This window comes from Camellia sinensis, chromosome 1 (genome assembly GCF_055761805.1).
Source record: "Camellia sinensis isolate YWXY chromosome 1, ASM5576180v1, whole genome shotgun sequence".
In the NCBI taxonomy this organism is placed as follows: Eukaryota; Viridiplantae; Streptophyta; class Magnoliopsida; order Ericales; family Theaceae; genus Camellia; species Camellia sinensis.
The window spans coordinates 172,323,239-172,391,691 of NC_138961.1; the positions used below are offsets into that span (position 1 = coordinate 172,323,239).

The 68,453-nt window shown below is 35.7% G+C and overlaps 3 protein-coding genes and 1 pseudogene across 4 annotated transcripts; 2 read left to right on the forward strand and 2 right to left on the reverse strand.

The window, feature by feature from the left end:
- Positions 1-11,478: 11,478 nt before the first annotated feature.
- Positions 11,479-13,700, reverse strand: POR (C-CAP/cofactor C-like domain-containing protein). The gene is made up of 2 exons (XM_028214086.2): positions 12,570-13,700; positions 11,479-11,810 (listed from the first exon to the last, which is right to left on the reverse strand). Exon 1 carries the CDS (start codon positions 13,651-13,653, stop codon positions 12,625-12,627), a length of 1,029 nt encoding a protein of 342 aa, XP_028069887.1. The 5' UTR covers positions 13,654-13,700; the 3' UTR covers positions 11,479-11,810; positions 12,570-12,624.
- A 1,135-nt stretch (positions 13,701-14,835) lies between these two features.
- LOC114272401 (Ribosomal L29 family protein) lies at positions 14,836-18,266 on the reverse strand. The gene is made up of 2 exons (XM_028214087.2): positions 17,823-18,266; positions 14,836-15,180 (listed from the first exon to the last, which is right to left on the reverse strand). Exons 1-2 carry the CDS (start codon positions 18,165-18,167, stop codon positions 14,989-14,991), a joined length of 537 nt encoding a protein of 178 aa, XP_028069888.2. The 5' UTR covers positions 18,168-18,266; the 3' UTR covers positions 14,836-14,988.
- A 12,679-nt stretch (positions 18,267-30,945) lies between these two features.
- On the forward strand, positions 30,946-39,682 carry UBP3 (ubiquitin-specific protease 3). Of its 2 annotated transcripts, XM_028214090.2 has the most exons (7): positions 31,009-31,317; positions 34,661-34,777; positions 35,423-35,481; positions 35,632-35,730; positions 37,589-37,777; positions 37,974-38,155; positions 38,842-39,682. In XM_028214090.2, the coding sequence occupies exons 2-7, from the start codon at positions 34,753-34,755 to the stop codon at positions 39,245-39,247; spliced, it is 960 nt and encodes a 319-aa protein (XP_028069891.1). In that variant the 5' UTR covers positions 31,009-31,317; positions 34,661-34,752; the 3' UTR covers positions 39,248-39,682. The 2 variants fall into 2 exon arrangements, with proteins under 2 accessions (XP_028069890.1, XP_028069891.1); XM_028214089.2 differs by lacking the exon at positions 35,423-35,481 and having other exon boundaries at positions 30,946-31,317.
- Positions 39,683-60,823: 21,141 nt separating this feature from the next.
- On the forward strand, positions 60,824-63,229 carry LOC114272410 (uncharacterized; annotated as a pseudogene).
- The last annotated feature ends 5,224 nt before the right edge of the window (positions 63,230-68,453 follow it).

Below are 68,453 nucleotides of genomic sequence, written 5' to 3' on the forward strand. Positions count from 1 at the left end.
GAAAGTTCTTTCTCGCAGCAACAGACTACTTCACAAAGTGGGTAGAAGCAGAAGCATTGGCATCAATCAAAGAAAAAGATGTGAAGAAGTTCGTTTGGCAGAATATCATCACTCGGTTTGGCATACCAAAAGCCCTAATCGCAGACAATGGCACTCAGTTCGACGGCAGAATCTTCAGAGGCTTTTGTGAAGAGTACAAGATAGAGTTCTACAATTCTACACCGGCATATCCCCAAGCTAATGGCCAACCAGAAGCGTCAAATAAAGTCGTCTTGGATGGACTTAAGAAAAGGTTAGAAAAAGCAAAAGGCAAATGGGCGGATGAACTTCCTCATGTTTTATGGGCTTACCGCACTACACCTCGGCGATCAACAGGAGAGACACCATTCTCCTTAGCTTACGGAATGGAAGCAGTGATCCCACTGGAAGTTGGCCTCCCCACAATTCGAAGCGAAAATTTTGATCCAGACTTAAATGGAGAAGCCATAGCATTGGAACTTGACCTTGCGGAAGAAAGAAGAGAAAAAGCACTGGTTCACATTGCTTCATACCAACGAGAGTTAATCAGAAAATACAGCAAAAAGGTACATCCAAGACAATTCAAAATCGGCAATTGGGTACTACGCAAGGTAATGGGAAACACCTTGGTACCAGGAGATGGCAAGTTAGGGCCAAACTGGGAAGGTCCTTACAAAGTGGTTGGGTTAGCAGGCAAAGGGGTATACCACCTAGAAGACAAGGACGGCAAAGCAATCCCTAGGCCATGGAACACGGCCAATCTCAAGTTGTTTTATTTTTAACTTTTTTTCTTGCAAACATCTAATTTCTTCTTTTTTCTCAATAAAACAACCAAATTCTTTTTCAGCATGAGTTGTTCTTTGTAAAAGTTGGTTTTAGTGAAGATATGAATATTACAAACCTAATGTTCTAAGTTAGCTGGAAAAAACTAACTTAGAGGTTGGCTGGATTAAACCAACACCCTTCCTAAGCCCAGGATAAGGATCCAGGCTGCAGGACGTTTGGTCGAAATAACCAAACAGTGTTCTAAGTTAGCTGGAAAAAACTAACTTAGAAGTTGGCTGGAATAAACCAACACCCTTCCTAAGCCCAGGATAAGGATCCAGGCTGCAGGACGTTTGTTCGGAATAACCAAACAGTGTTCTAAGTTAGCTGGAAAAAAAAACTAACTTAGAGGTTGGCTGGATTAAACCAACTCTTAGTACTCTTCAGCCGAAGTAAGGGTATGGCTGAAGAGTGGTTGGCTGGATTAAACCAACTCTTTGTACTCCTCAGCCGAAGTATGAGAATGGCTGAAGAATGGTTGGCTGGATTAAACCAACTCTTAGTACTCTTCAGCCGAAGTAAGGGTATGGCTGAAGAGTGGTTGGCTGGATCAAACCAACTCTTGGTACTCTTCCTAAGCCCAGGATAAGGATCCAGGCTGCAGGACGTTTGGTCGAAATAACCAAACATTGTTTTAAGTTAGCTAGAAAAAGCTAACTTAGAGGTTGGCTGGAATAAACCAACTCTTAGTACTCTTCAGCCGAAGTAAGGATATGGCTGAAGAGTGGTTGGCTGGAATAAACCAACTCTTTGTACTCCTCAGCCGAAGTATGAGTATGGCTGATGAGTGGTTGGCTGGAATAAGCCAACTCTTGGTACTCTTCAGCCAAAGTATGGGTATGGCTGAAGAATGGTTGACTTCAACACAACACATCGTACTCCTCAGCCGAAGTAATTATGTCGGCTAAGGAGTGGTTGGCTGATAAGCATAATTTAACCATTACAAGTGCAAACACACATCAAAACCGGAATAAGAGTCGAACAAAATTTTCATTCATTGAAAAGCAAGTACAAGAGGGGCGTAGCCCGGTTACAAAGACAACAGATAACAAAAAAGAGAAAAAATGCAAAATCAAGAAAAAAGATCCTCAATTTCGGCGTCAAAGGCAGCGTCGGCATCAACTTGAAGACCGATTTCAGGCGGAAGGACGTTTTCAGTCGCAAGAGTGGTTTCGGTCGGAACCTCGGTTTCACCTGGTTGTTCAATAGTTAGATCTTCCACCGTAGGCTCCGACCGAACTACCTGATCTACATTCGCAACCGGAGTATCCTCAGGGGCAGAATCTTCATCAGAGTCTGAGCCCTCAAGGAACTGCTGTTGCATGGCATTGGCGTATTCCATGAGGGAGTTCGGTATGAAGTAGGCTGGAGGGTTGAAAACCTCGGTCTGAGGATCATGACCGAGCTTCTCAACGGCTCCCCTCCAGCCGCACTTAAAGAACAACTCCTTGGCGGCCTCACATTGTTGGAAGTATACATCTTCTGCCTTCTTGAAGCCTCTCTTTTCGGCCTCTTTTGCGTTCTCCTTCGCCTCTGATATTTCGGCATCTTTCTTCCTTTCCAGCTTCACCAGCTCGCGTAGGTACTTGTCTTTCAGAGCAATGGCAGCCTTCTGCTTTTCGGCTTCGGCCGAACTAACCAGTCCGGTCAGTCTGCCGACCTCACCCCGTAGTTCGGCCATTTCCTTTCTGGCCTCCTCCAGCTCGGCCGCTTTTGCCTCAGCTTCTGACGCTGCTTGCCTGGTTACTTTCCTAAGCTCCAGCACTTTCCTATGAGTGATTTGGTTTTTCTGAAGGGCCTGACGAAGCAAAGATTTCCCTTTAGCCGAAGTAGAAGTTGGAAAAAGTAAGTAGACAGAAAAACGACCGAAGTTACTTACCAGAATCATGGACTTAGTCGTAGACCGGATAGCCTTCAGTTCGGTGTTTAACTGTTTTTGGTGATGCTCCATGTCTTTGGGCAGACACACACTCTTGGCCAGATTGATGGCCAACAGGTGGTCTTTCTCAGCAACAACCGAGTCTGTATCTCGGATGTCTCGGTCATTGAAAGTTAGTTTTGGGGCCCAGCTGCCAGTAGTTCGGTCAGAAGGTTCCGGTTGGGGGCTCGATGGCAAACTCGGTGGAAGTGCAAGTTCTGCTTCATCAACCAAAATTTGTTCGGTTTCAGCAGTCTGGGCGCGCTTGGTTCGGCGGGAAGAGGACGGCTGTTGAGAAGGGAGGGCCACAACAGCAGGTTGCGATTGGCTGGGTGGCGTTACTTCGGGCCTTGTTGTCTCGGTTAAAAGAGCCCTGACTCTGTTCTTTTTCGCCATCTCTTCTTCGGCTGTCAATGGGATCAGTCTGATCTCGGGCAAGGAGGGGTCCGGTTCTGGGGCTTCTTCAAGGAGAAAGTCGGTTACTCTGGCTTTCCGGCGTCCACTATATCGGTAGGTCGGCTCGAATTTCAGCAATTTAGCCCAACTACGTTCAGGATATCGTAGTGCGGCTCGCAAAATTGCAAGATTTGGATAGCTGTATAAGGAATGAAGGTGAGCAAAATCTGCAGAAAGAAGAACTGTTAATTCGGTTGATAGACTAACAAACCGAAATAAAAAAAAATAAAAAAAAAATATGCAAGAAAGAAGACCGAAGTTAAAATTACCAGGCTCTCCTTTTTTCCAATTGATAGGTCGGCCAGGAATTTGGGCTTGAAAATCCTCAAAGTTCCCAGAGACCCAGAAAAAATCATCGTCGTTTAAGTCTTTGTCCGGTGTATATTTAATTATCTTCTCTCGGCGGCGACGTATCCTAAGATAATAAATCCACCCATCTTCTTTTGAGCTGATGGAATATTGGTGGAAGATTTCAGCCAGGCCAAGGTTTAGTCCGGCTTGTTGGTTCAGTGCGGCTATTCCCATAATAATGCGGTATGAATTAGTGGACAGTTGGGTAGGGCATAGTCTAGTCTACCTAAGAAATTCACAAATCAATGGTTGGACTGGAAACCGTAGTCCGGTTTCTATAATGGATAAAAGGGTGAAGGGGGCAAAGCCTTCGTTATCCCAGGGAATGACATCTCTTTCGGCTAATGTCAGGTGGACATCATCAGGTATGTTATAGTCCTTCCTGAATTCGGCTAGGCCGCCTGGAGTGTTTACTAGGTACCTATACTTACCCATCTATGGCAAAAATTAAGAATAAATTAGTTCGGTCGGAAGATGGGGCTCAGTAGCTCGGTTGAGCGCAAGAAGGAGTGCCTGGGCAACCTAAGTCTGCAAAGTGGAAAACATAGGGGTTAAGCACAGATCATCGGACCGTGCTACAAATAAAAACAAGATAAAGTCCTATTTCGGCTATGTATGGTGCTACAGTTTGTATCTCGGTTTAGACTTCTGGTTTGGCTGGTTCGGTTAAGCCTCTAGGGGCAGCTTTCTGAGTTCGGTTTAAAGAACTAAGAAAGCTGGCTTAGCCCCGAAGGCTGAGCTCGGTCCAAGACTAAGATTTCCGTTGTTCTAAATTCAGACTTAGTTCGGTGCATTTTATCTCGGCTAAAGAAGATCAAGAAGATGAAGACCTATTATTTCGGTGCATTTTATTTCATGCATCTTCTCTAGTTCGGTTTTATCTTGATAAGACTTACATCTAGCACAAACAGTCTCTTAGTTCAGTTGGGACAAGATTCTGGATCAAAAGCATGTTTTCTAAAGGATATAACATAGATTCGCACCTTCTATTGTTAAAGATTTTTCTTCATAAAAATACAGAAGCGAACCAGAAATGGACAAATGTTTGCAAAAAGCATACAAAACAAAACTATACAGATGCTAAAGCAAAACAGAGCAGGAAGGATAGGCTTGCTTACCAGATTGAAGAAGATCTAGATGAAAGCGGCAACAGTAAAGGAGGCACACACGAGGTATACTTCACAATTGCAAGAAAAATGAAGAACTCGAAGAGAAGGAAGAAAGTGAATGGCAAAAATGAAGGGACCTAGCCTCAGGGATTGTTTTTGTTAGAAAGCCCAAAATTTGGGCGGGACTGTTCAAAAATTTCGTGGTGCGAGGACGGCGTGACAGCTGCTCACAGCCTATCAGAGCCTGCCACGTGTCATGGGAAAGTGAAGCGTTACAGTCAGTGATTGAAGAGACGTTTTTACCGAACAAATAGAGCCGGAGTAAAATAAGCTCGGCTGGAGAAACTAAAGGGGTTTTTTAGTCCGGTTGGAAAGGCTTGAAACATTAGCTCGGCTGGTCACCAGGTAATCCCAATCATGCTGCGCAGATGGAATTAAGGGGCAATTGAGAGGGTAATTTTTGGTGAAAAATTGGGCCGAGCTATGAGATGAACTTTGTGGCCCAAAGTACGATGGACTGGGTGAAAAGGGCCGAGAAGTTACTCCGGCCCAAGAGAGATAAAGTTACTCCGGCCTAAGAAGAGATAAAGTTACTTCGGTTATAGGATTGTAAATGTACTTCGGTCCGGGAGCAACTTGAAGTTAGACCGGCCTTGAAGTTATATCGGCCTTAGAGGTGTATCGGTCTTGGAGTTATACCGGTCGAGAGTCATTGGTTCGGTCCAAACACACCATGGGTTGAACAGGTGAGAACCGAGATAAGGAAGAATAAAGGGAAAGGCCGAACTAAGGATAGTTCGGCTTACTCTGTAACTCAGCATAGCCAGGTTTATCTCGGTCGTATGGTAGTTCGGCCATGGTGAAAACCATCCCACTTGGTTTAAGCAGTGGGGGTGTAAAAGGATATGCATTATCCTTTAGGAATATGAATCCTAGAAGGACTCTGCATGGAGGAATAAAAGTCCTACTAGGATTAGGCCACTCGAAACCTATAAAAGCTCACAAGCAACACCTTGGAGGAGGTAACATAACCCCACATACAATTTTGCTTCCTGAATACATTGAGCTTTGTCTATTTGTCAAGTTATCTGACTTAGGCATCGGAGAGGTTTCCGGCACACACCCGCCGGCTAGCTCACGTTTGTGTTTTCAGGTGACAAAGCGACGTCGTACGGAGGAACGTGGACTTAGTCAACAGAATTATACGAGGAGAATTATTTCTTCCCCGTACACTTACTATACTTGATCCTATCCTACAATTTTTTTTTTTTTTTTAGCAGATCTTATCCTACAATTTGATTCATGAATCCATCCCATCGATCCGACTTAAATTTCCAATTTTAAGAACTTTGTTTGTGACACAAGATTTCAGAATCTTTTATGGCAGTGTCCATTTGGGAACCCCCAAGAAATCCTTTTGAATTTAGGCGGATTTAAGGTGGTCAATATGGATTATACATTTAAAACAATTCAATACAAACATATCTACTTAAACTGTTTGATTTGTGGTTTTTTTTTCTTGTTTTTTTGACTAAAAATACCATAAAGTCATAATAAAGTCAAAATCCAAAAACAAAAAACCGTTTGGTTATGTTTTGGGGTTGTGATTCCAATCAAAAAAATTTAAAACTTTTTTCAAAATACATAGTCAAAAAAAATTTCTCAAAACTTAAAACTCAATTCAAAAACTATTTTCAAAACTCATAAACAAACACACAACTCAAAACTCAATTTAAAACTCTTTTCAAAATTCTATTTTAAAAATAAAAATATATATATATTCAAAAAAAATATTTTTTTTTTTTTAAATTATTTTTATAATCATGATTTAAGTGTGTAGTCGTGTTTTGAGTTATGAGTTTTGAATTGAATTTTGAAAACATAAAATTTGTTTGGTTATGAATTTTAAAAAAAGTTTTAAGTTGTATTTTGAAATTTTTTGGATTTATTTTTTAAAATATTTAAATAATTTCTTAATTTTGTGTCTTAGGATAAATATTTTATATTTTAAATATTTATTTATTTATTTATTTTAATATGCACTATATGCATTTGTGTACTGTATTTTTTTTTAATATTTTAAATATTAAAAAATTTTGTTTTTATTTTAAATATAAAATTTTTATTTTAAATTTTTTATTTTTTTAAATATTTTATTTTATTTTATAAATATATTTTTTAATATTTTAAGTTTTTTATTATATGTTTAGTTATGATTTAAGTGTGAAGTTTCGAATTATGTATTTGGTTATGAATTTTGAAAATAATTTTTAAATTGAGTTTTGAATTATATGTTTGGTTACGATTTGAGCATGGAGATCTATTTTGAGTTTAAAATATTAAAATTAAAAAAATTAAAAAATTTACAAAATAAAATAAAATAAAATATTTAAATAAAAATTATATATTTAAAATAAAAAAATAAATTTTTCTTAAACATTTTTTAATATTTTAAAAAAAAATAAGGAAAAATTACTCACAAGTCCCATATTAGAAAATGTTACTCCATCTAGTCCTGAGTGTTTTTTTATAAACCATTTAGTCCTTTTTTTATATCACAACATCATCATCAAAACATCAAGCATCATCATCAAAACAACATCAAACATCACAACATCATCATCAAACAACATCAAACATCATCATCAAAACAACATGCAGCCTCCCCATTTTTCTTCGTATTCAACATTAACTATACCATCAAAAAAGTTGAGGCTCAGATCTACGAATGAACAGGCGAGAATCTGAAAACGCCATGGCTGCAACAACAATTGCCCGTGAGAGAAGGAAACAAATAGTAACCCATCTCCCTCTCTCTATTTCTCACAGAGCCGCCGAGCTGCCCCGCCAATAAACGGGTCGGGTTCTCAGTGCCCGACTCATGTTCTCAGAAGAAAATACAGTACATCGTCACAGCCTCTCATTGATTCGCCGAAGACAGCGCCATTGCTAGGGTTTGGAGGGATGAGATCGACGGCGGCCGATTGGTCCGCCATTGCTAGGGTTTCCAAAACACATCGGAGTTAAGAGAGGGAGAGAGAGAGAGAGAGGTGATTGCGGGAGGGAGGGGAGGAATTTGATCTGAGATGTTTTTGATGTTATGATGATGTTTGATCAAAAAAAATCGTTATGATGATGTTTGATCAAAAAAAATCGTTATGATGATGATGTTTGATCAGGAAAAATTGTTTAATCGTTACTTTGATGTTTAATAGTTATTTTGATGATGTTGTGATGTTTGATGTTGTTTTGATTATGATGTTTGATGTTGTTTCGATGATGTTACTCATAAATCTGATGTTTGATGAATAATCCTAATGTTTAATGGTCGATGTTTGATGAATAATCCTGACGTTGTTAATATTTGATGTTGGATAAATAATTCTAACGTTGCTAATGTTTTCACCGACATTATACGAATAATCCTGCCGTTGCTAATGTTTGATGTTTGATTAATAATCCTGACGTGGCTAATATTTGATGTTTGATGAATAATGTTTGATGTTTGAAAAGAAGAGAAATCATAAAAAAACCTATAGTAAGCTTCTTAGGAAATAGGACCTATCAGTCCAACAAAAAACCTTCAAGACTAAATGGGTTAACATTCCCAAATTTGGGATTTATTGGTGTTTAAAATTTTTAAAATACAATTCAAAATTCAAAATTCAAAAACTCTTTTCAAAATACTTTTTAAAATTCATAACCAAACAAATTTTCTCTTTTTAAAATTCAACTTACAATTCGACAATTAAATCATAACTTCACACTCAAATTATAATTTCAAAACTAAACTAAACTTATAATTTCAAAACTAAACTAAACGGAGCCTAAAATAGCAAATCATACATATTAATAAATCACTTTTTTTTTTTCACAAATATGCAACTAAAAAAACATTCCGCACACACCAACTTTTTTCACTGCATAACAAAATCAAAAAGTTACTAAAAATGACTCAAATTATAATTCCAAAACTAAACTAAATGGAGCCTAAAATATCACATCATACATATTAATAAATCACTTTTTTTTCTCACAAATATGCAACTAAAAAAACGTTCCACAGAGACTAACTTTTTTTCACTTCATAACAAAGTCAAAAAATTACTAAAAATGCAAAGTTGCTAACCAGGCAATAAATGAATTTAAACCTGTTGGGTTAAATTAAATACGAATTGTATTAAAGAACCCAATCAACCCGTTTACTTTATTAAAAAAAAAAAAAAATCAATAGATGATGGTGATGAAGGTGGAGAAACGACTAATGGTGGTGGTGGAGTGTCGGTGACAGTTATGGTGAAGTGGTAGTGAAGTGGTGGTGGTGGTGACGGCGACATAGAGATAATGCTAGTAGTGGTAGAGGTGGTGGTGTAGTGTTGGTGGTGGTGGTGGTAGTGGTCATGGGGTTGGTAGCGACAACAGTGGTGACGGTTTGGGGCAATGTAGCAACAGTGATGGTGGTGGTAGAGTGGTGAAGTTGTGACGGTGGAACAATGGTGGTGGTGTTGGTAGTCGTAGAGTTGTCATGAAGCTGGTAGTGATAGTAGTGGTGGTGGAGGTGGAGGTGGTGATGGCGGAAGTGCAGGTGCTAGTGGTCCTAGAGGTGGTGGAGGTAGCGGTGATGGAGGTGTTGGTGGTCATGTAGTTGTGGCAGTGGTGGTTGTAGTAGTGGAGCGGGAGGAAGTGATTCCCATTTAATGGGTTTCAACATATATCAAGGTCCAATCCATTTAAATTTAATTCTAATTGAGCTTGAAAGATGCAACTCATTTATAGATTTGGATGGATATAAACGAGTTTTAAATAGGTGTAATTGGGCGGGTTCACTGTTTTGAGTTGAGTTTACCACCTTTACCTTTTGGACACAATTAATCGTCAGATTTTTTTTATAGGATTGGATGAAAATTGGATTATTGATAAGATAATGATAATAAGTTATGCCAGGAGGATTGATGGGATAAAGAATTGGATATGTAATGAGATTATGAATAAGATTGTAAGTATAAGTGACAAATATGCAAGTCAAAACAGATTCATTAAAACAACCCGAACTGAACCTGTTCAAACAATATCAAAGTACAGTTTATCAAGATCCAAACACACATATACTCCTTAATCCCATACTAGTTCCGTAGTCCAATCTGCCTCCACGTCTATACAATCCCTCATTTGTACTCCTTGATTTCCACTAGTCACGTCAACTACACAATAACAATCTATTCTCCAACCATCCAATCCACATAGAACATTGTAAGCAGCCCCAGAAATGATTGTGCAAACCAAAATCTGTATGAATGCAAGACCAGACTCGCTAAATCTAGATGCCACAAAGATCAACCTAATCGTTGTGAGTAGAGAATATGAATTGGACTATACGAAAATGCTTGCTCAAGTTTTCTCAATGCTCAATATAATCTTGACTCTATGTATCTCATTACACTGACAAATTCGTCATGTCATATTGGAAAGAGAAAACTTGAGGGGGCAAGGAATTAGAATCCCAAAGAATTATGACCCAAATACAATAGGAAAAGCATACAAACAACACGTGTAAGAATGGAGTATCCATTCTGTTTGACAACTACACTTCATGTGTCAAAACAGAATGGCTTGCATTCGAATGAAATACTAGTGCCTTCAAATAGTGAAAATACTTTAAAGTTACGACAATTAAAGGCATCCTTGTTTGAAAGGAGCTTCAGTGCATTCAAAGTACATATCATCAGACCAATCTCAAGCTAAGTGTTAGGAGTGTTCATGGGTTAGTTTGGTTCGATTCTAAGGTAAACTAAGAACCAAAATCAATTCCTACGATTCTAAAACGCAAACCAAACTATGGCAACCTTTAGAACCAAACTGCAAAAAGTGGTTTGGCTTTGGTTCGGTTCCACAATTCTAGGCTAAAATATTTACCACTATATCTAGACTATTGAGTTCAACAAAAATTTATTCTACCTATACAATTAGTCCGGATCTTTATTCCTTAATGGGAATAATGAAGGCCTCATCAACGTTGAAATGACATTGAGGTTACAAGAAATCAATAAAGACCTCAAGCGGTTTTATTCGGTTTTATTCAATTCTTTATCACTTAATCCGTGAATTGAACCATAATCAACGTTTCTTAATTTTTTGAAATTGGAACTAAACCAGCTCCTCAAAAAATCGAACTAAACCACACGATTTGGGCCAGTACAGATAAGTTTACAAATTTGTTCTAGAATTTTTAACACCATAACTCACCCACTTTATAAGGCAAAATAACCAAGTTTATGGTTCTAATGGTCAAGCCCAATATATAAAACTCTCCAAATGATGTTAAAGCAATCAATAAGTCTAGGAATCCAGACTTGTCCACCCAGATTTTTCTGGGTGAGTGGTTGTGTGATAGAGGGTAAATTTGTGCAGTGTGAGGTCTATATGTAGAATAAATCTGAATCACAAGATAATGATTCTGAGAAATTTTTGGGTAGTTAAGTCTAGGTTCGAAATATTACTGTACAGCAATACTCGAGCTTTATCTTACCACTTTATTCAAACATTTTGGGTGTGTACCATATGCACCTCCCATTTTAGACATAATCAACATCACTTTAAGACATAACCAATACCATTTTAGACATAATCAACATCACTTTAAGGCATAACCAATACCACATCAGCGTATAACCAAACACCACTTTGAATCATAACCAAAACTAGCCCTATCTCACCACCACTTCAAGCCATAACCAATTCCACTTGAGAAGCCACCTGAGCTTAGGGAATTACCAATTATAACTCAAACATTAACTGATGGAGTTCAACCAAAAGACCATAGATCTTCTTCCACTAATTCTAGAACAATTTCTAGAAGTTTACAATAGCTTCACATTTGCAACTACAATTGCCACAACTCTTAACCCCAAGTGGGTAAACCACAAGATTAAAAAAGAGAAACCCAATCAGAAGAGGAGGAATACAAACCACAAGTGGGTACAACAAAAATCTCAAAGAAAGAAGAAACTATGCAAGTTAACAATTGACATTAAACTCATAATCAAATTTTCAGGACGACATGATTATTACAGGCCTAATGTACAAGTGAGGTGAACCAGCCAAATTCCTGCAATACCAAAACAAATATGCATTCCCTGTAAAATACTTTAATGGTGTTAGTGTTATATAATTAACAACCTCTTTGTACCACCCAAAAAAAAAAATTTAATCAACAATCTCCATCAATGCAGGATCTAAAATTTTCATGACTTTTACACATAATCTCATAATGCAGAAATTATATGAACATAATTAGTGTACCCGGATCCATTATCGCAAACCTTGAGAGATCCAAGAGTTGATTGAAGACAACCTTGAAATAACTCAAGGACCATATGGTCTATCTCTAATGAAATTATCTTAGCAAAATATAAGAAGCAACTTGCTTTATCGAACTACTTTTGAGTATGGAAAATATTGCTTTATCAATTTAAACAACACAACCTTAAATGATCCAACTAATAAAGAAACACAAGAATCCCAGAAGTTCATAGATTATCTGGAAGCTCCAGCAGTCCAGCCCCTTCTCCAAACCACATTTGGTATCACTTTTTAAAAAAATGTTCTCTTTTCTCAAGTACTACCTTTGCGCCTTTTCTGAATTTTCAATAACTGTAATTATGGGCGATTTTAATTGCCATTGTTTTTCTATTTCCAAAAACACAAACAAACCATAAAACATAGAAACCAAATATGATGCCAGCATGGTAGTCAAGAGTCTACGTGCCTAGTCCTTCTATCCATAGCAATAAAATAAAAGCAAAAATAATAACAATAACAACTTATAACAATAAATGGAACAATTGATTGATTATTGTTTATCCAAATCTATTCAGATACAATGAAAATGTTACCTGTTTCACGACAGCTTAAATTTGCCTTTCAAGAATGATACATGTCGAAGAGAGTTCACTTGTCTGAATTCAATATAGTAACTCCGCCAACACTTTCACTTTCCGGCAAAATTTCCCAATTTGGAGACTGAACAGCTTTCAACCATTTGAAATCATCCACATTTGCCCAATTCCCCGTTTCTTCATCAAGATTCGACTCTTTCAGATCTCTCTCAATCCCATCATAGCTCAGACAATACGGCGCAAACCTCACGCCACTGCAGTCCTCAATTATTGGCCGACTCCTCACCCTGAGATAAAAATCACTTGCCCTAGCATGATGAACCCTAATCTGATGCGATGCCAACACAAACACACACCCTTCAACTTCTTCAATCAGAACCGAACCAAACACCGGCCCTGTATACACTTTACAATTTTTCAATCTATGAATGAAAATCGCCCTCAAACAACCCGTCAACCGCACCTCACAGGAATTCAAATCCGAGATCGAAAATTCACCCATCTCCGACCCCTTAAACTCCTTCACTAAAACCTCATTTTCCATATTCCTAAACCCCGGCAAGTCCGGAACAATAAAGCTCGGTTTTTCCAAATCAACGTCATGATTTTCAATTTCGGTTTTGTCTAGAACGCCACTCGAAGCCTTCTTGCTCTTGAAAGCGAACTTTTTCTTGGGGAAGACCTCGGAAGTGACGTTTTCGAGGGATTGTTTGAGGGAAGAGATGGTTTGGAGGCAGGTTCGGACTTCGTAGGAGGGTAAGAAGTAGGAGTTCTCGGCGACGAGCTTTTCGAGGTCGGAGATCGAGATCGAGACCGCCTCGAGGTCGGATTTGAGAGTCGATTTGGAATCGGGGTCGGTGGATTGGCGGCAGCGAGTGAGATCGGAGTCGATGGAGTGTTTGGATTGAGAGAAACGAGAGAGGAAAGAGTTGGTGGACTCGAACGGGTGGGAATCGGGGTTGCGAGAGAGGAAGGGTTGCTTGCGGTTGGAGAGGCGTTCGAGCATGGCGGTGTGCTTGGGATGGGAATAGGTTGGATCTAGGGTTTTGTTAGGGTTTGACAGATCTTCTTCTCCTTCCATTCTTGCGTAGCTGAGATGAGATCAGTGAGTGCACACACGGAGGTTCTGTTTTTTAGTTTTTAATATTTTAATTTAAAACATTATTATTATTTTATTTTTTTGATCTATTTAATTTAAACATATTTTAAAAAATTGTAAATTTTTTTTAATTTAATAAATATAAAGTAATATCAAAATATACTGAATTTTTGTAATATTTTTTTATATTTAGTGACTTTTTTAAAAATATTATAAATTTTGAACTTCTTGAAATGTATCTAAATTAAATAGATTTTAAAAATTAAAAATTGATTGAAAAATTTTATAAAAAAAATACGAATTTTAAAAATTATTTTTCAAAATTTTAAGCAAAACAGAATAATTGCATTTTTTATTATTGTGTTTAGATGAACCATAAATAAAAAACAACACATTGTATTTTATTTTTAATCTCTATATTTAGGTAGGTAATGATAATTAAAATATATATACAATGATTTTGGTTTTTCATTTCTGGTAGGAAACAAAATATGAAATTTATTTCTCATCATTACTCGTCATTTTTCATCTCAAACATTCAAATAAATAATTCTCTTTATCACTAGGGTTTTTTCTTGAGAAAATTACACCTCTGTGTATGATTTCAAAATAAATTTCAACTAAGTAATAAAGTGTATCAATTTCAATAATTGAAGTTATAAGCTTTTCCACCACTTTATTGTAATTTTTTTTTTCTTACAAATGTTACATCATTTTCCCTTTTTTCTTTCCTCCCCGAATTCCTCAATCAAAAGGAATTATAAAGTTTAAAATGACATAAATGAAAATTAAATTGTAACAAACAAAATAATAATAAATAATCATGGTGCTTTTGCAATTATATCCTTAATACTCCTCAACCTTTTTTCCGAATTTTGACCAAATTAGTGAAAAATTTAAGTGTCACCTAAAATCTATTTCATTATTGAATTCATCTCAAATCAATAATCTGGCATAGTTCTCCAAACCCTTGCCACAGCACAACTGGTCTTGATCTGTTACATAGCTATCTATCTACCACATTTTAGAGATTTAGGGCATAATCACAACTTCAAATGATTGAAGGAGAACCTCAATAAGGTTAAAAAAACAAACAAAATAAATTGTGCAGAATTTAACAGGGCAGTAGGCCATGGGCACCTTTGCCACGGCATGGAAGAAAGGTAGAGTGAACAACAGGCTAACATTGATAAATATATTTAACTATGGTCTGATTCAAAATCAAGCCACAAATGAAACAATACAACCGTACTATCAAGGGGAAAGAAGAAAGGAAGAAAAAAGCTAGACATTTTCGTTCAAAAAGAGAAGTTTAGCTCATGCAGACTCCTTGGCTTCCTTTGCTTCCTTGGCTTCTGCAGCTGCCTCTTCCTCTTGTAACTTCTTCAGGGATGGAGGTGGCCTAACAACAATGCTTTTCTTCCATTGGCGATCGAGTTTTCTTGACAACCTTTTGTTAATTCCTTCTTCAATCTCTCTCTCCCTCTTCACAGTAAGCATGCGGGCAATCTGTTTTTTAAGCAAAATGTTATTTTTCGATAAGCACATACTAAAGATAAGTGTCAGAAGGGGGCACAACAACCCTGTACACAGCATTTACAGGGAAAAAATTTAAATGTACGAATCCCCCCAAAAAATAAAACCCAAAAAGGAATATCCTCTTTGAGCCACAAAAACAAAAAACAAAAAACAAAAGACATCAACGACTTTCCCTTCGAGATATTAATAGAGCGCTCCACTCCAAAAGATCTCCTATTCTTTTCTTTCCGCATGCACTACATTAAAGCTTTGATTGGTTCACTGAAATGAGATGGAATGGAATGGTCAATCCTTTGACTCCTCTATAGAATAATCATTCCCTTATAATGGTGAACGATGATTACATTTGCAATATATTTTTCATTTGTTTTTTAGTCAACCAAATATGGGAATGGATACTTTCATGACTCGCCTGCTAGGCAGGTTGGACTTTAAATGATCATTTCATCAAAACATCCATTCCCAAAAGAATCCAACAACATATTGATTTTGCTTATCCTAATACTCACTGTAACATAAACTAGTCCTCTCATACTTCATTGCCTCTTAACAGGCAACAATTCCCTCATTCCTAAGGGCGGAGCCCCGACTTCTTCATTGTGGGGGCAGATGGATGGAACAGGGCAGGCATGGTACGGGCAGTCCTCCCCCCGTTCCCTTTATTTAAGAGAAGTCCTACGTCAACTAATACCAACCCCATCCACAATGAAGCGGGGCTTTCAATAGGCAGGAATACCCACAGGTTTGCAGTAAATTTTAAATTGTTCACATAATTATTAAAATGTTAACTCAATGTGTCATACTGGCACACTCTTCGGCCCATAAAGCCTCACCTGTGACTCATCCAAGCAATGTGAAACTAAGGAGTAAAGAGAACACTTCACCAAAACAACTTAGTATTGATTATAGCTAGTAAACTCAAACTGATTGAGTCCTCAATCCCACATCAAAGAGAAACCAATGCATGACACACCCAAGCCTCTAAAAAACCAAGACTTATGGGAAGTGGTAACTATAAGACGATATCGAAATTAAGTCCATTTGTTTCATGTGTGACCACTCCTATAGTGTTTTTGACTGGGCTAACCCTAAACTTCTCTTAAATAAACGAATGAGGGAGGGTTGCCCCATACCAAACCTGCCCCATTATATTTCATGTTTATTATATAAACCAACCAAGGTTTCAAAAAGCGGCCGCAACCGTTACGTAACGCCGTTACGTAACGGTTTTGGCGGTTACCGCCACCCGTTACGGCCGCTTTTGCAGTGTGATTGAGATTCACAGGTGTGTCGGCCGCAGCGGCTGCCGTAGCGGTCGTAACAGGCCGTTACGGCTGTTACAGCACCGTTACGTAACGGTTCCAAACTGTTTCTTCCGAAAAAACACACAAAAAAAAAAGCTAAAAATGAGGAAAGAGGGATAGAGAGAAGAGAGAAGATAAAGAGAGAAAATGGAGGAGCAAGAGATAGAGAGAGAGAAGAGGGAAGATGAAGAACATGTTATTAATTTGTTGAAATTGTAAGACCTATGCTATTCTATTCAGCTGTTATCACTAAACCATTTTGTTTGTGTGTGTCTATTTATATATTGTTTGAAAATAATAATAATAATAATAATAAGTGTGGTCATTATCTATTGTCATTATCTATTTGGCTTGGTTAAAATATGTATATATATATATATATATATATTTAGGCTCTTATTTATTCTCTTACTTTTGTCATTGTTTATTTTATGTATAATAGTTAGTGATTGATTTTTTGTATAATATAAAGTCATTAATTATTAAAATAAAATGTAAAAAACTCAGTTTATAGTGATTTAAAAATATGAAATATATTGCATCATACTTAAAAATTTACAAAAATTGATCAATATTTATTTTTAACCTAATAAATATGATCATGGAAAAAAAATATGCGTATCGGTAAATTTTTTTCAAATTGTGCGAAAAATAAAAAAATTCACGGTTCCGGTTACCGCAACCGTTACACTACGGCCTTTACACCCCGCAACCGCAACCGCGTCACCGCCACCGTTACGGCGACCGCAACCGCTTTTCAGAACCTTGAAACCAACAAACTAAAAAGCCACAATGAATATAACTCTATTCCTTGATTAGACAAATGAAACAAGCTAAAGCACATCCACAATGAATATATCTCCATTCCTTGTTTATATAAACCCTACTTGCAGATTAACACAATAACAACAGTAATTCTCCCTCTTCTACATCGGTCAATGCTCATTCCACACAAAATTTTAACACAATATTGCATAATTTTATTACAGTATTCTTTCTTTATTTTTATTTTTACCTAAATATCACTCCTCAACTTTCTTCAGGTTATTGTCAAATGTGAATTCTGAGAGGCTCACTCTCTCACACTAGGAGCACAAATCTCTATTTTAATGAAGACCATAAAACTAAAAGCCTAGGCTCTTCTTGCAATTTGAAGTAAATTGGACTATTTACAACAAAATGTTAGCAATTCAATCCTCAAATTACACTCAAGATTAACAAAACAAATGTCAATGAAGCTACATATGTACATATCTATGTTATTAACGACCAAGAAGAGACTGATTTTGGTAAATTGAGAGAGAGTACCCTTTTGCGCATACGGCGAAATTCGCTGGATTTGAACTCGTTACGAGCGGATTTCTGGAGACGGAGCATGAAGAGCTCGCCTTTAAGGTCAACAATCTCTTCGTTGATTTCTTCGGTAGTTTTGGTTCTGATCTCTTTCAATTCTTCTTCTCTCTTCGCCATCATCACCACCAAAGAAGAAGAAGAAGAACTGGGGTTTCGGACATAACGCGCGCAAAGAGCGGTGCGAGCGGGGCACAAGTGAGAGATTCGAATGCCATGGAAGGTCGATTTGGAGCTCGCAGAGAGGATTGGCTTTGGAGGCAAGGTGACGCTCGACGGCGAAGCAATGGAGAGGCTCAGCATCGTCGGTGTCTTTGTTCGAGCACTATAATCCTCTCTCTCTCTCTGCTCAACAAAAAAAAAGAAGATAAAGAAGGATACACTGTGCTGTGCTGTGCTGTGCTGTGCGCGAATGAGCCCTTCTTCTGGTTTGCAATACTGTGCAATTAGCGGATAAATAAATAAAAATCAAAAAAAAAAAAATCTATCGGATAAATTTCAATTCGTATGTATTTACCTATTAATTGTGGGTTGATTTGATTTGTAATTTAAAATTTATAAAAAAAAAATCAAACCGTCTTGTCTCGTTATAATTAATATTTTTTTTATTTTTAATAAAATATCAAAATAAAAACTAATATGAGAGCTTTAAAATATAAAATTTAAATATATATGTATATTATGTAAATTATATTTAAATATATATGTATATTATGTAAATTATTAGTAGTATATATTATGCAAATAATTGACAACTATTTAAGATTATTCTTTAATCAACTAATAAGTTAAAGTCGTCCAAACCACAATTTGATTTTAATTTTATCCTCAAGTCATACTGAATCAAACCGTGCACACCCATAAGCTTGATAATTAAGTCCCGGTGTGGTTTACCTCTTTATCATTTGAAAATTAATAAATCTACTAACACTAAAAAACCAAACACTTAGGTGTCGTTTGGTAACACTTACATTTTCAGTTTTCTGTTTATATTTACAAAAATTTTAAAAATTCAAATAAAAATTTGTTTGGTAAAATTTTTGATTTATAAATCAGTGGTCTCAGTTTATAAATTTGGCCAAAAAATGAAAACACAAAAAATGTGTTTTCGTTTTGAGTTTTGAGTTTTTTTTTTTTTTTTTTATCACCTAACACTAGCTACCACCTGCTACCATTTTCCATCACCGTCTTCCGGTACCACCACCCGCCACCACCACCTGCCACCACCACTCACCACCCACCTGTCACCACTAGCCACCACTCGCCACCACCAAGCACCACCCACTTGCCACTTACTCGCCACCACCACCCACCCCTCGCCGCCGCCGCCACCGCCACCAGCACCACCACCATCACCCACCACCCACCCGTCACCCACTTGCCACCACCACCCACCACCCACTCGCTACCACCTACCACCCACCACCGTCACCCACCCACCCACCACCACCACCACCACCACCCGCCACCCGCCATCCGCCACCCACTTGCCACCACCACCCATCACCTGCCACCACCACCGCCACAACCACCCACTTGCTACCACCTGCCACCGTCACCCACCCACCCACGACCCACCCGCCATCTGCCACCTACCTGCCACCATCACCAACCACCACCACCACCCACTCGCTACCACCCACCACCCGCCACCGTCACCCACCTACCTACCACCACTACCCACCCGCCATCCGCCACCCACCTGCCACCACCACCCGCCACCACCACCATCACCACCCACTCGCTACCACCCGCCACCGTCACCCACCCACTACCACCACCCGCTACCCACCATCCGCCATCCACTTGCCACCACCACCCACCACCTGCCACCATCACCACCACAACCACCCACTTGCTACCACCTACCACCTGTCACCGTCACCTACTCACCCACCACCTACCCGCCACCACCCGCCATCCGCCACCCACCTGCCACCACCACCACCACCATCCACTCGCTACCACCCACCACCCACTCGCTACCACCCACCACCTGCCACCGTCACCCACCCACCCACCCGCCATCCGCCACCCACCTGCCACCACCACCCGCAACAACCACCATCACCACCCACTCGCTACCACCCACCACCCGCCGCCATCATCCACCAATCCACCACCACCACCCGCCACCTACCCATCACCCACTTGCCACCACCCACTCGCTACCACCCACCACCCGCTACCCTCACCCACCCATCCACCACCACCACCACCACCACCACCACCCACCCGCTACCACCCCCCACCACCCGCCATCCGCCACCCACCTACTACCACTACCACCAACCTCCCGCCGCCACCACCACCCACTCGCTACCACCCGCCACCCACTTGCCACCACTACTAACCACCCGTCACCACCACCACCACCACCACTACCACCCACTCGCTACCACCCACCACCCGCCACCATCACTCACCCACCCACCACCACCACCACCACCCCACTCGCTACCACCCCCCACCACCCGCCATCCACGTACCACCACCACCACCACCACCAACCTCTCGCCGCCACCACCACCACCACCACCATCACCCACTCGCTACCACCCACCACCACCCGCCACCGTCACCCCCCCCCACCACCACTACCCACCGGCCACCATCCACCGCCACCAGCTACCCACCACCCACCGTCACCATTTTCCACCATCGTCTTCCGCCGCCACTTGCCACCACCTGCCATTTCTCACTCTTTTTTATATTTTAATTTTTTTAAAACATTTTGTCAATTACCAAACGTGTTTGTAGTTTATGTTTTTCTAAAAATAAACAAAAACCAGTTTATAAAATTTTTATAAATATAAACTGAAAACGTAAACGTTACCAAACACAAATACAGGGTTGATTTTCCTTTCTACTTTTAAACTATTATCAAATTATTTATTCAATTCCTAAACAATCGATTAAGTTTACTAAATCTTTAAAATATATAAATCAAAGTTTACTTATTTTATAAATTATCAATTAAATATATTAAGTCCCTAAATTATTTAAGGGTAAACTATTAATAGGTTCTAATAGTTGAACTAATTCCCATCAAGTCCTATTGAAAATAAAACCTAATAAAATTGTGACTAAAATTAATTTTTTTTGACAATTTTTTTTACATATGTCACTAAAAATTGACAATTAATGACTTTTTTATCACGATTTTTATAAATTGTCGCTAAAACTTACAATTAGTGACATTTTTCTGTGATCAAATTTTTAAACTGTCGCTAAAAGTTAAAAATTAATAACATTTTTTTGTAACGATTTTTTTAAACTATCGCTAAAACCTACAATTAGTGATTTTTTTGTGACAATTTTCAAACTGCCGCTAAAAATTAACAATTAGTAATATTTTTTAATAGTGTTTGATGAAAAACGTTATTAATTATACCTATTGAATAATAAGTCCACTTATTAAGACTTACACATAAGTCTCCCATTATTTAATTCAAATGACTTCGTTTGAGAACAGGTTTTTTTAGTAACTTTTTGACTAAAATATGATGTAAAAAAAATTAATATGTTTTAGATGATTTTTCAATTTTTTACGAAAAGATGTGCAAAAAGTAAGAAAAAAAGAAAATCTTTGACTTTTTTGTATAAATTGTTGGCTTTTTAAACTTTTTAATAACTTTTTGACTTTTTGGCTAAAAAGGTCACTTGCCAAATGAGATAGTCTCTAGAATGATTTCCAAAATAAATATAAATCCATAAGTATTACAAATTAGTAAAGACCTATCTAATTAATATTTCATTCCATAAAAATCTTAAATTTCTATTTTGTCCTAAAAAAGTAGCCGTTGATTCTCATGATGAAATTTCTCTATAAAGGTAAAAATAATTATTTATATATTTTTTTTACTCATCTTCTATGATAGCTATTTGCTTGCCATTTTTTAATATTATATGTCGCTGTTGATTCTTCTAATGAATTTTTTTTATGAAGGTAAGAGTAATTATTTATAATATTTTTACTTATCTTCTGTGATAGGTATTTGCTTGCCATTATCTAATATTATATGTCAGATTTTATTTATAATTTTGTATTGATTGTTTTTAAGTTTTTAGTTAAGTTCTTTTAATAATTTGATAACCAAAATCAGCACTTAAAACTAAGTAAATTAAGTAAAAGTAAACCCATTTAATAACTTCAAATGGTATCATTTAAAAATTTAAGTGGCTTTTAAAATGTAAGTTCAAAATTAAAAAATATTTAAGTTATAGGAAATTACTTAATTCTATATGAATTTATTAATACTTATACATAAGCTTCAACATATACCGTTATGACTTCACAATCACCACCATTACCACTACCACCATTGTTGCTGCCGCCACTACCACTACCACCACCACCACCACCGCCCTACCACCACCCTTCCACAACCACCAACTTTATCACTATTGTCATTATTATCATAAATATTGCCACCACTACAGTCGCCACTACCATTACTGCCACTACAACAATTGCTAAAATCCTTCCAACGCCACAATAACTACTATCATCATTCCACCACCACAAGAACCACATTTATCACACCACCGCCGCAACCCCATTTTATCTTTCACTACATGACTCCTCCATCATCACCACGATACTATCTCTCTATTTCCACCAACATTGTCATTGGCATTATTACCTCCACCACCACCATCACCTCACTATCACAATGTAAAATTAAACAACACAATTTAAAAATAATTAATTTTGAAGTTAATATTATACATATCAAACACCTTGCTTTGATTTATTAAATAACTTTTTAGCTTAAAAAATTTAGCATTTATTTTTCAGTATCAAATAGTTTTTTAGTTTAAAAAATACAACATTCAGTTTTCAATACTTAATTTTTAGTTTTTAATTTTATCAAACACCACCTTAATTAATGTATTATTTTATTTCATTATTATTTGTAGTGAAGTGATATTGTTTAAATTAGTTGATTCTACTTATTCAGTAGATCTAATACTCATATAATTTTATTAATAAGATTAAAAAATCATACTCTAATATCAATTTAAATACACAATGAAACAAAACATTTTTTAAATTTAGAACATAAATTTAAGATTTTTTTTGGAATAAATTATACCTAGATAGGTCTTTTACTAATTTATAATATTTATGTACTTATATTTTTATTTTTGTAATGATTTTAGGGACTAAATAGGTTTGAATCAATACTTTAAGAATTTAATAAATTAAATCTATGCTCATGGATGAAGTAGACTTTGATATATAATTTAGAGGTTTAATAAACTCAATCGATAGTTTAGGAACTAAATAAATAATTTGACAATAGCTCAAGAGTAGAAAATAAAATTAACCCAAAATGGCTAGTCGTTTAGGTAGTGAATTATCAGAGATGCTCTTACCAAACCAAATTAAGCTCCCGTTTGACAACATAGTTAGGACTAATTTAGCCCACTAAAAGACAAAATAGATTAAAAAGTTAATAAGATAAAATGTCATATCTAAACCATAATTATTTTATTTTTTCTCTCTCACAAAACTACAAAAAAAACGTAAAAAGTTCATACAAAACGAAACTTTTTTAGCTAATAGCCATAAAGTCAAAAAGTTAGGCTAAAAAAGTTCTTTTCAAACAAAGCCTAAGTATTGTGTCACAATCAAGTAGGGTAAGCTACATAATTTTTTTTATTTTTTTTTTCATTGAACTTTGTCAAATGCTATGTGCTTATCTAAATTAAATAAATTTATATCTATTTTCATTGCCACATCCAACGTCAACGTTAGTTTTTTAATCCTCTTAACATCTCCATCTATGATGATCCTATCACTCTTTCTTACCTTTGTATTTTATAGGTTTTGGGTGCACATGACCAAATCATCTTAACATATAATCTCTCAACTTGTTTCTAATAAGTGTTACTCCTAACATTCATGAATATATTTATTTTTAATTTTATCTTTTCTAATCTTATCATGCATTCATTTAAACATATTATATCTCAGTTACACTCATTTTGTGAATATGTTGTTTCTTGCTATCTCAATTGTCATATAAGATTAGGCATCCTAATTAGAGTTTTTCTGAGTACTCACATTTTATCATATCATATATATGTTATAATGGGAAATTATCAAAATCAACGAATTTTAAATGAAAAATAATAATTTAAAAAACAATGAATTTTAATAGAAATATTACTTATTGTCTCACTAAAATTCCATTTATTATGACAATGTATTGTGCAAGATAGAGAGAACGGAGAAAAATAAAGAGAAAGAAAGGAATAACGAGGAAGAGAGAGAGAGAGAAATTGAGGCACATTGTGTAAGGACAACAAAATGAGGCTATTGCCGCAACAATCTTAATAGAGATATGAATGACAATCAAAGGATGGTAATGGTGGCAAATAATGGCGATGGCAGTAGCAGTCAGTAGTTGTGATTGATGATGATGATAGCAGACAACAGTAGATGGTGTCAATAGTAATAACATATAATCATGGACGAAATTAGGAGAAGACTATAGGAGGTCACGACCTTCCTGTTTCTGTGAAAAATATTGTTTACCATAGTACTTTAAAAATATATACCATTTGATACATAAAATGGCTCTCCAGTATAAAAATATATATATCTCATTCTTCTCCCATCTTGCATTCTCTTTCTCTTTTGCACCAAAACAACTTCTTCATCATATTAGAGATTGCTTCTATAGTATATAATTTTTTCTATGTATATATATATATATATATATATAATTTATATATTATATTCTACATATATGTGTATTTGTGTATATGGTAAAAAAGTTATTGTTCTTTTGGCCCCTCCGATAATAAAATCCTGATTTCGTCCTGCATATAGTGGTTGTAATTGATGATGCTAATGGTGATAGTGGTGGCGGTGGTAGAAGGAGATTATGACAACCTCCAAATTCGAAGCATAGAGAGAGAGAGAAAAGAAAATAGGCAACGTAAACATGGTTGATGAAAAGAGATTTATGAAAGAAAGTTTTAGGTTACTTATCTTTTTAATTAAAACCTTTCCCTATTCTTATAAAGTTTGAAATCTCGGGACTTCAACTACTAAACACAATTTTGATATCCTAAATTTATAACACAAACGTATAGAGAGATGTATCTATATATATATTTTTTATTTTTAAAACTAAACAAAATAGATTGATAATGCTATTTTAAACTTTTCATTTGAGATGTCGGTCATATTCGGTAGAGCTTTTTTTTAAGTTAAAAGTTGATTAATTAGAAAGTAAAAACTGAAAGTACTCCTCTATCAGCTTTTAAATAATAAGTTTTTTTTTAATTTATTTAAGTTATTTTTACCTAATAAATTATAAGTAGAAACTATACCAAACAGTCTGCCATATATTGCCAAATTAAAATAAGTTATGATCAATTTATAGAAACTGCATCTTGTGCAAGTCACGTATTAAAAATTTTAATCTATTTAATAGAATGTTTACATTGATACAAATGGTGATTATATTTGCACACCACTAATACTCTTAATATATACCATTAATAGATTAAATTCATATTTCAATAATATCCTTCAATGAAATGACCGTTAAGGATAACATGGGATGTATTCTAACTATTCAAAAAAAATTATTTAAAAACACAAAATACTCTTCACACATCATCATCCCTATTGGGTTTAGGGTTTTAACATATAAATATTGTATTTCTTTAACATCTTTACCATTAATATACGCTCATAATATCATTTATTATCAATTAGCTTATTTCATTTTCTTCTCCATTATATTTATTTTTGCCTTTGAAGATTTAGGGTTTAAGAATATTGAAATCAATTAGTTTTGAAGATTTACAAATCGTGGATGACACTAAGATGATTGGTTCTGATATAAATATTAAAAACGTTGATTTGATTATTAAAAATGTTAGTTTGTGGCTTAACATTTTGGTTTTTTATTTATCTCATTCATAAGTTGGGACGATGAGTTTGTTCGTCGTATTCAGATAACTAAAGTTGAACTTTTACACGATGTTCGATTATTTATATTTAAACAACACAATTTTGTTCAAATTATGAAGATTGACCAAATATTAAATGTTCATACATAAAAAATTGAACATTTTAAGTTTGTTCAGTAAAAATAAATTAAACTTTTGTTCGTTATTCAGATATAAAGTATGAACACATTAAGTTTGTTCAACTCTGTATTATTGAACATGACTAATTTGATAAATTTGTTAAATTTTTTACAAAATTTTGTACCCACCCAAAGTGGTAATGTTGAAACTGATTGTGAGAATGAAAGGTGCGAATCAATGGTGAGAATGACAATCTGAAATGACAACGAGAGACAAGAGTTCAACACAGATAATGAAGATCAACATTGGCGAAGATGGAGACCGAATGAATCACTCCGCCAGGACAAGAGTTTAACATCAACTATGGAGATCAACATCGGCGAAAATAAAGGTCTAATGAACCTCCGTCGGCGATGGAGATCAAGACCGACGAAGATGGTCTCTATTCTGAAGATTGTGGGGGTTTTTATTGTGTGTAGTGGTGAAAATGAAGATTTTTTTGTGTGTGTAATGATATGTATTCAAATGTTAGTGGTGTGTTAATATAGGATTGGTAATGGAAGCTAAGATATGAAATAAGATATTTTTAAACCCTAAAAATTATTTTGTGTATGTACTAATTATGTACTAATTAATGGTGCATACCAAGAATATTAATGGTGTGTAAATAGAATCACCATGATACAAATTTATAATTTAAAGTGATAAATGTAACATTTTTTAGTTGAGGGGGTAAAGTGAAAAAGTGTAATAGTTTAAGGGAGTAAAATATAATTTATTCTAAGGAAAGCCTATCTACCACAAATTTGCATAACTTTACCACAAAATTTCCTAACATCAATCACAAAATGCGTAATTTCATCACAAATTAACTTAATAAAATGTCTAAAAAAATTTGGTACCATTTGGTTTAATTTTCAAAATTCAATTCTGTTTTCAATTCATGATTTGAATCAAAATTTATAACTAAACAAATTTTTAAAATACAATTCAAAATTACTTTCAAAACTCCTTTCTTCCATTTTTTTTTTAAAATTATTAATCAATCAATCAATCACTTTTTCTCTCTCATCTCTATTTTGTGGTATTTTGGCAACAGATTAAAACGTTGCGTCTTGGGTGAGAATGCAAATGCTAGACGCCAACGTTTTTTGGCAAAAACTGATTTGGGATTCTGATTATAATCAAAGACGTGAAATTACGATACTACCATTAGAATTGGTGCCTTTATCATGCATGGCAATATATTGCATTGGGTGAGGGCATTTTGGTAATTCTACAGTTCTACACCATGACATGACAACTAAAAAAAATATTATCTACAAAACCAAAAAAAATAGTTTTTTACCAACTTCCCAAGTCACTTTATGAAAAATCCAAAAATCTTGGTTAAAACCAAAAAAGCTGATTTTTACCACCTTCCCAAAATAGACCTTTCTCCTCTCACATTCTCTCATATTCTATACATCAATCAATCAAAAAAAAAGTACAAATCATCCCAAAAATATTTTCAAAACTCATAATCAAATAAATTTTCTCTTTTTAAATCATAATTCAAAAACTCAAAACTCAAAATACAACTCCATATTCAAATTATAATTTTAAAACTAAACCAAACGAACCCTTTTATATTATAAAAGTTTATGGTTTGATTACAATATTTTTTGTTGCGCTAATTTAAGGCAAAATTAAGCATTTTATAATTAATATTATAACATTTTGTGATAAAATTATATCAATTTATAATAGATGTATATAGCTTTCCCTTTATTTCTATAGCTAAAAATTTCCTTTGATTATAAAGGTCCATATTATTAAAAAAATTAGTAGATATTAAAGTGATACATGACAATATTTGTAATGCCCTCAAAAAAAAAAAAATTACACAATCCCATCATTTAACAGCTCTATATTCATGATTGATAAATCACATTCCTATACATACATCAGAGCTAATATTACAAAAGGGTATTTCATATAAGTTCCAACTGTTTACAACAAAATAAAATGCCCTACGAGCTTACATCTTTCTAAGTAATAACTTGGTTACAATAAAAGAAGAGTGCTAACTCTTTATATATAAAGTCCTTGGCTTGAATTTACATGTAATCACCAAAACAAAAATAACCAAACGGAGCTTTCAACACCTAAACCTTCCAAGTTAAGACCTTAGAGGTGGCATATCACCTGTACCTGAAAATGGTATCCCAAGTAAGGTAAGCCAATATCCAGTAGAAATATGCTAAACAAAATATGAAAATTAATTAAAACATTAGCATTCATAAATGTTTAACACTTAAAAGCCAACTACATTCCTTCCACAACCAATCAACGTTTATAAACCGTTTGATTTCATTTATCCAAATCAATCTACTTACATTATTCAATATTATCCAAACAACTTAAAATGAGACTACAACTCATATAGCAACACTTCAATAACAACAACATTCAACACTTCCATTTTCTTGCCATTTTACGGAATTACGTCCGAGGGAACCGACACCCAAATAGATAAAAGATTTCGGGACTTTCACCTTGGACACTCGGCCAACTTAATTATCTATGGAGTCCATCTCCTATCTCCTCTCAAATATATGGAGTACATCCTCTATCTCCTCCCACACAATATACATATGCAATGTATTTAAACAGATAGTCATATACAATGACCCACAATTCACATATTCAATGCGTTAATTCCACCGTCACATTCAATGACATAATCCAATTGATTAGTTCCAATTTCTCTAATCATCATGCAGTGTCTACAACAATTAAGACTATCCTCTACCGATAGCCCAAAGTAGTTATTTCTAAACAGATAAATAAATCTATCAGACAGATAATTTATTACATTTTTCATCGGTGAGTGATTTATCAATCCAACAACATTATTTCATCTCATATTTTTCTAATTTCATGATTTCCAATTTAATTTCATATTTTCATAATTAATTTCATTAATTACACAACTGACCTATTTAGGTCCAATTAGGGCATTATGCCTCCCTTTCTCAAATATCAACCCTAAGTCTCAATTTCATCACTTATACCCAAATAACATCATTTCAAGACCTCACATACACAATGGAGTCCAAAAATAGAAAACCCCTCTTTCAAACATTTCAAATTTTCAATTTTCAAACCCTAACTTTACCCAAACTTCCTAAATTTTACCATTTATACAAAATGACTAAAATTTATGTTAAAACTCATAAGAATGAGTAGATTATCCCTACCTCAAATGGAGAAGCTTAAGGAGAAGAAGAAGAGAAACTCAAGATGCTCCAAAATCTAACTTTTTCGGATCAAAAGGATGCCTTCGCAATGCTTTAGCTTTTATACAAAGGGACTAGGGTAGAAACCTTTAGAATAATGTGTATTTGTAGAAAGAGAGAGAGAGTTTGGAGAGAGAGATTATCGATTTAGGGTTTTGGAGTGAAAGAGGAGACGAAAAAGTCACGTTGCTGCAAACTAATACACATGAGGCTCGCTCAAGCGCAAGAAGCATCGCTCGAGTGAAAATGCAAAACTTCAGGTCTGTAACCCAGATGCACGCTCGAGCGCAAGAGTGCTCGCTCGAGCGAAGAAAGACAAAACACAGGGTCTCGCTCGAGTGCAAGAAAGCTCGTTCGAGCGAAGAAAGCTCACCTTCAGGTCCAAAAAAGACGCAGACACACGCTCAAGCGCAAGAAACCTCGCTCGAGCGAAGAGACACACTGCGCAGGGCTCGCTCGAGCGCAAGAGAGCTCGCTCGAGCGGAAGCTGCGTCTGAAGAAAAACCTGAGAACCCACCATCCTCACTTGAGTGCAAGAACTTTTGCTCGAGTGAAGAAGCAAATATCCAAGGCTCGCTCGAGTGCAAAAAGCTCACTCGAGCGAAGAAGTCAAATCCTGGACAGCAACCATTTGTTCCAACTCATAACCAACCTGTTCTAAACTTAACCAACACATCCCAAAACGCAAATACAAAGAATCAAAGGATAGAAATGAGGTATAGACAACAACATACAACCACAGAACTCGAGTCCGGAATACAGTAAATGACAGGGAAAGATCGGGATCGCTATAATATTTATTTATTTAATAAAAAAACAATTAATCTACCGAATTTAAGTTCATTCGAATTATATAAATTATACAAATCGAATGTTTGGCTGGATGACTTTTCGGATAATCAATCTTACAATTGCCTAAATGACTGATTTGCACAAATTCAAACAATTTGAACGAGTCAAATTCAATAGAGGCAACGAAGTTCTTATTTAGGTTAGATTTGACATTCCTTAAAAAAATTTAAAGTCACTATCCTATTTAAGTCACATCATTTTATTTAAGTTACATTATCTCTCTATCATATCATTTCAAATTCAACTCAGATTTTATAAAAAATCAAAAAATAGACTTATTTAGAATATCTTAAACAATCCCTAAGTACTAATATTTGAACCAATAATATATTTAGGCTTGATTTGGGAAGTGGGTTGGCTTTTTGGCTTTTTGGCTTTTTTGGCTATTTTAGCCTGGGCTTAAAAGCTTGGTTTGGGAAGGGCTTTTTGGCTTTTTTGAGTTTTTTTGTGAGAGAAGAATGTAATGATTATGGGTTGGATGTGATGTTTTGTTTGTTATGGCTAAAATAGCCTATTTTGTTTTTTGTGGCTAAAATAGCCAAAAAAGCCTCCAACCTCACTTGCCAAACAGAGGCTTATTATTAAAAAAATACCTCAGGCATCGAGAGCTTCAAGTATGAATGGGGCCAATTTGTGTTCATTGTTCGACCAGCCAAACGAACACTCGGATGACCGGATAAAACCTTTGTTTACCGCAATTATCATTTTAGGTCTAGTTTGGGAAGACTAAATAAGTGTACTTTTTGACTTTTTATAAAATATGGATTGGGTTTGGGTTGAGTTTGAAGTGATGTGTCAGAGAGGTGATGTGACTTAAATAAGATGATGTGACTTAAATAGGATAGTGACTTTTTGACTTTTTATCTTTTTTCAATCATGCCAAACTTGACCTTATTAACCGCGATTATCAATCTCTTTATCGACTGGACGACCGATAAAACAAAATTTAAGTCATTCAAGAAAAGATTTACGTAGCAATTATTATTATTATTTCTTTTCTTCCCAGCAACGATGCTTTCATTTCAGTTTCACATTCTTTCATTTGTGATTCTCCACCCATCCTCAGACAAACCCTAACAAAACAATTCACACAGCTATATATGCATATATACGTATAGACAGAGAGGCGTTTCGGATGTGCTAAAATGGGTGCTGCCGGCTCCAAACTCGAGAAAGCACTGGGCGACCAGTTCCCTGAAGGCGAGCGATACTTCGGACTTGAGAATTTCGGCAACACCTGCTACTGTAACAGCGTTTTACAGGTCCAATTTTTCTATTTTTTTTCTATTTTTTTTAAATTCATTTTGATCCGATATGTTGCTCTTAGATTTGCGTCTGTATCTGTGTACATATATACATTTGTTGATATGATTCAATTTTGAAATTTACAAAAAAAAAAAAAAAAAAAAAAAAAATTGATGCTTTTGAGATTTTGATTTCCGATTCATGCTTGTTGTGCTCGCACTGTATCGAGACTGTTGTTGTTGGTGGTGGTGTTCTTCTTAGATTGATAAAGTTTGAAGCATTTGTGTTTGGTTGTAGTTTGGTCTTCTTCTGAATAATTCAGACCTGGAGAGGCATTTGCTTAATTTCTGTGGTCCTATTTTGTCTGTATTTTGCTTCTTGTGGTTGTTTGTTTGAGGCAGAAATCTAGCATTTGGAGTTGCATCATAAATGGAATTTGGAGCTGATGGTGTATAAATTATAATCAGCTTTGGGTTTCGTTGAATGCTAACTTTTCAAACTTTGTCGTTGACAGTGATGGATGCCATTTCCGCCACAGTCCCATTCACTGCAATGATATTGTTCCCGAAATTAAGTACACAAAACAAAGGGAAATTGAATTTTCACGGGATCTCCAAATACGGTATTAAATGTGCTTGATGGGTTAATTAAAGTAGGTAAATCTCTAAATTTTGTCCACACCTATCGTCCTTTGACCGTTGCTGGTGGGTCCTAATTGAATTCATGGTTGGTGATTACTCTGGGAATTGGAAATGGAGAAAACCAGGCTTTCTGCAAAATGAAGTTCTGGGATCCTTGTAGCATAATGGTTTTATATTATATATGTTAAAAAGAGAATTTAGGCACGTGAAATTTTGACTTGTGATTAGGGATATAATTTGGTGGGTGTTAGAGAAGAAAGGAGTGACAAAAGATTACATTGATATGATTAGTAGGGTTACACTAAGGATCAATATTAAGTTCTTATCTTTTTGCTTTAGTTATGGATGAGTTGACAAAAAATATTCAGGATGATGTACCATAGTGTATGCTTTTTGCAAATAATATCGTGTTAGTGGATGAGACTAGAGAAGGAGTTAATACTAAGTTGGAGATTTGGAAAGAATCACTTGAATCTAAAGGATTTAGGATAAACAGAACTAAGACAGTACATGGAGTGTAATTTTAGTACTAGTAACAATGGAAGCAGAGGAGAAGTGAGGATTGAGAATCAAGAATTATCTAAGAGTGAACATTTTTGTTATTTAAGATCGATTATCACAACGGTTGGGGAGATTGGAATGAATGTGGTCCATAGAATTAAGGCGGGGTGGCTTAAGTGGCGGAGTGTGTTTGGGGTACTGTGCGATAAGCAAATACCCACCAGACTAAAAGGAAGTTTTATAGTAGACCATCAATGTTGTATGGGTCGGAATGTTGGGTAACAAAGCAATAACATGTAGATAAAATGAGTGTTGCTAAGATAAGGATGCTAAGGTGGATCTATGATAAGACTAGAAAAGATAGAGTTAGGAATGAGTATATCTGAGAATGGGTAGGAGTAGGGAGACCAACAGAGACAATAGTAAAGAGATGCGATATAGTAACGGTAGATAGAAGTGTTAGGGGAAGAGGAAGACCTAGATTGACGTGAGCTAGTGTAGTAAATAAAGATATGAACCTTCTTAATTTGACTAACGAAATGGCCTCTGATAAAGTCGAGTGGAGAAGAAGGATTCATGTAACCAACCCCATTTGATGGGACTTGAGGCTTGGCTTGGTTTGGTTTGGTTAAATTTTGACTTGTGATTGTGACACAATTTGCAGATTTTAAGCCTCTCATTTAGTAAATTTCATGTCCGTGGGGCGTAAGGTGAATCTGTTGGGACACCTTGATACTGGAGCTTTGATGTTAAAACTTACTATAGCCTATGGGGTGGAAAATCCCCATTTATTCCTCAAACCCCTTCTTTCATAGATGATTCTCAATTTGATTTCATTCACTGGAAAAAGGCAAGTTAGGATAACAATTCAAGTTTTGTCACCTCTTTCAGATTGATCTATTATGAATGGAAAGGCAGATCCGAAAGAATGTCTTCCTACATCCAGATTGTGATGATGATCCACCTCTTTTGACTGAAAAATCCATTTATACCACGAGTCCATTCTTTCTTCGCTTGATGTGTTGATGAGACTTTCCACTGTAATCTCAAAGAATGAATTATGAACCTGACCTTGTTTGATCCCATTGACTAAACAAAACAAACCCCTTTCCCGCAGTTGGTTGATCAACTTGACTTCAATTGGTTCATATTAGTTATCCTTGGGTAGGTATTTTGAAGTCTGAAGTTCATATCATGGTTACCTTTTTGCATGTTTAGCAGCCCATCAAAAGGCTCTTACAATGAATAACTTGAGAATGAAAGATCCTTCCTAACTGGTGTTGCATGTCCAAGGAGGTTGGGGAGATTTGGTCTTTATTGTTCTTATATTTTTGAATTGTTTGATTCATGCCTTTCTGGTTGTATTACTTGATTGATAAAAAGGTAACATAAATAAGAGAAAGAAGAGGACTTGGGATTTCGCTCCTCTTTGCTTGATATGGAGCATTTAAGAGGAATGAATGTTCCTTTAGTTCATGAATTGAATGTATCCTATTTGGAAGTTTTGCGTAGTTGGGTAACAAAGAGAGTGAACCCAGCTCTTGAAACCTTTTGGATTTTCTTTATTTACTAATAGAATTCAGGTACATTTCAGTTATATGAGTATGTAGCTTGTTTGTATACTTTGTGCGTGCATGGGGCATGTGTACCTAGATTGCGCCCCTTAGGAAGAACCTTGTCTATGATTTCTTTAATTTAGAGATGTATCAATAGATTCCCAACTTTCCTTAAACATCATTCAACAAACAATACTGATTTGTTTGTCGGCATTTAATGGTGGGCTAGCAGGAGGTTTTGCATTTCTGCTCTATTGGTTGCTAGCAAAATGTAGAAAAAGGAAATAAATTAATAACTTATCAGCAATTAAATTCTTGACACTTTCACCTAACCTATTAAATCTATCTAGTAATTTGAATTCAATTTTTATGTTTTGGGAACAAATTTTAAAAAGCATATAATTCATTTATCTCCCTATTGTCTGTAACTGAACTTGGGTTGGGAAAATAGCTGCCAATGTCCTTTAGCAGCCCATATCCACTGCATTTGAAGTCATCTGGGAGAGGCTTCACAGTGTCACAAATTATTTTATGAAGGCAACTTCAATTATAATCTGCTTTATGATCTTTTGCATTTGATAAGTTGTTTAAGTAATTGTTTTCTTTGAGACACATTTGTAGTCTCGTGTGTATTCCTTTCTAATGTCATCCTTTTTATGCAGGCCCTCTATTTCTGTGTTCCATTTCGTGAGCAGCTGTTGGAATATTATACAAATAACAAAAATCTTGCAGATACAGAAGAAAATCTATTGACATGTCTGGCAGATTTATTTACACAGGTAAAACTCTAGACATAGTTGCTGGATTGTTTCTTTACTTCTTGCAGTATAGTCGTACTTCCTCGTCCCTTATTGTATTTTTGTTTTGTTTTAAATTCACCTTGGCAATTCCTTTCTCAGGTTCCTAAATTTCTAGAATTGATCACCTAATTGCAGCATGGTCATCTGGACAAGACAATTTTTGCCATGTTTTCTTATTTTCAAGGGGGAGGGGGGGGGGGGGGGGGGGGGGGGGGGGGTTGTTGGGTTTGCATAAAATGCTTTCAAACAGTGGCTGAGCCAAAAAACCAACCAAGAGGGGCAAAATATAAGGTAAAAAGGCTACATATATAATGTACCCAAAAAAAAAAATGCTATATATATCTAGTGGACTGTACAACAAATATATATGGGAGAAGATAGACTAGCAAAAATGAGAGAAGCTGTGAGCATAAATATATGATTGTGTCAATTAAAACTGTTGAGTAGCACAATTTACAATTTAACATGTTTTCTTTCAGTAGATAGAGAATGGTGTAAAAATTTTAAATTTTGAAGGCCTATCACCGAACAAACAAAAAAATAAATAAAAGTTGAATTTCGACAGCATATTGAATTTCTTGAATGATATCCTTTTGACTGATTTTGGGAGGATTTATTTTGAAGGTGGTGTTGGACTGAGTCTCATTGCTCGTGACTCTTCGTTGTCAACTTTCCCCATCCAAGTAAATTAACTTGCAAAAAAAACTGGCTGGTGCTAATGGGATCTCTTATTTATTCACATAATGAGCGTCTATATGCATGTGACCATACATGCACATATATTTAACTGTTTACTAATAAATTTACCTGAGCCCAGACTTGCTCCTGTGTAGATAAGTTCACAAAAGAAGAAAACAGGTGTCATTGCTCCAAAACGCTTTGTACAGAGATTGAAGAAGCAAAATGAAATTTTCCGCAGCTATATGCACCAGGTATGTGCTTAATTTGATTATTGGTTTTGGCATATTGAGTTCAGGTGCAAGCACCAGGAATATTTAATGAATAGTTTATTTTTAGAGCGCTTTCTGGCCATGCTTCTGTCTCATCGTGGTATTTTCAGTTTCAACCTTGACTCTGTGTACTCAGGTTATCCTTCTAAAGGAGTTTGATGACTTATCTTATCAGTTGCAAATTTCTTGAATGAAATTTGATTAGACATGAGGCAAATTCAGCACAAAGATGACACTTGTGAATTGCAATGCCTAGTTTTTTGTCTGCACTTTTTGCAACCCCTTTCCTTCTTTCAAAACCAAAATTTATGATTATTTTCTTTTCACTCTGCATGTTTCTTGTTTGTAAAGCACCATGGAGCTACTATACGGATGGTTACTGCGATTGGTTCTTTTACAACTTACAATAGCCTTGTAAGATTGGATCCATTACATGTGTTACAACTTACAAGACCTCTTAGTTTTTACTAAATGGAATCTGTCTCTTGCTTTGACATACACTGACATGTATTATCCGGGAGATGCATCCCATCAAGATTGAAAATGGCTATAAACAAAATATTATTAGGTACATGCCTGTGGAGGTTTGGATGGAATTAAAATATAACCTCTTGAAGGCATGGGGATCATGCTACTGCGGGGTCCTAAAAAAATGGCAGGTATCTACAATGCTAGGACTTTGGAAGTTTTTCCTGGATGAGTTAATATTTGCATTGGAGTGAGTGTATGGTTGTGTTTGATTTCCAAATTCCACAGACTTTCTGTCTCACCGTCATTATGCACAGAATTCCAACTTTTGCCCATCTTTTTTATTGCATGCTTTGCTTAATGTAATTGGTGCTTAGGCTTGTGCTATATTGAGCACAGTAATGACTTCAAAAAGAGATGCGAAAAGAAAGGAGAGGAGGAGTAGGGGGAAGGCAGGGTCCATGTCCGTCCTTACTGCTATGATTTTCTCACATTAAACCTTCAAATCCTTGCCTTTTGGATTTATTAAAATTTTCTTCTTTCAATGTGATAAGAAGACTTGATTAAAGTGGAAAAACTGTGTTCCTTGAAGTATATGGAAAGAAGCTTGATAAAGTTTTACCTTTTTTGTTTTTTATAATGCATAAATTGAGAAAATCTAACCCCCCCCCCCCCCCCCCCTCCCTTTCCCAACAAAAAAAAATAAGGAAACTGGTAAAATATTTGCCTTTATTATACAAATATGGAGAAAAGCTTTTAGAGAAAAGGATATAGCTAAATTAATTACATAACAATTGCATTGTCAAGGCAAAATTTTCAGTAAAGTAGGATTTTAGGCCTCAAAATTATCAACGACATTATCAATAGATGGATGACGAACTCATATCCCTTAAATTAACATGAATAATATTTCATACTGTGCAATTGAGATAATAATATGCTATGCCCATTTTGTTTGAACCCCCCCTCCCCTTCTTGGGTGCAATTACTAAGTTTGTCCCTGGCTGAGTCCAATCAATGTCTGCTTTTGCTTTTGTTTTTGTTTTTGGCAACTCTCTTCCTCTTAAAGAAATGGAAGAATTTATTAAATCCATACTTTCCTTTAGGCAGATGAGGTTGTGTGTGATATGTGCATGAGCTACTACACTTTGGAACTATATTAAATCCAGACTTTTACCTTGTATGGATTATGAATGTTTATTTTTCCTAATTATATTTACTTGTAGTCGTGTATCTTATGTTGCATCTTTGCTGAATGCTTCCATATAAATTCTTACAGTATGAACTTTTTTCAGCTCACTGTATGGCCATGTTTCTACCATTCTGTCTTCTCGTGTGATTTGAGAAACTAATCATCTTCCTCTTTGTGTAGGATGCTCATGAATTTTTGAACTATTTGCTGAATGAACTTGTTGACATATTGGAAAAAGAGTCCCATGCTGGAAAGAGTGATCCAGAAACTTCATCACCATCTGAAAAGGTTGCAAATGGGCCAAAGACTGTTCATGCCAATGGTGCTAAAAAAGAGCCTCTTGTCACTTGGGTGCACAAAAATTTCCAGGTGACTCCTTGTCCATTCATTTGTTCTCTGACCTTGCAAATTAATTTAGAAAATTCTGTTTTTGGACATTTGATAAGCTTTAGTCCTGAAATACCTCCTTGTTTTCTTTCTGCATGCCACAATGCATTATGCTACTTTTTTTTTGTTGTTTAGATTATCTCTCAAGAATATAACATCTCTGATGGCTGATCTTCAGGGTATACTCACAAATGAAACAAGGTGCTTGTGGTGTGAGACGGTAACAGCAAGGGATGAAACCTTTTTTGACTTGAGCCTTGATATTGAACAGAACAGTTCTATAACAAGCTGTTTGAGAAACTTCAGTTCCACAGAGACTCTAAATGCTGAAGACAAATTCTTTTGTGATAAGTGCTGCAGGTAGGTGGTATTTGCTCAGTTCTTCTTTGGTGTACTTGTTGGAATTCTTTATTGTTAATTGCCTTAGTATTGGTTGTGTTTTTTAGCTTTTGCTATTTTCCTGCCTTTTTTATTTGAATGGGAAATTGTAATTGATGTTTTCCTGTTAGTGCTTATGTAAGGGTGGTGGGTAAGCACAGGTAAGCACTGATAATGACATCATTGTCTAGATGTTTCAAGCTTTTGAGGCACCCCAATTGCTGCTGACTTTATTAGCTCTCTCTCTCTCTCTCTCTCTCTCTCACACACACACACACACACACACACGCATAATGTTGCTCAAAGCGGAATTTATTTTTACTTGAATTAAATAGGATGAGTTTGGATACCACGTGGAAATGATTTAGTTCGTTTTGTCTCAAATAGCCTTTCAAGTGGGTTGATTTTACCTTCAGTCTTTGACAAGGTGCTGGATGAGTTACATATGCACATGATCTGTTTTAGAAACAAAACTATTGAAATTGTTGAGCATCTTTATATTATTCAAGCCTTTCTATATTTTTATAGCCTGGTTGCAAAAAGATGTGCAGGTCTAGCGCAATAACAAAAGATGAATGATCTCAAAAAAGAAGGAAAGAAAAATAAATCTCAATTTTTATTTCTGTTAAGTCAGATAATTGAGTTTGGTCCATTGTTTCATAATGTAGTTTGCAGGAGGCTCAGAAGAGAATGAAGATAAAAAAGCCACCTCACATTCTGGTGATCCATCTAAAGCGGTTCAAATATATTGAGCAGCTGGGCCGGTACAAGAAGTTGTCATACCGTGTTGTATTCCCGCTCGAGCTCAAGCTGAGCAATACAATGGAAGATGCAGATGCTGAGTATTCCCTGTTTGCTGTAGTCGTTCATGTTGGAAGTGGGCCTAACCATGGACACTATGTCAGCCTAGTGAAAAGTCATAACCATTGGTTGTTCTTTGACGATGAAAACGTGGAGATGATTGACGAGTCTGTCGTGCAGACTTTCTTTGGTTCAGCACAGGAATATTCTAGTAATACAGATCATGGGTACATCTTGTTCTATGAGAGACTTGCTCCAGGTAGCACAAGCTGAGAAGAGGTGATTCGATTGTGTCAAAATTTTCTATTTTAAACTCCTTTTCCTTCTGATGTCTATGTTTATTATCATCTTTACCTTTTTTTTTTTAACCTTATATCTTGTAGGAGGAGATTCATGTGTCTAGTCAGAGAAATGTACACTTAGATGGTTGCCATGTACAGTGGATGGTGGAAGCTTGCCATCCTTTGTTTTTCCAACAATAAGGTGAAAAAAAAAAAGGGGAAAAAAAATTGTAGTGTAAATGGTGATGCGAGAATTTCAGTCTTAGACGTTGAGAATGTTATAACTTGCAATAGGATGCAAATGGGATTCAATTACTTGCAGATATTCTTCATTGGCCTTCGTGAAAGGTGTTATCAATATCAGGTTTTTGTAATGTATGTGGATTTTGGTTAATATCTAATATATTTACATAGAGCTACTGTTTCGCACACCTTTTGTTTTTGTACTATTTCTATGTGATTTTTAGTTTTACTGATTTGTAATCTTGACTCTTGTGAAGGTCTTGGCTGGTAGATTTTAGGCTTTACGACCTGTTTGTTTACCGTATAAAAGGGCTGAATATAAGGAGAGATTGGATATAATATGAGGTGGGTCTTATATGTTTTTTTGTCTCCGTATATCTCGTATTTAGGGGTTGTTTGGAGTGTCCTAAATAAGTGTACTTTTTGTCTTTTTAGACTAAAAAATTGAGGTTGAAAATATGTTTTGTCTTTTTGGACTAAAAAATTGAGGTTAAAAATATGAATGTTTGGGTTAACTTTTTGACTTTTTATAGAAAAATGTGTAATAAAAATTGTAAAAATTGATTTGTAGAGAAAAATTCGAATTGGGAGTTGTGCAGCCGTAATTGTTGACTTTTAGTGAATAGTGTTAACTTTTTAACTTTTTGAATAATTTTTTGACTTTTTAACTTTTTTACAAGTTTCCAAACTTGGCCTTAATTGTTCTGAATATAGGAAGTTTGAATAGTATGTGATACAAAAGGAGATATGCAATACCCTCCTGATATTGTATATCTCCCACTGTCGGATGTAGCTCATCTTTTATTCAAAGATCAAAAATAATTACTCTCTTCTTATTTTTATCCTATATTCTGTTTTAACCAAACATAGTATAAGAAATCACATAAACCATCCTTGCAGTTTTATTTGTAACATTTTAACCCTTGAATTTCATACCAGAGTGCAGGAAAATTCTATTTTCATACACCTAATTAGTTCAGGACATACCTTTAATGAAATATTAATTTAATAATAATTATATCCTAAATAAAAATGACCATAATAGACATCAAACAATACCCATAATATTATGTAGAAAAATTCTTTGTATATATCTTTTAAGAGCAAAAAAATCTCAATATACAAGTCTTGAGTTAAAATTTATATTAAAAAAAAAATCCTAATGTTTCCATTGTTTACTTTACTCTAAAAATTTATATTCCATTGATTATATGTTTTGTTTAGAATCTTCCATAATTCTTGATTTTTGTGATAGAAGAGTTTCAAATCAATAGAAATTCAAATTCAAATAACAATATGCTTGGTTACAATAAAAGCAATTATACAAATGTAAGTTTTTTGTACAAAATTATTTTTCACGATTTTAATTCGGTAAACGAATGCCTAAACATGTTATTTTTTTCAGATATCAATTGCCGAAATTATTAATTCTATTCGAAAATCAAGTTCCGAATTTGGATATAAATCAAGTTTCAAATTTAGATATAAACCAAATTCGGAACTCAACTTTCGAATTTAAGAATTTATTTCGGAAACCAAGTTACGAATTTTTTTACATGTTTCGGAAATTAAAAATCGAATAAACCTTGTTCATTCGGATGACCAAAATCGAATAAGCAAAATAGAATTGCTTCCAGAAGAAAACGAAAATTTATGAAAAATAAGAGATAGATGAAATTGATACAAGTCGATGACAATTAATGACTTTTTCGATGTTGACTAAATTGTTGATTGAAAAGATCAATTTGATGATATAGCTGAAAATCAAATGAGGTAGTTTGTTGTATAATCTGAAGTTCATGGAGCGATTTGCTAAGAGATTTCTTGTGAAAGATGTTGTGTTTTCAAGATAGGTGGAATAAAAAATGATTCTACACCATTGATTCTCTGTGAAACAAATGGCAAAAATGCTAGAGGCTCCAAAAATTTTACCAAATGTCTCACATGGGTGTGAGACCCACACAACCCATGTGAGACATTTAATAAAACTTTTGATAGAATATTTGAGTTTCTAGCATTACTCAACAAATGGTTTAAGTGGTTTTTACAACGATGTTAGTTTAGGGTATCATTGGAACATGAGAGATGTGAACAGAGAATAAAAACATAAAACCAATTTCACAAGAGTATGCATTGAGAAATTATATATACAAAGATAAAAGAGTGCGTGGAAATAAAATTTTTCCAAAGTGCAATTTTGGAAGAATGTAATAGATGTTGTAAAAAGTCTAATTACACTTATTTTTTTCTTAATGTCATTACAAACCAGAGCATCCCCCTCATTTTGCTTTAATTTTTCTGTATTCATTTCCTCTTCTTTTTCCCTCGTTTATTTCTCATTCCATAGCAAACCACACATCTCTCGTACCATCATCAAATACATATTTCTCTCTCTAAAATTTAGACCCAATAAACAATCCATAGTTGTCCCAAACACTTAGGAATGGCAACGGGACGGGCCGGGGATTACACTACTCGTCCCCGATCCCCGAATGTAAAATACTCCCCCTCCCCGTCCCCGACGGGAAAACCATTCCCTCTCCCGCCCCACCCCCTAATGGGGATCGGATTTCTCCGACCCCGAAAAAAACCCCGACCTTTTTTTTTTTTTTTGAACAAATATATTACACAAACAGAGATCTTATGCATACATTCAGAGATCGGAGATGATCTACAACACAAACAGATATACAACACAAACAGTCGTATCCTTAGATCTAACACAAATAGAGAAGAAACATAGATGATCTAACAGTATGCATACATTCACCTTCAGTCATATCCTTAGATCTATGAAAAAAAATACAGATCTGACTAGAGATGAACCACAGGGGCGGTGAAGAGATGGACCAAAGAACCAGAGAAAGAACCAACGCGGCGGCGAAGAGATCGGCAAAGGCACTGCGGAGGAGGACAACGGAATGGCAACGGTGGTGAGGGAGACCAGCGGTGAAGACAGCGGAGGGAGATCGGCAATGGCGGTGAGGGAGATCGGCTGTGAGGACAGCGGAGGAGGACAACGGATTGAGATGGGTGTGTGGGATTAGATCTGATGTGAGAGAGAGAGAGAGAGAGAGAGAGAGACTGACTGTGTGTGCGTGAGAGGTCTCTCTCTCAGCCTAGAAGATTGAGATATATAAAACATACTCCCACCGTCCCAAAATATTGGTCTCTTTTGGGGAATCTAACTTTTTTTGATAATACATTTATTGCATTTGAAAAAAGTTAGTTTTCCAAAATTATCCTTTTGATAGTACATTTTTTGGGAATATCAATGTCATAATTGTACTTGGGCAAATTACATATACACCCCTCGAGGTTTGGCTAAATTACAGATACCCCTGAGGTTTCGGAAATTACATCCCGCCCCCTGAGGTTTGTATTTTTATAACAATTTGCCCCATGAGGTTTATATTTCATAACAAATTACCCCCTAATTTCTTATGCAAATATAGCATTCAGGGGGAATTCGTAATTTCTCAAACCTCAGGGGGCATCTGTAATTTAGCCAAACCTCGAGGGGTGTATATGTAATTTGCCCATTGTACTTTTTAAATTGTTTATTAATTTAAAAGAAGGACAAAATAGGAAATTTACATTATTTTTGTACTTGATTTATAAAGAGGGACTAATATTTTGGGACAATGAAAAATGAAATAATGGACTAATATTTTGGGACGGAGAGAGTACCAAAACCTAAAGATATATTGGTCTCGTTTGGGAAGTGACTATTTTAGTAGGTTATTTGATTTTTTGGTTATTTTAGTAGGCTATTTTAGTTTTGTGTTTGAGAAGATGAGATGATTTTTTAGTTGAGTTGTTGTATTAAAAAGTGTGTTGAAATGATGTTTAAATTTAAAATGACAAATTTATCCCTAATTTTTTATTTTTAAAATTAATATAAAGGGACAAAATGGTAATTTAGCCATGATGTAACAAATGTCCGGCTGTGCCTACACTGTCCGGCAGCAGCCTATATTTTATTTTTATTTTTTTATTTTTTTGAAAAAGTTTTCAACAGTGACGTTTTTTGGCTATTTTTTGAAAATAGACTATAACAGCCTCATCCGAGGCTTCCCAAACAGCGCCATTATATATATTATACGGGGACTTTTCTCGGGGATAGAGCGGGGCGGGGCGGGGCGGGGCGGGGCGGGCTGGGATTGGGACACATATTATCGTCTTCGGACCGAATATCATCGGAAATTTATTTTTGAATATCATCCTCAACCTGTCGGGGGTATTTTTCGAGAAAAAATCGGTCAATTCGAGGTCGGGGAGTCGGGTCCTCATCGGATCGGGTTCAAATTGCCATCTCTACAAACACTCCATCTCACTAAATGCAACCCAAGTAATTGAACCATAGCAGCAATACAAAAAATATAAATAAATAAATAACACATACACATTCAAGAGAAAAACTAATAACGAACTTCAAGTTCAAGCTTTCCAAAGTTCATATTTTAAGTATTTAAATGATAGTTATGAAATTTGTGAAAATAAAATATTTTCTCACTCTACTTTTTCCATAGCTACCCACGGCTACACAGGACAAGCGACCTACTCCTCTCCTCTCTACCTTCTTTTTCTTATTTCTGAAAGCATACCCAACACCTTAATGAAAACCCAACAGCCCAATCCTATAAACACCTACCACGCTCATCATATCTCCCTTCGTACTATACCTAGACTAATTACTGTACTAGAACCCCACCTACACCACTCGTCTCTCTTCTCTACTCAACCAACACCCACCACATTCTCCTTTCATGACACCCATGGTGGTAGCCACCACTACAATTTGGGTCTTGGCTTTGTTAATTGGGTATGCCTATGTATATAATGTATATGTCTATAGTGATAAAGAGAAGATAAAGGAAGATGAATGATGAAGGATAATTTATAGGTTAACTTTATTTGAGTTAAGAGAATGACAGATATAGATTTTAGAAGAATAATGAAACAAAAATGGAAGGGAAAGATGGAAAAATGAGGGGGATAAGCTAGAGAAAGAGAGAAGTATTTTAGAGAGAGAACCAACGTCTCTGGTTTTCAAAAAAAAAATTGGAAAGAAGAAGAAGCTAAGGAATTATCTAGTGTGGTTGGGTGGGAAATTTGGTTTTGTGGTCGTGCAACACACGTTTTGTTAAAACAAACGATTCCGTCAGAAATTACAATGTGGTATGAAGTTCAGGGGGTTTAAATGTTACAAATAAAATTACAGGGGGGTTTCATGTTTTTCCGATAAACCACAGTGGGTCAAACTGTTATTTACCCCATATTATATCTCATCCTTATCTTTAAGTATTATATATCTTCTTCAAACCCTTATATTCAATCCAAACAATCAAATGAGGCCTACGATCATTGGGTGACATGAGCATACAATGAAGTTGGATAGTGATAATGTCATCATAGTCCTTTCCAAACTAGCTTCATACCTGGTAGGAGAGGTAGTGATAATGTCATCACAGTCCAAGAGGTCGTCCATAGTTTCAAATCCAAGAAAGGCAAAGTTAGCCAAATGCTTATGAAACTTGATTTGGAAAAAGCTTATGATAGGCTAGAATGAGATTTTATTAGGCAAGTCTTGTACTTCTTTAATTTCCCCAAACTCTAGATTTGATCACATTCTCTCTTGCATATTATCTTCATCCATGGCAATCCTTTTTAATGGAGGTATAACTAACACCTTCCATCATTTGCGATGTATTTAACAATGTGACCCTCTTTCACCTTACATTTTCATCCTTTGCATGGAGTACCTATCTCTCGCCGTTTCACATGCTTGTAGTCTCAACACATGGAGATCTATCAAAGTGTCTAGAAGGGGTCCTCCTTTATCCCACATTTTCTTCGCAGATGACCTTATCCTTTTTGGCTCAGCCACCAAATCAAATTGGCAAACCATAGCCAACATTGTTAAAGACTTTTGTAAGGTTTCAGGTCTCAAAGTCAACTCCACCAAATCCAAAGTCTTATTTTCAAATAATGTGACAGTCAAACTTGTTTTATTTTGGTACACAAGCTTCAAGTCCTCCTTAGCTCTAATCTTGGTAAATATTTAGGTTGCCCAATCCATCAAAGTAGACCCGATTTCTTATTGATAAGATTCAAAACAAACACGCGGGTTGGAAAGCTAAATTATTTTCACTTACAGGTAGAACCACCTTGATTAAATCTGTCAATGCGGCTATTCCCTCCTACATCATGCAAAGTAACTTCCTCCCCAAGAAAACCATCAAAAACATTAAGAAACTTAACAAGGATTTCCTTTGAGGCTCGTCGGTGGTAAAACGGAAAATTCACATTGTGAATTAGAACAACGTGTCCAAACCCAATAAGCCAAGTGGATTAGGAATTAGACAAACCCTCCTGGTAAATCAAGTGTGCATGACCAACTTCAATTGGTGTTTGGCAAATGATAAAAAGTCCCTTTGGGCCAAAATTATTAAAGCCAAATACCATGACAACCTCATCTCTGTGGGGTGAGTCTCTCCCACGTGGAGAAGTGTCTTAAAAGGAAGGGATCTCTTCAACAAAGGAACCAAAATCCTCATCAAAAGTGACACTAGCACAAATTTTTGGTTTGAGAACTGGACTAGTCTTGGCCTTTTGCGAAATTTAGTGGAAGGTCCACTCTCCCTCGAGGAAGATAAACTTAAAGTTCAAGACTGTTGGAGTTCTAACAATTGGAATTTTAACAAAATCTCCATCCCCATCCCTAAGAACATTCTATGTCAAATTCAAACCATCACACCTAGATGGTTTGGGCTAGATGATGATAGAGTCACTTAGAACCACTCCTCTGACGGAATTTTTAACAGTAAGTCGGCATACTTGCTTTCCAAGAACTTCACAACCACTCGGGCGCTCACCAGTTGGGCTTGGGTTTGGAAAATCCTTGCTAGTCCAAGAGTGGCCCATTTTTTTTGGCTAGCACTTCAACAACGATTGAACACTAAGGACCAACTCCATACTAGCAACATCACAAATGATAGTGTTTGCCAACTCTGTGGTTCTTTACCCGAAACAAACGTACACACATTGAGGGACCGCACAATTGCAAAGAGATTCTGGGATTCAATCCATATTCCCTTAAACTTATCATCCTCTTTCAACCTTAGTTTGATGATTGGATCAAAACCAATTGCCTCTCAACTGAGCAACACACCTTCTCTATCCATTGGGCCATTGTCTTTCCTATCATGTGTTGGACCATTTGGAAAAACCTCAACACCTTATGTTTCGAACCCAACCCCTCCAACCCCTTCAAAGCTTTATGGACCATGGCTATGGCCACTAAATGGTATCACCTTTCAAATGTCCATGATATGGTCATTTGCAAGCCAAAATATTTTATTTAAAACCAAATAAAAACAACGACTCCGTAAAATAGCAATTAAGATCAAGTGTCGATGCACATGGACTAATGATGAATAATTTAATTTAGAAATTTAGATTTGGATATGAAATATTTGGAGTGAAAATTAAACAAAATAAAATAAATATCATAGGATTTCATATACACCACTAACGTCATAATTGGGAGTAATTGTACTCAGTCTTTAGAAAATCATTAATTTGGATACTTTGTTATAGATTGATCAGAAATACATCCTCAAGAGAATTTGCATATTAAAATCAGAAAGTCACGAATCATCTTTGCTTAGGATGGACCGTCACCACTAAATTCTGGTCTGATGCACGGCTCGTCTTACTAGGTATGATTCATCTAACAATTCTAATATATAGCAGTAAAAATCATTGAATAACATAATTTGAATAAAACATTTATTGCACAAAAAATCTAAAAGTTATACAACTGTATTCAAATCAAATTAAAACTAAAAATACTAAATACAACTTACCTGAATTATTTAGTTAGGGCTTCATCTCTATCTTAAGATAGAAAAATAATTTCACCCACTAATATTTATAAACTACTCACTCCCACTTTCCCTTTCCCTTTCTTTTTATTTTTCTCTCTTTCTCTCTGCATCCCTTGGGCCGAAGCCCTCTACTCGCTTGAGCTCCCACTGCCTCTCTTTTTTTTTCTTCTCTCCTTTTTCTTCTCCTTTTATAGGCAAAGTACCTGCAAAAAGAAAATAAATAATAATAATAATAATATTATTATTATAATAAAAAAAATATATATTTATATATAATTAAGGGGTGGGATGATTAGCCACCACCATCTCGTTTGTTTGTTTGTTTCTATTTTTTTCTGTTCCTTTTTCTTTTCTTTTCTTCTCTTTGGTTCAAAATTCGTAAAGTGCATAGTAAATTACTGTGCATTTTATAATATATTAACATATAAAATATCTAAAAGGTATTATTTACACTAAATTATATACAAACACCTAAAATATAAACAAACACACAAAATTATACCAAATTATAAAATAATACAAATTAATAAACTAATAAAGTGTATATTAGTGGATTAAATGTGTACACATTTAGGTAACGATTAGTCCACAACCCTCGTTCCACAAAAGCCATTTCCTGTGGATAGACCTCTTTGCCTACACATTGCTTCAAACTGAACACTGATGGTTCGGCAAATGAAAATCATGCAACAGCATGAGGTCTCATTTGGGACAAATCATGGAAATTGGGTCTTAGGTTTCTGCAGATATTAGGTAGAACCTCTAGTCTAACCGCCAAATTGTGGGCTCTCAGACATGGTTTAAAACTTGCTCTTGATTTGGGGCTCATACTTGTTGAAATTGAATCTAATGCTTTGATTCTTGTAAATATGATAAAAAATAACTACAACGATCAACACCATCTTAGCAATATTGTTCTTGATTGCAGGTTCCTCCTAAACAGCCTCAGCTCGCCAACTGTTAAACACATCTTTAGGGAAGCAAATAAAAATGCAAATGCATTAGCGAATCATGGGACACTTATGATAGATGGTAATTTTCATGTTTTCTCCTACCTTCCAACAAATTGTATTTCTCAATTGGTTATGTATGATGCTTTACCACACCAAAAAAAAAATAATAATAAGAAGAAAAGAAGAAGAAGAAGAAGTTGGATAGCAAATATGATTTGTGAGTGGTTTGAAATTGCTTCATTGCCCCAACCAATAAGAAACTCTAAATGTGATGGGTGGGGGACCACTTTGTTCGTTTGGGTAGGAGACGTCAATCCCACTTTATCCATTTAGGGCTTAATGTTGGTTGGTGACACTAGGTATCCGATGTTTGGTCTTATTTTAAGGATGTGAAAAATTCGGGAGTTTTTTATTTGAGATTTATGGCGTTGGATGGTTCGAATGACTTAGTAATTGTGAGAAGAGCTTAATTTGGTAAAGTTTATTATTTATTTCTTTTTGTGTGTGGGAAAATAATTAGAATCTCAGATTGCCTGAAAATGAACTAGGTTTAGTTTGAACTCAACTCATATGAACCATCTACTAACAAAGCTTGTCTGCTTTTCATATTCTATGTTCTTTTACTTTTGGGAAATTTTATTTCCGCACACTTAATTATTTCAATGCACATCTTCTCTCAGTGCACATACTTATTAATTTGATTATTAATTAATTTTCTCAATCCTCACACTAAAAGTTACAATTATGCCTTTCACTATTAACCATTGAACATACACCACTTAACCCTCCTTTCTACACACTTGTTGAGTGACCCTGCTTCCAGATTTGTAGACCCATTGTAGACCCACATGAAGACCATTCCGGATCACAGTGTAAAGTGAAGTGAAGTGAAGACAAAATTCTTCATTGAAGATCCTATTGAACCTCCATTGAAAACACTATTGAAAACCCTTCAAAATATTGTTGAATCACAGTGTAAAGTGAAGTGAAGTGAAGACAAAATCCTTCATTGAAGATCCTATTGAACCTCCATTGAAAGCACTATTGAAAACCCTTCAAAATATTGTTGAAGATGATGTATCTTTCTATTTTGTTATTGCATTTACTATTACCAGATCTTTATGCACTCTATTGCCATAAAATCCTAGGTTTTTTTTTATTATATATTTTTTGATTTGGGGATTTCGACACTGACTTTCCAAAATTATACATTTAATTCGAAACTTAACTTCTGAATAAAAGTGATTAGTTTGACAAATTTGTTTCGAAAAATAAAAAAACTTTCGGCAGTTAATATCTAAATATAATGAAATAATTCAGCAGTTGATGTCCAAATATAATAAAATAATTCAGTACTAGTTCTGCACGAAAAAACTAACTTTTTCATCACTAATAGAGTATAAACCTAGATATTAAAGCAATATGAAAGTTGTTATGAGAGTATTACTTTGCAAGCAATAAAGGAGTATAAAAGTATGTAACAAGCAAAGTGACAACAACGAAAAAACTAAAGTTCAGTTTTTTTTTACTCAAAATGTGTACATTGAGATTTTTTTTTTTGTTTTTAAAAGATGTGTACAAAGAATATTTTCATATAATATAATGGGTGTTGGTAAATGTCTTTCATGGTCATTTTAATTTAGGGTATAATTGCCATTAAAATAATATTTCATTAAGTGTGTACATTGAAATAACTAGGTATTCTTTCATGATGCTAGGCTTTATGAAAAAAGTATCATGAAGATTTTTCATCATTTAATTAGTGTATGGTGTTTTATTGTGTGTGTAATCTAAGGGTTGAGAATCTTCATGGAGTTTTTCATGATATTTCTTTCATGATGCCTAGCATTACTCCTCAAAAATAATTGTTAGTAGTCCACGTTTCTCGAAATAAAAAATGAGTTGTTTCCTTTATTTTAGTGGATTAAAATTTTTGTGTTTGGAAAGATAGTTAGATTTTTTGTAATTGGATATGATATTTGTGAGAGAAAAAGTGAAATGATTATGAGTTTGATGTGATATTTTGTTTTATTAACTATTTTAACTTATTTTGTCTTTTTGTAAATTTTAACCCAAAAAAATCACAAAATAACCTTTGCCAAACACCCCTAGTATAGGGATAACAAACCTATAACAAATATCCCAACAAAGATGCAATTCCAAAAAACCATCTCACTCTGGTTGTCTCATTACATTTCATGAACAAATAAATCTAGGAAAAAAATGCATTGCTGAAGTTTATGGGTGAATTAGTGAGAAAATGATGAGGGAGAGGGAGAGGGAGAAGGAGAAGGAGAAGGAGAGGGAAATTAGAGAAGTGGAGGGGTTTCATCGCCATATACACCATTGTTACCATCGTAAAAAATCTAAAGCACCATCGTCTTCGTCTTTCAGATTTGAACATCGTCGTACCATTGATTTGCATCATCGCCATTGGAAAATGGAGATCAAAGGAAAACGAATTCTAGGAAGGGAGATGAGAGTGTGAGAACATGAGAGATGAGTGGGCAAGAGTGAGGCAAAAATGTGAGAGTGTGAGAGGAAAACAAAAATCTGAGAACATGAAATGAAGAAGGTGAAAGTATGAGAAAGAGTCTGACAGAGGAGAAAAAATTGGGAAGATAAACTGTTGAGTAAGAGTGTAAATTTGGCCCGGCCCACCCGGGCTCGGGCTCGAGTTCGAGTTCGGGTCAACCCATGTCGGGCCTGGCGGGCTCCTGTCAAAATTAAGGCCGGCTCGGCCCATGGGCTAGAAAATTAGGGCCAGACCCAGACCCAAGGAGGTATTCCGGTCTTGGACGGGCTGGCGGGTCGAGTGGGGCCGGTGGGCCTGGACTCAGGCTTAGGCTGGGCCTGAACATTTTTTATTTTATTTTTTCCACCAAAATTTTATTATTTTCTACTAAAAATGACTCTGGGCCTTTGGCCGGGCTTTGAGTGAGCCTTGAGTGAGTTGATGGGCCAGGCCGGGCTTCAAAATGACGGCCAGGATCTTAGGCTTGACTCAGGGCTGGGCTTAACCGGGTCGGGCCCACCCCAAGCCGCGGGTGGGCTTCGGGCCGCAGGCCATTTTACACTCCTACTATTGAGAGTCCTGGGAATATAAAATTGAGAGAAAAGACGTCAAAGCCTAAGGAATGAGGAGCTAAAGACTCTTGAGTCTTGGAAAATATAATTTCTGATTGAGAACATAAATCTAATCAAGTGAGCCAAAATCTGTGTCTACATTAGAACCGTGTATAAATTCAGTTTAGTTTTCACCGATTTATCCTCTGCTACATTCGAGACTTGACTACAATTGGAATGAGTTTGCTAAACCTAAGTCGATTTCGACCAAAACAGATTCAAAACTGTCTGTAACTTGTTTAGATCGGTTGGGTTGGGTCAGGTTGATATGGTGATTTGGTTTTTTGAATAGCTCTGTGTGAGATTAGCTCGTGTTTAAAAAATTGAAGTTCAACTCAAATAAACTTAGTTACATAAACTAGTTGAGCTCTAGCCAAACTTGATCTTGAAAATAATTTTTAAAATAGAAAATAAACATTTGCACATTAAAAAGGAAATTATATAGATAGATATGGGCCTGATGGTCCATTAAACTCACTAAACCTTGTCCATGATTTGTAGGGTTTGAAATTGGGAGTGTTTGTTTGGGCTTTTTTTAGCCAACTTATAGCTTCTAGCTTTGGAAAAGCTATTTGGACTGTTTGGTTAAACTTATTTCAAACAGCTTTTAATTCTAACAACTTATTTTAACTCAAAAAAGCTAATTCTGAGAAGCTGCTCACCCATTTGCTTCTAATTATCAGCTTCTGCTATGGACATGTTAATTTACAATTATACTCTTAGATTTTTTTATTTTTTATTTTTTTTAAACTAGAAAAAAGACCCAAATGGACTATAGATTATTATTATTTTTTTATGAGAAATGTAGACAAGTAGTGAATAACAAAAAATAAAAGTTAATTGAAAAAGCTATTTCATAACTTATTTAACAAACGCTACTCAACAACTTAAATCTATAATCTAACATTTACACCAAACAGATTAACAGTTTCAGATTAAAGTCATAATCTATAATCTGTTAAGCTATAGGCCCTGTTTGGTAGAACTGTGAGAAAGTGCTTATAGCTTATACCTTAACAGCTTATACCTTATAATTATGAACATAAGCTGATTTCTGACTTATAAATTAAGCATCTCCTGCCCCACTCAAAGAATAAGCTAATTTCTGACTTACAAAAAGCTATAAACTGCATTGTTAAGCTAAACCAAACACATCAAAATAGCTTAAATTAAGCTGAAAGCTGAAATAAGCAGCTTTTAAGCTGCACCAAACAAGCACATAATCTATAATCTATTTTAACAGTTACAACAAACGGGGCCATTATGGTTTAAGCTCATAGTGCTGAGTTGAAAATTTTTAAAACCCGATTATAATGTAGGCTAGGCACGAGAAGAGTGTTTCAAGCCCAATTAAGGTTGACTTGCCTACAAACTAAATTATACTTTATTTTTATTTTAATTTTTATAAATATAAATTATGTGTTATTAGTCATAAAAAAATATTTGATTATAAAATTTCAATACTAACTTTGATTAGGTTAAAGAGAGACCCAAACCATTAAATTAGTTATATTTCTTGATTTTAAAACATGAAAAAATTATTTATATTAAATAAAACAGAGTCATATGAGCGGGTTTGAGATTTTTTATTTTGTTTATAGATGAGCTTGGGAATAAGGCATAACCTAGGGCCATGTCTGACTTGGAAAACTACTTCAAGTGTTATTATGTAGTATGAGCCCGAATTTGGCTCATGTCTACCTTTAAGTATATTCGAGCTTGACAATTTTAAAATATTTGATCTTGCCTTGTTGAAAATTAATTAAATTTATGCCAAGTTCAAGTCATACTTAAAAAAATTGAGCTCAAGTTCAAATTCAACTTGTCTAGTATTTGAAAAACTAAAAATCGTTACAAATAAACTTAACCCTACTTCAACCTAGAAGAAAATGATGTCGTATTGAGTTGGGTTTAGGACTGTATGTGCATATCACAATCTCAATCTTTGTCTACCATTTTTTATAATGTTTGGTCCAAAGAATCCAAATTATATTTCAAAAATAAGAAATAAAAAGGCGTGTAAGAGTAATTTATTCATTTTTTAATCCAAATTGATAATGATTATAAGTGTACGAGACGAAACATTATTTCGTCGTACAAACACTATGTGGTCATGTTTGGATTCGCCTCCTCTCCAGTATTATTCAATTTAGTCATTGTTCGATACCTTTTTGTTGATCGTTCGATCGGTCATTTGGCAATAAGGTGATAACCGCGGTCACCAAAGGTGATAATGACAGTAGACAAAGTGATAGCTGCAGTTGATAGGGATGATAATCGTTGTCACGACCCCAACCCGGTACCCAAAGGCTCGGCCTCGCAACAAGATAAAAATAAAATAATTCTAAAAATTTTTTAGTCGTAGCGCAAGCGAATAAATTAAATAAATTAAAATAAAATAATTGGGTACCAAATGTTTTTTTAAAGGAAACAAATATAGTCATTTGGGTTTTTATTTTATTCCAGGTGTCCAATTTGAAATACAAATAGTATAAAAGAAAATTTAAAAAAAAAACACTGTGGTTTATCCCTCATCTTGTTCCTGCTAAGTCTCGTCACTTGAAAGGGGTAACAACTATAAGCACATAGCATAGTGAGAAATATTATACTGTGAGTATATGGGCACAAAATAGCCATGGATGGTTATTTAAGCTAAAAATTTAACATAATTTAAGTTGTATACATAAATTATTTAAGTGACAGAAACTGAAATAAAAATTACGTAATTAACTATAACCACGGTGTTACCCAAAAGGCAACCTAAGAGGGGGTGAATTAGGTTTTTACAATTAAAAATTAATAATACCCTAATAAAAATTATGACTAGCACAATAGATAAATATAGTTAATGAAATAAAAATAATTAAAACAAGTGTTCTGATAACTATGTCAATTAATGATTTTAGCACAGTGAAAATGTGAAATATAGCTACAACAATTTAAATAAAATAAAGAGATAAGGGAGAGAGAAGCAAACAAATTTATAGTGGTTCGGTTTCAACTCGGCCTACGTCCACTCCTCAAGCTTCACTTGAAATTTTCCACTATGCTCAACCTCTTTACAAATGGAGCAATCCTCCATGGATTTTACACAGACTTTCTAAGTCAAGAACACTGAGTGTACTACACTCTTACAAGGTTGAAAAGAATGTGTTTTTGCTTTCACAGAAAGCTACAAGAATTATCTCTCAAAGATAGATATAAAAATGAAGCTTTGGTCTTTCTGTAAACCTCACACAAGAAAGATGGGCTTAAAGTTATAAGGCTCAGTGTATAATTTCTGAGAGAAGATGTAAACAAAAATTGAAGAACACTTTTCAGAGAATTTTTCAGAGAATAGATGTGAGTGATTATAGATCAAAGAATATTTTCAGGTTTTTTTTGTAACTTGTTTTACATTAGAGGCTTTGGTATATATAATGAAAAATATAGCCGTTTATAGCCGTTGTAGTCATCATTACAAATTTGAATATCTCCCACTTGAACCTTTTGAACCTTTTGAACTATTCATTTGAATTTATAGCCGTTGTAACTCCATCATTACTAATTTGAATATCTTCCACGTGAATCTTTTGAACCTTTTGAACTATTCATTTGAATTTATAGTCGTTGTAATTCCATCATTACTATTTTGAATATTTTTTCCTCCATCATTACAAATTTGAATATCTTCCACTTGAATCTTTTGAACTTTTGTTTTGTGCTGTTTGAACTCCTAATTTAATCAAATATTAAATACATTCTAACAACATTTAGGATAAAGATTTAGGTGGAAAATAATGGGACAAAATAAATTTTGATTCTATTTTTCCCTTTCAAATAAATTAAAACATAATTAAATAAATCATCAAAATAAATTTTGGATTTAAAATATAATTAAATAAATCATCAAAATAAATTTTGGATTCTATTAAAACATAATTAAATAAATCATCAAAATAAATTTTGGATTTAAAATATAATTAAATAAATCATCAAAATAAATTTTAGATTCTATTTTTCTCTTTCAAATAAATTAAAACATAATTAAATAAATCATCAAAATAAATAAGTCTAACACACGGTACAGAACAGAACAAAACAGGGGTCACTGGAGTGACAATTAGAATAGGGGTCAATGGATCCATGACAAACAGAGGACCATAAGGTCGTCAAACAGGGCCCAATGGTTTATTTAAGTCCCCCAAGGCGCGGGACTCTCGTGGTGGTACTTATAGAACATAATTGTTTATAAATTTTTTGTCAAGTAATTTCTAAAATTTAAACAAACATATCCATAGGTTTCAATTTAAGCAAATAAAGTTCAGAAAATAATCAACGTAATTAAAACATTAACATAACCATAAAACATAAATTATATAAAATAATTTGTTGTAACTCAAAACATTCGTAAAATATATTATAGTAACTCAAGACATATAGAAAACATATCATGGTAACTCAAGATATAATATAACTTACCTTTATGTTAATTCCTTACTATTTATCCCACTTAATGCTCCGAGTTACATACCGAGCTTATATTGTCTCTCATATTTGTCTTTATATACATATATATATATATATATATATTTTTCACCTGCCTCCTACGCTTCCATCCTTCTCCCTTTTATACTTGGTTCACATGCTTGCTTAACAAGCAAATTTTCCCCTTACTTGATTACTGTACAAGTGTTACAACATCAAGCTCTCATGTAGCATTGTTTTGTGCCTTAAGCCCTACTTTTCCTACACGTGGCCTTACCAATGGTTTGAACTCCTTTGTTGTGGCACCTACTTGGCCTAATCATATATTAATTTTTGATAAATTTTAATGGTCCCGTATTTCAACATATATGTTTATAATTGCTTTGAATTAGGCCCTAACAATATATTTACTATCTTGTTATGTTTTGGTGGCAACCATACTTTTAATTTGGAATTCATTTTGGCACATATAATTATAGAATCAAATGTTTAATTAATTTTTATTATTTTGCTCTAATTCTAAAGGCTATGATTTCTTAAAATTACATATGATTATACGTTAGGTTGATGTCTAAAAACCTCACCACCCAACTATAAAATATCATTTACCGCTTACTAAAATATAATACCTTTTTTATCTCTCTCTTTTTCTTTTTTTTCTTTTTTTTTGATATAACAAGGAATTCGCAGTATTAAATTTAAAAAGATTCGGGTGTCACATTTCTCCCCTCTTAAATAGAAGTTTGTCCACAAACTTAACATACCTTATTTTTCGAAAAGGTGTGGGTACTTGGTCCGTATTTGACTTTCAGTTTCCCACGTTACTTCTTCGACACGATGGTTTCTCCATAAGACCTTTACAAGAGGTATGGTTTTGTTTCGAAGGACCTAATCACAACGATTGAGAATCCGCATAGGTTGCTTGCACAAGAGAGGTATTCTTGAACTTCCAGGTTCTCATAATCGACAACATGCTCTGGATCTCTAAGATATCAATGAAGCATCAAAACGTGAAACACATTATGGACATTGGACAATTCGGGTGGAAGCACAAGGCGATATGCCACAAGACCAATCCTTTCGAGTATCTTAAATGAGCCGATGTAACGTGGGTTTAACTTTCCTCGTTTTCCAAATCGGATAACCCCTCTTGTGGGTGAGATCTTTAGAAGCACATGATTTCCTATTTGAAATTCTAAGTCCCGTCTTCTTGTATCTGCATAGCTTTTCTAGCGGCTTTGGGCAATGCGAATTCGCTGTTAGATGAGTTGAATTTTATCACTTGTAGTTTGCATGATTTCAGGGCCTAATAGTTTCCTGTCTTTGACTTCCGTCCAACACAGAGGTGATTGACATCGTCTTCCATACAGTGCCTCGTATAGTGCCATTCCAATGCTTGCATAGTAGCCATTATTATAGGCGAACTCCATTAAAGGTAGGTGATCATCCCAATTACCTTTGAGGTCTAGCACACACACACACGTAACATATCTTCCAAAGTCTGGATCGTCCTTTTAGATTGCCCATCAGTTTACGGGTGATAAGCCGTACTAAACTTCAGAGTGGTTCCAAAAGCTTCTTGCAATTTGTTCCAGAAACGAGACATGAAACGGGGGTCTCTATCGGATACGATTGAAGCTGGGGTGTCGTGCAAACGAATGATCCTTAATGTATAGAGTGGCGAACTTAGAAAGGAAGTAATATAGACACTCCATTTTGACCGGCCCTAAGACTTGGGCGTTTTCCTTTGACCACCCAATAATGAAACTTGGAATATGCTATTTTATGAATTTATCAGCAGAAAAATCAGATTGAAACTTTAATCCCAAACCTCACCCATTTTGACCAAATTATTTTATATCACTCAAATCTTTTTTATTATTTTATAATTTTATGTGTTTGTACATATTTTTAGATGTTTTTATATAAATTGGTATAAATAATATATTTTTGATATTTTATATATAGAAAATAATAAAAAAAATATAATAATAATAATAATAATAATAAAAAGGGATTGAATTCAATTTATATGTATATATGTTAGAATATTTGGTCAAGATGGGTTTGGTATTATGATGAGTTTGTGAGTGGAGCATAATAAGAAGATGAGAAGAGAGGGTTAGAGGAATGATAATGTTTTTGGAGTGGAGATGGAGATAAGATATTTGTTAGGATGTGTGAGGCGTTGGAATAGATGATAGAGAGATTATAATGAGTGAGTGCAGAGTAGGTGTTAAAGTGTGTTCGGTTAAAGAGGGAGTGGGTGGTGTATTATTTTAAAGGAGAGAATCTGAAATTGAAAAACAAAATGAGAGGGAGATAGAGATGTTGAATTCGGCGGGAGTGGGGTTCAAAGGTAGGTGGAGAATATTGAAAAGAGAGGAGAGCAGGTGAGAAGGTGGAGAATATTGAAAAGAGAGGAGAGCAGGTGAGAGGGTGGAAAGAATAATACACAGAGAGCCACATGCAAAAATCTGGCCGCTCCCTCTCGGCAAGACAACACAGAGCTACACACAGAGGGGAAGAGCAAAAACACACACCTGGTCTCTCCCTCTCTCTCTCACGGGGTTGACAGAGGATCAATTTGTTTTCAAAAACACAAAGACACACACACATTGAAGAATAAAAAAAAACAGGGATACACACGCACAGCACACACAACACACTTATACACACACAACACACACACACACGCACACACACACACTGATACACATCACACACGCACACAAACGCACACACACACACTGATACACATCACACACACACACTGAGCTTCACCACACACACACACACAGCACACGCACACAAAAGGGGGGGAGGGGTAGCTGTTCAGAGCTACCTCTTCTCCCTCTCGGCACCTCTTTCTCCTATCACACACAAATACACGCATACATGAGCTCTTTCTTTCTCTCTCTCTCTCTCTCTCTCTCTCTCTCTCTCAATTCCATATAACTTATACATATATGTATATCCGGATGGAGGGCTAGAACAAAAAGATAAAAGTCTCCGCACTGAGCCACCACCACCGCTCCTTCGTCTTCCTCGGCATTGATGTTGGCACCGGCAACGCTCGCGTAGGTCTGTTTGATGAGAATGAAAAACTTCTAGGTTCTGCTAGCAGCCTAATATAGATTTGGAAAGAGAGTGACTGTGTTGAGCAATCTTCAACTGATATTTGGCATGCAATCTGTGCGGCCGTGAAATCAGCATGTTTCCTTGCAAATGTTGCTGGGGAAGAAGTAATGGGTTTGGGATTTACTGTTGCTGTGGATTTTGAAGGCTTCACTGTTTCAGTTTCTTGAAGTGGTGATTCAGGGAGAAATGTGATAGTATAGATGGACCATAGAGCTGTAAAACAAGTTGAGAGGATAAATTCATATAACTCAACTATATTACAGTACTATGGTGGTGCTCTTTCTCCTAATATACAACCACCTAAGGTGGGGGCCCTCCATTGAAGATGCTCAACATGAGTACATGGGCTGAACTTATATATATCATAATATGTGCTGATGAGTTGTAAGTGGGTTATTGGGCCCACAGTAATTTGCTGGTGTGTAGGCCTACTGGGTTAAAGATAAATGGTAATGGCCGGAGGTTTACAACATTTGGTTTCATAATTTTGAGCTTACTTGTTGGGCTCAAATTTCATTGGAGAAAAGGAGTGGAATGCGCCAGTGGACTATTGAGTTGGGTTATTAATTGTGGGCAGTTTGTTTTTCCAAAGTATATGAAGTTCTTTATTTTATTTTTATTTTGAGTGTTTATGAGAATTTTATTTTATTTATCTCCCTCAGGTCTGTAATATTTAAAGTGTTGTAATAATTCCCCACCCCGTTTCTTTCTATCCTATTCTTTAATTGCTTTCCTTAACTGTACATATGTACAGGGGCGGTTCCAAGGCTTGGTCAGGGGTGTCACCCGAACCCCCTGGCTGAATTTTTTTATTTATTTATTATATAAATATTATATTTTAGGAAAAAAATTAGTAATTGAACCCATTAAAATACAATTTTGAACCCATAGTTTTAAGTCCTACTCTTTTGAACTCACCAATGAAAAAAGTTTACTTTTTAACTTTTACCTATTTTTTGTTTAAAATATTTTATTTGTAAAGTCATTTTTTTTTTTTTTTTTGGTCTACTTTTTGTTTAAAATATTTTATTTGTAAAGTGATAGTTTGTATTCTTGCTTTGGAAATTGGAGACCTGACGTCAAGGTGCATCAATCTTTTGTTTACTTTTTGTTTAATATATTTTATTTGTAAAGTGGTTGTTTGTATCTTGCATTGGAAGCCAGACTATCCTTGCCAATGCCATCTCTTTTCATTTCAAGCTTCAGGCAAGGCGGCAGATGGCTTAGAGAAACTCCAAGCTCTCTCTCATTCTTCATCACTCTCCACATCTCTCTGTTTTCATCATCAATATTTTCCAACAACGACATCAACTACTCTACTCAGTTATTAGGTAAATTTTGTATAATCATTTCTCTATTTTATAGTATTTTGGATAGAATAAATATAAATCAACAATTTTTTGGGTAAAAATTAGGGCTTTTTTTTTTGTTCAATAATTGTCTTGTTTGTAAATGAATTATGTATATTTTGTTTGTATATGTTTTGTTAAAACATCAATATTGTTTAACTTCCCCCTTATATTGGGGCTGAAAATTAGGGGTTTTATTTTTCCCCTTAGTTTTGTTTTTTTGGCTCACTAATTGTTTATAATTTGTAAATGTATTATTATGCATATGATGCTTCAATGCTTGGTATGCTTTGTTAGAGATGTTACGTTGCACTGTAATTGATTTATGAGTGGTTGATTTGGTGATATGTTTTACAATGTTTTTCTTTATTTTTTTTTACCAATTAGTTTTACCGCTATGGACAAATTTCTTAAAAGAAAATCAACAGTAGTAGAAGATTCATCTCCTACAGAAGAAACTTCTTCTAAGCAAAATCATGTAGATGTGAACAATCTTCTATCTGACCCGGGGCTACGACAAAAAATTTCTTCTTATCATCCTAACAATCAAGATGAAATCAGAAGAGCATATTTACAAAAGGGTCCTTGTCAACCTCTTGACCACAATTTTCCTCAAAGAGACATTAGTGGAGTCATGCGTCGGTTTAATCCTGCCTGGTTTAAAGAAAACAAGAATTTGTTGGAATATAGCATAGAAAAGGATGCTGTATTTTGCTTATGTTGTTATTTATTTAGACCTGATACCGGTAAACAAGGGGGTGGTGACACTTTTGTGGCGGGAGGGTTCACAACTTGGAACAAGAAAGAAAGGCTACGAATTCACGTTGGGGGTCTTAATAGTGCTCATAATCAAGCTGTGAACAAGTGTGAGGTTCTTATGAAACAAAAGCAACACATTGAAAGTGCTTTTTCTAAGCAATCTGAACAAGCAAAGATTGAATATCGAACTCGTTTGAATGCATCAGTTGATTGCATAAGGTTTCTTTTGCGACAAGTTTTAGCGTTTCGTGGTCATGATGAATCTAATGATTCAAGTAGTAAAGGAAATTTCCTTGAGCTTTGTTTCTAGCTGATCACAATGAATCTATCAATGAAGTTGTGTTGAAAAATACTCCAAAAAATAACAAGTTATGTCATCCTAATATTCAAAAAGATATTAACAATGCTGCAGCAAGTGAAACTACCAATGCTATCATCCAGGATCTTGGCAATGAGTATTTTTCAATATTAGTCGATGAATCTCGTGATGTGTCGATCAAAGAACAAATGGCTGTTGTTCTACGTTATGTAGATAAAAAGGGTATTGTTACAGAGCAGTTTCTTGGTATTGTACATGTAACAGATACCACATCTTTATCACTTAAGGCGGCAATTGAGTCTTTGTTTTCTAGGCATGGATTGAGCTTAGCAAGAATACGTGGGCAAGGTTATGATGGAGCTTCTAATATGCAAGGTGCATTCAATGGTCTTAAAACTTTAATTCTGAGGGAGAATAAATCAGCGTATTATGTTCATTGTTTTGCTCATCAACTTCAGTTGACTCTTATTGCTGTTGCTAAAAATCACATTGATGTTGCTGAAGTTTTTTGCTTGGTTTCCAATTTGGTGAATGTTGTTGGAGGGTCTTGTAAGAGACGGGATATTCTTCGAGAGGCACAAGCTACTAAAGTTGCTGAAGCATTGAACAATGGTGAACTCTTAAGTGGGCAAGGTTTGAATAAAAAAACTAATCTTAAAAGGGCTGGTGATACACGTTGGGGATCACATTATGGAACAATTATAAACTTGATTTGGATGTTCCCATCTGTTATTGATGTGCTTGAGGTTGTTAAAGAGGATGGTTTACACGCCGAGCGAAGAGTTGAAGCTCATTCTCTTATGGATTCAATGCAATCTTTTGAATTTGTCTTCACTTTACACCTGATGAAAAATATATTAGGGATCACACATGAGTTGTCATTAGCACTACAAAGGAAAGATCAAGATATTGTAAATGTAATGACATTAGTTAAAGTGTCTAAGTAACGATTGCAAATGATGAAAGATGATGAATGGGAATCCCTATTGGAAGAAGTGTACTTATTTTGCGGCGAACATGATATTCCTATCCCTAACATTGATGATAGATTTGTAGCTCGTGGGAGGTTACGCCGCAAAGCTCCTGAAATCACAAATTTATACCACTACCGTGTTGAGATCTTCTATACTGTTATAGATATACAACTTCAAGAGCTTAACAACCGGTTTACAGAGGCAAGTACAGAGTTGCTTCTATGCGTGGCATGCATGAACCCCAATAATTCATTTTGTGCTTTTGATAAGCAAAAGTTAATCCATCTTGCTGAATTCTATCCATCTGATTTTTCTGCTGTAGATCTCATAGCACTTGATAATCAACTTCAAAACTACATTGTTGACATGCGCTCTAGCAATGAATTTTCTGAACTCAAAGGGATTGGTGACCTTACTAGAAAGTTGGTAGAGACAAAGAAAGATATTGTATATCCATTAGTTTATTTGCTTGTGAAATTAGCGTTGATTTTACCAGTTGCGATTGCAACAGTGGAAAGAGCATTTTCAGCAATGAAATTCATAAAGAATCGATTGCGTAACCGAATGAGAGATCAATGGTTGAATGATTGTTTGGTTACACATATTGAGAAAGATGTATTTGATAGTGTTGATAATGAGCTTATTATGCAACGATTTCAAAATATGAAATCTCGTCGTGGTCAATTGTAGAAGCTCGTGTATTAGCATGTCTTTTTGCTTAAACAATAGTATCAATATATTGAAATATTTTTGTTTACAATTTTAGAATTTAAATTAATTTGTTGATTTTTTTCTCCATAGGTGATATAATGATTAATGTGAATTTTCTGTAAGATATATGGTATTTAAGTTTTTGATTGACACCATTGACAAAAATTCCTAGAGTCGCCACTGCATATGTATATATCTGACATGCTACACATATCCATGCTTTGCATCCATGATTTATGTCTAGATCCGGCTAAATTTGCATCTTTGTGCTTTAATTGATTCTTATATGATTTTGTGTGCTATCGTATGTGTTGCAATGTTTCACTAGTCATGTTTTAGAAGCCGGATCTTTAGAAGCATTCTTGTGTATGAATTGCATTAGGATTTGTATATAGGATCATGCATATTTTACTAACTTTGTTTTGTAGCTTGTTCGCAGGATGATGGTAAATATATGAGTTTTTATGCTTTAGCATTCCGCTTGTACATAATTTTCTTATTATGTTTAGCACCGTACCATGTGACTATTTGCTTACTTGATAAACTGGTTGAATGCCTGTGGATGAAGGCTTGTTGCTTAAATTGGAATCATTCGATGAATATACGTTTAAGCCCACTCGGTCAAGTGGCAAATTTACAAACTTTAAGCCCATTTTGTAGTGGCAAATTTACAAACTTTAAGTCCACTTGTGGTGGCAAATCCAAACCCTTTAAAAAATAAACATGAAATTGAATTGTTCCAATTTGAGTAAACTAGTCTATACCTTGTGTGCTTCACATAGTAAATTTTAGGATTTATTAACTAATCAGAACATGAACATATAAAGAAAATAAAATTCATATCATGGTTTAGTAAAGGCTGATCTTTTGATCGGGTGAGTGAGGGTGCTCAATTAATGACATTTCCCCTTAATACCTAAGGTTCTGAGCCAAGCATCCTTGGTTATGACGAACAGTGGCCTTGGCATGAGTCACGGGTTTCCTAGTTTCTCAAAAATATTAGCTAGCGACTCTAAGATCTGGTGATGTAGTCCATTTTTGACAAAATTGCAATAAAATGGATTTCAATAAAAGTTGCCAAATCTGGACTCTCATCTACGTTTCACATTGCACTAGTGAGACTAGATCAAAGAGACTGAGGGAGTCCGAACTATTTAACGCACGCGGGTACCCCCGGGCATGTTACAAGTACATGATTCTAATTGGTAAAAAATGTGCCGACTTCGACAATCGATCCACGATAACCCACATTGTGTCATTCTTTGAGACTGATTGCGGTAGCTCAACCATGAAGTTCATAGTAATGTGCTCCCACTTCCATTCAGGAATAGGGAGTAGTTGCAACATTCTTACAGGTCTCTGATGTTCTGCATTAACCTATTGACAATACAGGCATTTGGAGACGTGGCTTGTTATGTCCTTTTTCATTCCTGTCCACCAGAAGCATTCCTTCAGATCGTGATACATCTTCGTATTGCCAGGGTGGATTGTAATCCTCGATCTATGGGCTTTTTCTAGTATCTTTTTCTTGAGTTCTGGAAGGTCGGGTACGTAAATTTGATTCCGAAATTTTGGCATCTCATTGCTCATTTTGAAGTCAGGATCAGGCGTGCCTCCTTGCTCCTTGTACTTTTTTTTCAAAAGTTTATCTTCACATTGGCGGACTCTAATTTCTTCAATCAACTCAGGTTCCATGATTATGTTGGCAAGTAGTCCCTTGATCTTCTGGGGAACGAAGGTACATGCCAAACTTCTGGTATAATAACGCCAGATTTTGACTCAACGTCTGCTATTACGTTAGCTTTGCCTGGATGGTGATGGATCTCCACATAGTAGTCCTTCATAAATTCTAGCCATCGTCGTTGCCTTATATTCTGTTGCTTCTATGTAAACAGATATTTGAGACTCTTGTGATCTGTGTAAATTTTGCAAGTTACTCCATAGAGATAATAACGCCAGATTTTGAGGGCAAAAATTATTGCGGCTAATACCAGATCGTGGGTCGGGTAGTTCTTCTCGTGGGTCTTTAGTTGACATGAGGCATATGCAACCTTCCCATTTTGCATAAGAACGCAACCTAAACCATTGTATGAGGTATCGCTATAAATTACGAACCCTTCTGTTTCCGCAGGGAGTGCTAGTATAAGAGCTGTCACGAGTCTATTTTTCAATTCTTGGAAGCAACGTTCCTGCTTGTCCGTCCATTCAAAGGGTGTGTTCTTCTGAGGTAGCTAGGTCAAGGGTGAAGCTATCTTTGAGAGATCTTGCACAAAGCACCAGGTAATAGCTAGCTAGACCCAAGAAGCTTCGAATCTCGGACACATTAGTGGGTCGTGGCTAATCCACGATTGCTGCAACCTTTTGGGGATCGACTGAGATGCCGCCTTTGTTGATGACATGACCGAGAAAGTGTACATTGGTGATCCAAATTCGCATTTCTTCAACTTGGCATAGAGTTTGTGATCGCATAGTGTCTGTAGAACTCTTCGCAAGTGGTGTTCATGATGTTCTGGCAATTTGGAGTATATGAGAATGTCGTCAATTAAGACTATGACGAACTCGTCAAGATAGGGTTTGAACACTCGATTCATGAGGTCCATGAAGGCCGCTGGAGCATTTATGACGCCAAATGGCATGACGAGAAACTCGTAGTGCTTGTAAGGGGTTCTGAAGGTAGTCTTTTCGATGCTTTCCATTTTGATTTTTAGTTGATGGTAGCCAAAACGCAAGTCAATTTTCGAGAATACTTGGGCACCTTTTAGTTGATCGAATCGGTCGTCAATTCGTGGTAGAGGGTATCGATTCTTGATGGTGACTTTGTTTAACTCCCGGTAATCGATACATAGCCTACCATCTTTTTTCTTTATGAACAGTACTGAAGCTCCCCATGGTGAGGTAATTGGTCGGATGAAGCCTTTGTCCAGTAGTTCTTGGAGTTGGGTCTTTAGTTCTTTCAATTCTCTCATAGACATGTGGTAAGGGGCCTTTGAGATTGGTTATGTATCAGGTTGGGTTTCAATGGTGAATTCGATTTCTCGATCAACTGAGGATCCAAGCAAGTCTTCAGGAAATACATCCGAGGAATTCTCAAACCACAAAGATTGTATCAAGTATGAGAGCTTCTTGTTGTGTGTCGATCATATAACAGATACGACTACAACAACCCTTTCTTAGAAGTCGTTAGGCTGTCATGAATGGTATAACACATGGAGGGGGAAAAACTCCAGTTCCATCAAAGACAAGTTCGAGTTGATTTGGCGACTGGAGGAAGACCTTTTTAGCTTCACAATCGATAGAGGCATGGTTGGCAGTTAACCAATCCATTTCTAAGGTCACATCAAAGGTACTAATGCAAAGAGGAATCAAGTCTACGTGTAAGGTTTCATCTTTTAAGGATATAGTATAAGATTTGTACACATCAGCACTGAGGGCGAAATTACTAGAAGGAAAAGATACAAACAATACATATCCTAAGGGTTCAGGTGTTAATATTAACTCGGAAGCAAAGTGTGGTGCAACAAAAGAATGAGTAGAACTAGAGTCAAAGAGAACATAAGCTAAATGACCACAGATAGAAAGTGTACCTGACACAACACTCTCGGTAACTTATGGCTTTGCAGGTACCAGGGTAAAAGCTCTTCCTTGGCATTTTTGGTCCTTCCTCACTCCTCTAGGTACCACAGGTTTTCAGACTGGCTCAGAGGGGCCAACTATAGGATTAGCAAGCTTTAGACAATCTCTCAGCAAGTGGCCAACTTGGCCACATCTAAAGCATGCTCCCGTGTCTCGACGGCATTGTCCCCAATGAGTCCTTCCACAAGTAGAGTAAGTTGGAATGGTGCCACCTCTGAGATTCGTAAGACCTTGATTGCTTGAACTGGTTGGACTGGTTGTGCTCGTATTTATCCTATTGGGAGGCGCGACACCGGTCTTCTGTTATCTCTTTCCCAAAATCACTTCCTCTGGCTTGGTTCCCCAAAGCGCGAGTCTTTAATCCATTTTTCCGCAATGTATACGCGATCCACCACCTCCGAATAGGTTGGTAGTTTCAAAACCTCTAACCTGTCCTTGATTTCAGCATCTAATCCTGCTTCGAATTTCTTAGCTTTTTGAGCTTCGGTGGGGATGACGTATGCCGCAAATCGAGCCAGTTGTGTGAACTTACTCTCGTATTCAGCCACCGTCATGGTTCCTTGCCTTAGATGTATGAATTTTGCTGCCTTTTGTTCCCATAGTGAATTTGGAAAGTATTTTTCATAGAAACCTCCAAGAATCTTACCCAAGTCACAATATATTTTTTCTCTAAGGTAAAAAGCCACCATTCTTGTGCATCATCCTTGAAGGTGAACGTAGCAAAAGTCACATTCTGTCTTTCTGTGTAAGGTAGCGCTCGGAAATTTTTTCCCATATCTTTCACCCATGCTTCTGCCACCAGTGGGTTTGTACTGCCGGTGAATATGGTAGGTTTCAAGTCCTAAAACTATTTTAAAGTAGTTGGCTCTTCTCGTCGTTCAGGCAATCCGTTATTAATGTTAGTTTGTAGGGCTCGCAAAAAACTAGTAACTGCTCTTTTCATGATTTGCTTCGTTGGATCAATACCACTGACCGATGATCCGGTTCCATTTCCATTATTCGCTATTACTACAAGGCAAAAACGGTTAGTGGACTCCCCATTTTTTTTTGAACCACTTAGTATACAATTAATTATCTATGATTCACAAGATATTATAACAGTACAAGTTACTATAACATATATCATTTTTACTTATGCAAAAGAAAACATATTAGTACAACGTACTTAAAATACAGTAAAAAATTAGTGTATAATCCTATTAATACAAAAACAGAAGGATTAGACTAGTCATTGTCAGCTCAAAAAAAAAAAAAAAAGATCGGCGACATCTCTCAGTCATGCTCCTAGAATAGGTCACTGAGCCCCCACGAAAACTGGCTCTAAAAGACTAGGCTGTGGAATAACCAGAGGAACTCCTGCTATACGAGGGACTCAAACTCCCATCCACTGAGCTTAATCCCAAAATAGCGCCAAATTACCTAGACCATGTTGGTCGGTACACCGTGGTCATATCCCCAAAACTGCCGTTCAGTGAGCCACACAGGTATCTCTAAGTATGTGGTATTGTCAATATAGTCCACAGCTGGGGTTTGGACAATGTGCTGTGGAGGAGGTGTAGTAATGCGAATGTGGCTACTAGGGTATATATTCTCTCTCCTCTCAGCAAAGCTTGGGGGTAAGGGAGCAACCA

Excerpts from the sequence above, each read along its gene's own strand:
- UBP3 (XM_028214089.2), top strand. The coding sequence starts at position 31,201 with ATGGGTGCTGCCGGCTCCAAACTCGAGAAAGCACTGGGCGACCAGTTC. Across the intron at positions 37,778-37,973 it reads GGGTGCACAAAAATTTCCAG|GGTATACTCACAAATGAAAC; the intron begins GTGACTCCTTGT and ends GCTGATCTTCAG. Across the intron at positions 38,156-38,841 it reads TTTTGTGATAAGTGCTGCAG|TTTGCAGGAGGCTCAGAAGA; the intron begins GTAGGTGGTATT and ends TTCATAATGTAG.
- LOC114272401 (XM_028214087.2), bottom strand. The coding sequence starts at position 18,167 with ATGCTGAGCCTCTCCATTGCTTCGCCGTCGAGCGTCACCTTGCCTCCA. Across the intron at positions 15,181-17,822 it reads TTCGCCGTATGCGCAAAAGG|ATTGCCCGCATGCTTACTGT; the intron begins GTACTCTCTCTC and ends CTTAAAAAACAG.
- POR (XM_028214086.2), bottom strand. The coding sequence starts at position 13,653 with ATGGAAGGAGAAGAAGATCTGTCAAACCCTAACAAAACCCTAGATCCA.